We start from the raw sequence: 61751 nt of genomic DNA on the forward strand, positions 1-61751 counted from the left end.
GTAGGCAGAGAGGCAGGCAAAGAGAAAGAGGAGGAGGAAGCAGGCTCCCTGCTGAGCAGAGAGCCCGATGTGGGGCTCAATCCCAGAACCCTGGGATCATGACCTGAACCGAAGGCAGAGGCTTTAACCCACTGAGCCACCCAGGCGCCCCTTGCCCAGTTCTAATAGTAAACAAAATCAAAGTTTTCTCTTTAATATTAGAAAATAACTGATCAATTTGCGATGTGATATAAATAAGAAATGAAAGATGAAAAGTCATCTCACATGTCTAAGAACACATTCACTGCTCTTTCTTCTTTTTCCTCCCACCAATGTTGCAACTCTCACCCGGGAGTTGAGGGGAATGGTGCTAATATCCCCACTATTTAACTACATAGAGTTACAAATTAACAAATATTAAATGTACTGACTTCTTTCCTCCTTTCTCTCTTTTATCTGGGATTTTTCACCTCATTTTAAACCCAAGGGAAGCAGGGGAGTTTAACCTTGATTTTATAGAACCAGGACTTCTATTTTCAGTAAAATGGTACTCCTTAATAAAACAATATACTAGATAAAATATTTGTAAATATCTCTTGAAACATCACTTATCCACATAAAAGAAAGTAATCTATAGATACCAAACAAAGGAAAAGCAGGAATATCAGAGACCAACGAGTACCAAGCTCACTCTCACCTAAAGGTTTCTACCAAATCCTGAAGACTTTGAGCTTTGGTTTTGACAGGAGCCCAAGAAATGGGATGTAGAAGCCTGTATTCACCCATGAGTGACTACAAAGGGCTATACCTTCAAGGATAACAGAGTCTTCCATTATAGTTCTGTTTTATAGAATATGTCAGAACTATGGACTTTGATATGGTTTTGCGATCTGGCCTGGGAATTTAGTGTAGTGGTTAGGTATATCTAAAATCAGAAAACCTAAGCATAGTTACTTACCCTAAGTCTCAGATTTCTCAACCATAGATGGGAATAATAGCAGCACTTTCTTCATATTTGTATGGAAAGTGCATATTGATTTCCACACACCCAACTTAAAAACTTCTGGAAAGGGGCACCTGGTTGGCTCAGTTGGTTAAGTGACTGCCTTCACCTCAGGCGATGATCCCAGAGTCCCCGGATCAAGTCCCGCATCAGGCTCCCATACCTGCAGGGAGTCTGCTTCTCCCTCTGACCTTCTCCCCTCTCATGCTCTCTTACTCATTCTCTCTCTCAAATAAATAAATAAAATCTTAAAAAAAAAAAAACTTCTGGAAAAAAATCCATTTGTAATTTGGTGATTCCTTATGTTATTTTAAACACCACTTGGCAGATGATGTTAATGCAGTTCTTTTAGTTTGTCCAACAAATACTTATTTGTTATTGAGTGCTATGATGTGTTAGACAGTATTCTAGGTGCTGAGACTAAGCAGTAAACATAAGAAAATCCCTGTCCTCAGGAGACAGATGCTAAGCAAAAAGAAAACAGGTATAAAAGCAGATGGTGTTGATGTTTGGAGTCAGGTTAAGTGGGAAAAAGGAGGATAAGGAATACCTGTGGAGTCTTACATATGATGCTTTAGGAAGGCTCCCTAATAAAAGGACCATCTGAGCATTTGATGAATGACATGGGTATCTGTGAAAGAACATTCTACACAGAGGGAACAGTTAGTACTAAGTTTTTCAAGTGAAGCCTATTTGACATGTTTGAAGTCTGTGAAGAAGATGAATTTGGCTAGAACATCATGAAAAAAGGCAAAGCTGGAAAGATATGAGATCAGAAAAGTAGCAGGTGTGCCAGATCCTAAGTGGCCTTGTAAGCCATGGTAAGAACACTGGCTCTCATTCTGAGTGAGGAAGGAAGTCATTGGAGGCTTTTGAGGAGAGGAGTGACATAGGTGATTTGTGTGGAGATGTGATGATGGGGAAAAGCAGGGATACCAATTACAAGACTATTATCATAATCCAGATGAGAGTAACTTGGACCAAGAAAGAAGTGGAACTCGTAAGAAGTGATCAGATTCTCCATAGATTTTGAAGGTAGAGCCAAAAAGCAAATGCTGGTGTACTGGGTATATGGTAAGAAAGAGAAAAGTTAAAGGTAACTTACTAACTGTAAGATCTTTCGTCTAAGCAAACTACAGAATGAAATTGCCATTTAGTGAGATAGGGACAGTGTGCAGTGGTAAAGAGAAAATAAGGTTCCTTTTTAGGCATAATAAGCTTAAGATGCCTATTACATATTCCAAGTAGATGAAGTTGAGAAGACAAATAGATAGGAATCTGAGTTCAGGGGACAGGTCTGAGCTGGTGACATGAATTTGAGAGTCATCAAACTAGAGAAGGCATTAACATGATATTGAGAGCACATAAGGAGTGAGCATAGGAAGAGAAGAAAAGATACCTGAAGACTGGCCTGGGCCACTCCACATATAGAGGTTAGTTGATGAGAAGAAACCAACAGAATATTCAAGATGTGCCAGTGAGGGAAAAAATCAAAGGACAGCGGTATTTATAAGCAAAATGAAGTAAAATTTCCAATGTCTAAGATACAATGTGGAATTGGGTATTTGAGGTAAAAAAGAGGCCAAGGACATTGTAAGAGATGAAGTCAAGAAACATGAGTATTACAAGGATTATTTTTTGTGAATATTGAGATCACCAAGAATATTGAGAACCACATCAGAAATAGTGACAGAGAGCCAGGTGTGAAAAATCTCCAGGGGGTGAGGAGAAGCAGGAGCCAGTAAAGGCCTACAGATATCTGCAGTGTGATGGCACCAGCTTCCAAATGACATCAAATAATTGTGAATATGTTGGTTGTTGGTAATAATAGGCTGGCCATGTGAAAATGTTGATGTCTGATTAATTTGTAACCTACAAAAATGGTGATCTCATATGGTTCAGTCTAATAACTGAAGATATATAAAATATATCTGAATTGTGATTGGCTTCATAACTTGATATGTATTTATGTTAGTGCTATTTTCTTTTTCAGTTGGAAACTCCCTGAAATCAGGAATTTATATTTACCACATGTGTTCCTTTCACAGCACTTAGGATTTGCTTGGTACTTTCAGTTGGTCATGTAGTACTTTTTATACATAAATTATTACTATAATTGCTGTTGCTGACTTCTGTTGTCATTTCAGGGTGGTAATCATTCTCCTCACCTTCCAAGGTAAAAACAGCTGAGAAATATACACAGGGATTAAATGGGGATCGATACCAGCTTTACTGCTAAGTAAACTGGAATAGGGAACACACTTAGACCTGAGGCCAAGATGGGATCCCAAGTCTTTCTCCTCTGGAATGTATTCATGCACTCAGTCCCTTGACAAATGCAAACTGCATCCCAGGGCACAGCCAATTTCTAACATGGGGGTAGTGAACAGGGGAAGGTGAGGCTGGGCTGGGAGTAGCAGGTGCAAGTACTTATAAAAGACTCCAGTCCTTGACTGCCTTCTCTCCATATCTCCCACAGCCAGTCCTTCGTGATGCTTTCTTCAGTCGACATAGTCTTTGTGAGAACAAAGTGTTTTTAAATTTTGTTGGACAAGTGCCAGGTTTGAAAGATGTGATCCAAGGCAGCAACTACTTCCCCTTCCACTCTTGTCACCCAGGGCTTACGACAGTGAGCTTACCACCATGAGCAAGCAAATCTCAGTGAGAGAGCCAGAGAGGCCAGACCACATGAGTGCAGCGACCCTTCCAGGTATTTACCAATTAGGTAAGGCAATCCTTTCCTAGGGACATGTGAACTGAAGGAATTAGAAAGGTGGATGTTTTCTCCCCAGACCACCTGATGGTGGATGCAGGTTTTTTTGAAGCCTAAAGCCTGTACAATTTGGATAGTCCTCTTTATAAGGAAAAGAATATAAAATTATTAGTGTGAAATTAGGTAGAAGGTTTAGAAGAGGCCTGAGCAAGTGAGAGTCTTGAAACTTAAGCATTATAGCTTTAAATAAATCCTCCTGTGCTCTTGAGAAGGTAGCAATACCTGTTTTAATACATGCATCAGTTAGGATGCTCTCAGACACAAACTTGCAAGCCAACCACCTTGAACTACCTTAAATAATAAAGAAGAGTAGTGGCTCACATTAATGAAGAGTCCAGCTGTTTGGACAGTGCCATGGTAGATCTAGCAGCTTAACAATGTCATAATGACCCAGTTTCTTTCCATCTCTCCTCTGTGCTGTCCAAAGTATCTATTCCTCCTTAGGCAGGTACCTTCAGGTTCACAGCATGAATGCCAGCAGCAATGAGGACTATTAGCTAACCTTTTCCTGTTAGAAGATAAAGGACAACTTCAATCATAGAGCAAAATCTTGAGCTTCAGAAAATGGCCTGTTGGATTCAAGATTCTAAATGATTAAGGCTGGAGCCAAGCACTGTGTCAAGAAGGACAGGGCAACTTTAATGTCAGGCCAACCAGGGCCCATATCCAGAGATCAGGATAAGGATATGGTTTATCCAAATCATGTGGCTGCTGCATACTGGAGAAGTGGAACTGAGGTTGGTGAAACATCTACAGTATTAAACCAGAGGTGAGAGTATGGAGAGTAGTAATCTTAAATGTACTGGAAGTTTTCAAGGTACTCAGCTGATTTACATTTCCCTTCCATCATCATTTTTCTCTACCATGAGACTAAAAGCCCCAGGAAGACAGGGGCCATTTGTTCACTAGTTACCCAGGACCTAGTGTAAGTGCTCAAAATGTATTGTGAGAATACCTGAATTTACCACAAACTTATGAGAAAGAACTGGCAGGAACATTAAATAGGTGTCTAAAAGGGTTTATGTAAAAGCAAACTATATAAGAATATGAAATAAGAACAAGAACAAAAATATTAAGAGATTATTGGATTTGAGGTCAATTGAATAATTTTCAGGTCAGAATATCAAAGAAAGTGGAAATAGGACAAAAGGATTTTTTTAAAGTAGATCTACAAACTAACATACCTGAGGTGTCAGAGATTTAGTAAGACATTTAGTAAGATTTAGTAAGACATCAAAGACATGTGCAAAGTGAAGGATTATTAAGATGATCATTTTATGTTGACATATAAGAAGGGACAACTTGATTCAGTCTGAGCACTAAGTTTGTAGTTGTGTAACAATGTAGTTGTGTAACAATGCCTTGAGCTGAATTTAATGATTTAACATGTTTTTCTATATACGTGTAAAACATAAGTAGAGTAAAATCTTTTTTAGTATGATAAAGTTACTGAAGGAAAAAATCATGCAATTTTGCATGACCTCTGATTTCCCACTTTTCACATCTTTTATTCTCTCTAGTCCTGGACAGTAGTCTAAGTTTGGAAACTCAGATTATGTTTTAAGTATAGGAAGCCCTTTTTAAAATTAAACAACTTACTGGCAAATACTCCTGTAAAAGGTTTATTTTTTGAACTGAAACATTATATTTCTTGAATTTTTGAATATTCAGTTTTATTAAAGCAAGCCATACCTGTTCTGAGTAATGTGGTGTTATGTGCAGTAGAGTTCATCTAGGGTGGAGTGGTTAGATTGCAAAGATTTTAAATCAAGGCTCCACCTCAGAAACCTAGGAATGTTAGTAGGAGATTTAAAAAGGTCCACAGCTTGCCAAGAACTTCAGCTATTCTGATAAACAGTTTGATTACTGATGCTTAGTCTTGCATACTAAACAGGTTATCCAAGTCTTAAACTTGATGCTTGTTGTGAAGACAGTATTTGAATCACCTTCCAACCAACATAGTCATTTATTTGTACATTTAAATGTCATTTTCTGTGAATATGTCAGTATGCCACAAAGCATGGCAAAGTTTCCTATGACCACATGCCTCATCTTGACTTTCTGCACACTTCTATTAAGAATGGAGTAGGAGGGGCGCCTGGGTGGCTCAGTGGGTTAAAGCCTCTGCATTCAGCTCAGGTCATGATCCCAGAGTCCTGGAATTGAGCCCCACATCGGGCTCTGCTCAGCGGGGAGCCTGCTCCTCCCCTCCCCCACCCCCCCCCTCCCGCCTGCCTCTCTGCCTACCTGTGATCTCTGTCAAAAAAATAAACAAAATCTTTAAAAAAAAAAGTAGATTTAAATTTTTTAATTTGAAAACAACAGCATATAAAAGGCCTTTGAAAGTTGAATGCAAAATTATGTGAAAATTGTGCCCAAGAATTTTACGCCAATTGACATAATTTTTTTCTGGATAAAGAATCTGATTTTGCTAGACCACTTAACCATCCTCTCATAGGGAAAAAAATATGTTGGTGACATGTTTAAAGTGCCTTCAGTAGTATTTAAAGTGAACAATCTTTAAACCAAATAGCTATTTATATACTAAAAGAGGGGAATCTTCTATGTCTGCATACTGATTTCAAGGTCCAGAATAATTCAATATATTCACAGAGTGAAGCCCTTTACAATGGCTGGTAGTGGCCTATGTAATCTGCCTTACTCCCCTTTCCACTTGGACTTCATCTACTTCTTTTCCTCTCTTACTTCTGATCTACCTATACCGACTTCCTTGCTATAGCCAAACATGCCAGGCATTCTCTTTTTTAAGCCTTTGTCCTAGCTGCTCCCTCTGCCTTGAATAATTCCTTAGACATCTGCTAGGAGAACTCCCTCACCTCCTTCAAATCTCTGCTCAGACTTAATTTTCTCAGTAATGCCGATCCTCCATCTTATTTAACATTGTGACTCTCCCCACTCTGGAACCCCCTTACACTGCTTTTTCTGCACCACATTTATCACCTTATAACATAATGTATAAATTTTCTTATATATTGTGTTTATTGTCCATTTTTCATCTAGAATGTAAGCCTCATGAGAGAAGGACTTTGTCTTTTTTGTTGCCTGATTAACCTCAGTGTCTGAAGAAATGCTTGCACATTGTAGGCTGACAGTAAATATTTCTTAAATTAATGAACATTTCCATGATCTGCTTGATTACTGTTGAATCAGGAGCCACTTTAAGCACGTGAGATGTTTCAAAGTCAAACTTCCTCAAAGAAAGTGTGAAAATGAGCAAAGGAAATGCCATCTAAAATGGTGTTAGGAAGCCCTGAAGGGGGACTTCTCACACACCACCACTTCCCATCTTTTATGGATCCCAGTAGGAAAAAGCTTATCTGTACCTTCCACAATAGGAAGCTTACTTTACTACCACAGTAATAGAAAGGAAAATGTCCTACTGTCTCAGCAACAACTCAGCCAATGAGAAGTTGCCACAAGGGAACTCTTGCTCTCTCCTTCAATGGACTCTGATCCAAAAAGCTTCCAACTTTCTCCTTTCCTCTACAAAAACAAGCCCCTTTTTGTTCTCCCAAGTTGCCTATGGTTTGGCACAGTTTGAAGGTCCCAAACTGCTATTCTGAACAAATTTATTTTGCTGGCAAATTAACTGGTTATCTTAAGGTTGACAAGACGGTTGATTGTTACCTACTGCCCACGATAAAATTTTCACTTCCCAATCTCCAGCAAAAAGATTGATTTTTCCAAGTAAGTAATAGAAATGGGTAAAATTATAATTTCAAACACACAGGAGAAATAAATGAAGATTCTGGTGATAGTTTGCTAAGTTTCATTAAGCATTAAAACAATGCTGGTTGGGATGTCCTAGAGACTCAACCAGAAACTGCAATCTCGACCGAGAGGTTTCCCGTTGGACTTCTAAGTAATATCCAACAGGGCGATCAAGTCCATAGAAGCTCCGAATGACGAGCAATTAAATCTATTTGTTTTTCAGGTGCAGGCTAAACAACACTGAATACCTACCCTCCTCCAGGGTTTACCTCAGTTCTGCCAACCTAAAGGTTCATGAGTTAGATGAAATAACGCAGCTGCTCAATGGCTGAATACATTGGTGAAGGAAAGTTGGCAGTTCTATCTGGTCATTCCACCTGTTTGTCTAAGCCCAAGCAACTGAAATCTAAATTCTGTGACTTTGTCACCTCTGCGGTGAAAACCCAAATGGGTAATTCAGAGCTCGGAGTGTCCCTAGTAGATCCCCGCCAACCCCCTTCCTGCCCCTAACATCTGAGCCCGGCCAGTGACTCCATGATCTGGACGAACAAGCTCACTCACTTCAGGTCTGCTCTCCTCAGAGGGCAAAGATGGGTCGGGGTCGCATGTCATGCCGCCGTGTTTCGAGACTCTTGTGAATTGGGTCCGTTTCATGGACATTTGGCACGAGGTGGCCCGAGTGCACACCTCGCCCTGGGCCGTTTGGGGACGTTGCAGAGGTGGCACCAGGCCCAGAGTGGAGCGGGACCTCCCGCCCCCGCGTTGCCCGCGGACGACGATTCTGCTGTGGGCGCGGATGTCCACAGGGCACGACCCGGGTAAAACTTTTTGAGCCCCACCTACCTGGGCGGGGCTCAGGCTCGGCCCAACCACTGCCCGCGGGAGGGGGGGGCCGTACTAATATCGCAGTCCTAACGTGAGCGCCGACTCCTATCCTGGGGGTTCCCCACTCCTTCCTGAAAGGCTCCCTTTTCCTGCTATACTCGCCGCAACTCCGAAAAGCCCCGTCTTATTCTTTGTACCCCGTTTCATCCGCGCCAACCCCTCCGTTTGGCTTGGTGCCGTCCCGTGTCGCTGGTCACGCGGCCGCGGGGCGCGGCCTTCCCGGAGTCCAGGTGGTGTTTCTCACAGCCTTTGCCCGCGGCCTTTGGAGCGGTTTTGCGGCTGGGACGATGCCGGGCTGGGGTCGCGTAATCTTGGTCCTCCTAACCGCGGCTGCAACCTGTGCCTTGGCGCAGCAGGCGCCGCCGGTGAGTGAGCACTAGGGGAGGGCGCAGAGGCGTTGAGGTGGCGCAGGTGCAGGTGTGGCTGGTCAGGTGGGGAGTGAGGAACAGCGGGTGCCGGGCACCATCTTTCCGGGGGGTCTGTGGTATACTTTGCGGGGGTGTGGGTGCAGAGTGGACTGGTGAACCCTGTTCCGGGATGATTCCGTACAAGCTGGTACAAGAAAGGCTTTCAGGGATATCCTTATCTCTGGACAAGCCTGGTTGTGATTTGCGCACCCCCAATTTGAGTGATTGCGCTTGTTCTACCAGTTCCAGGCTCGCGCATCCTGAACTGCTAAGAGAAAAAGTTCCAGTCGTCTTGTGTACTTAACTCAGTTAAGCGACGGACTGCTTGATGACTTTGGTTTTCTCTGCCAGGTGACGAGGTGCTGCAAGAGTAGTTGCAGCCTAGGCTCCTGAGGTCCCTGGGAAAGGTCCGTTCGTCCCCAGTCAAGGCAGTGGGAGCAGCTTAGGCCCTGATGTGGCTGCTGTGGCCTTACTCCCTTCCTCCCCCAGTCATGGGAACGCCAGTCCCGTGGCTCTTTCCCCAAAAGGAAGTCACAGGAACCCAGAGTTTGTGACTGCAAGAGACAGCGAGGGACCAGCCAGGGAAGGAAGTAGATTCAGTGGGAAAATGTCTAGCCAGAGGTTACACTATTTACTGAAGCATACTTAAGTTCTGGCCACTTGACACCTAGTCTGGTGCTCTTTCATACTTCTCTTCTTTAAAAACAGTAACACTCCACTTTTCTTTGCCAAGAAATCAGATAAAGAGGAATTTGGGTGCATCTGACTTAAGGTTAGATGAGGGTGGTCTTGAATAGCTTAGGTAGGGTATTGGTAGTGGGGAGCAAGGTATGCATTCTCTTCTTACTCTTTTATTTGTCTAAGGAAAAGTGATCTAAGAATGGGATCATGATGGGATATTATTTATTCATTAAAATTGATGGGATATTAAGCAAATAAAAGCAGAATAAAATAGCATGTACAGTGATTTCAGTAACAAAAATACACAATATATACATGTAGACAAGGATTAGAAGAAATAAGAAATAAAATTAGTTTTACTTTGGTTTAAACTAATTAATAAAGTTAGTTTACTTTGGTGTGCGGAGGGAATTAATACACTGTAAAGTGGTTGAGATTATGAGAATCTTAAAAGAATTTAGCTCTTTGGTACCGTAAGTGCCCTTCAGTCAAAGGCCACCAGGAAACACACCTGTAGTTTAACAAATTGGGTTTATTACTCTTTGCAGTGAGAAAGAATGTACACCATGGGTAGTTGTGGGGTCTCTCCATAAAAGGGCATTTGGCACAGCCTATTTAATAGTTTGGACTTTGGTTGTTGTATGGTTTGTGGCTAGGTCCAAGGAATAGGGGGTTTGCTCTACATTGGATATTTTTAAAAGGTGGGACAATACTATGATTGGGTAAAGAAGAAGCATTCATTTAGCAAGAGAAGGGGGTGTATGGCATTCTGTGGGTTGCACAATACCCTTGTTTTTGTCTGTGCTTAAACAGAATCATGAAGTAGCCTTGCTTTGTTTCACTTTATCATGTCTCAGTCACCTGAACTGAGGTAGGTATTCTGTGAGATTGATTATAACCAACGTAACAGAAGTGGCCTGGACACTCACGTGTCATTACCAGTTAATAATATTGGGGTCTAATTGTGAACTTCTGAGCAGTTTCAGTTATTAGGGGATGCTTTTTTTTTTCTTTCTCAATACTTTATTCTTTCATGCAAGAGAGTTTTTGAAAAGCTATCTTTAAAACAACAAATATTTCTTATCTAGAATAGTGGTTGTCAAAAATCTAGTCTAGCCGCTGGTGTCACTTGGGAAGCTATTTTCACAAGTCTTTAATGAAATGAGAAAAATTAGGGCATAAAACCAAAATTATTAGAGTGTTATCTGTTATTCTGATTTGATGGCTTTTCAATTTTTGTTGTTAAAGTGTTCTTTTATGTATGTGGGGTTTTGTTTGTTTTTTAACCTCTCCACATGGGAGAATAAAAATTTGGATTCCCTTGTGCTGGGCTTTTCTTAAACATTAATCTGGAAAATGCTGGCTGAAAAGGACCTTTGGAACCTTGTCACATTCTCCGACAAGAATAAGCAGTTTTTTCACTTTGAATCATATGATAAACTGTTCATATCCACATAGTAACAAAAGATATTTCAAAACTACTTTTGATAAATGTGAACAGTGAGGACTGGCTTTAAATTACAAACAAAAACCATTTGATTTGGAATGTCTATGGATTTTGTGTTTGAGGCTTTTCAGAATATAGCATATTTTCCTGAGTCATTCTTTGTTACTAATTTTATTAAAAGACCTACTAAAAAGTGGTGGTGGTGGGAGTGGTACAAGAAATATTTGAAGAGGGAGATGAAAACAGTGTCATGGAGGCCTCTGTGGACCTTGTTAAGGGTTTTCACTTTTAAAAGATCAGTCTGGATTGGAAGGGAGCAAGGGTGGATATGAGGAGACTAGTCTGGGGGAGAAAATAAGGTGCAGGATGTACCATGTCTACACACCTTAAGAAGGTGGTGTAGTGGAAAGGGAGAGAAGTGGATGGTTTTAAAGAAAAGTAGGAGATACAATGAGCAGAAGGAAGGATTAGATGAGGATGAGGGACAGGCACCATCCTCAAGTGCTCAGCTGGCTGAATTGTGGTATCACTGCCAGGGAAGGCAAGAAGGGAAAAGTTGCGGGGTGGAAGAACGAAGATTGTTTTTTTTCTAGTTATGTTGAATTTCCAGTGGCACCAGGATATCCGGAAGACCTTTGGGACTAGAGTTCAGAAGAGGGAAATGGGAGTTGGAGACATACTACTTGAAGCATTGGAGCAGGAGAACATTGAGGAGACAGATGACATAGAGAGAGAAGAGGACAAGGCAAAGGTTAGGGCACCCGCACACGTATGTGTCAGGTAGAGAAGAAATGGCAAAGTTTCAAAGCAAAGGGTGGGAGAATGAGTGTTGTAGAAGCAAAGAGGAGAGAGTGGGACAGGTTCTCCCTGTGTTGGGTGCCTTTATAACAGTCAGGTGTCTGTTATCCTTGGTAGTTGGAGATCATTGGTGTCCTCGACCTGAGCAGTGTTGGGAACAGAATAAGTTGCTGTAGGCGGAGGAGTGCTGAGAAGGAAAGGAAGCTGGGTGGGAGAGATGACTGTTGTCAGTAATAAATCTGAACAGATTCTGAAAATGTGTGAAAATGATACATAATGGTTCAGTAATTAATTGAGTCAAACTTATTTTTATGCATCAGTTTCTTATATTAGCTTCTCATATGAGTGATAATATCATTGACATTATAGCTAGTAGATCAGCTTTTAGCAATGATTTTTATGAAGTTTCTTAAAACCACATGCACCCTTTCTGGCCTGGCCAATATTATTGTACTACATCTGCTTTCCCCCAGTACTCCAAAGGAAGGAACAGACTGATATAATCTGTTCACTTAGTCAACAGATATTGCAGGCCTACTGTGTGCCACATTATGTTCCAGATGCTGGTAACAAGTTTGTGATAGATAAAAAGGTCCCAGCCCTCATGGAAGGTTTATTCCCATTCCTTTCACCTAAATATTCCTAGTTTAATAGAGTAGCCATCCCATCAAGGGTCAGAAAACAAATTTTGCTTGCCCGTTTGAGTTTGTTATATGTGCAAGAAATATGCCTTACTCAATAGGTTTGTGTTTGCTCTATTGTACACAGAAAATATTTTAAGAAACAAATCATATTTAGGAAATAATTGTTGGTGAATTTAAAAATTAAAATTGCCTTGATAGAATTAATTTGACTTCTTTTTTGATGGTATGAGTACTGGAGTGAGCTATGTAATTTCTTCGAATTACCTTTCATTGCCTTTTTCTGACTGTGTGAATAAGACAAGGACATGAGGGCTTTCTGAACTTTTTTTAAAGTCTTAGAAACATACATTTCATGGAAGTTCTTACTAACTCCACAGGACGCAAATATTTCGAGGAGTTAGATAAGTTATGTCATTTCTTTTAGCCAAGGAGCATTTGAGTTGTTAATGGAAGAATTTTCACTTTCTATGTTATTTTCCTAAATAAACTGTGTCCAGTAGCTCTAATTTTTTTTTAATGAATGGGGAGGAAATAAGACTGCTTAATTTCTAAGAGGTTTAAGTTCCTATCAAATGATTAGAGTAATTAGGGAATTCATTGACCCAGAAGTGTTTACAGAACATTTTACAGAGATTTTCACCACTTCCTCTGGTCCTAGTAAACAAATATGAGAGAGAACAAGTGAGAGAGAGGTTGAGAGTCCCAGTTGGTTGTGCTTTTACCCCCCCCCCGCCCCCCTGTGATAGAGCAGCACAATATGCCAAGCCGTTGATATAAACCTCTACGTATCACCTATTTATAGTCTTTACCTATCATCTATTTAAATTTTGCCTGTCTTGATAAGGTTGTCTTGTGTATAGTTAAATTTGGAGAGAGTAAGAAACTTTAAATAACAAATGAGCATGCTGTAATTCCATCTCAAGTCTCTACATAGATTTTGAAGCTGTCTTTCCTTGTAAGAGTCCCTTGAAGGTGAGAATGCAGCTGTCTCCACTCTACCCCCAAATCTAACCTGTTTAAAATGACCTTGGTGTTCATACCTTCTGAACACCTGAAACACCCTCATCTTACTCTGCTACCTTTAAAATTTTCAGTCACATTTACGCTTTCCTCTTTCAGCGAGATTCTGTGTAGATGTCATGTCTGTACATGGTGTTTGTTTATTGTTGCCAGGATTATCAGAGCACAAGCTTGTTGGCCTCAGACTCCCACATACATGATGGCGAGGCTACTCTCCCTTCTGGGGCAAGTTGAATGCTCTCCTAAGACTTGACAGAGCACTTTCAACATCTCTCAAATTGTCTCATAAGAAGCATGCCTTGCCGTTTGATTTTTATATTGGCTTTTGCACCTAGGCCACACGGATATACTTATTAGAAACAAATGAGTATTATTCCATTGCAAGACTTGCTGAGTTGGTTCAAGTGATCATTAAAAACCCTGAAGGAGGTGCACATTGTTCCCTATTAGGAGTTAAATTGAGACATTGGCTTTATTGCTGTCTCTGTGGGAAACCATGTGAGAGAAGGAGCAGGGGAAGGAAGCTGGACTGGGACTTTGGAGACTGGTTCTGTTAACAGCTGTGTAACCTTCAGTCAGTGATGGAGGTGAGCCTTGCATCCTAAACATGAACCTAAAGTTCCTGATAACTTGAAATTCAGTAAAAGGGCATAAATTGGGGACACCTGGGTGGCTCAGTTGGTTAAGCAGCTGCCTTGAGCTCAGGCCATGATCTCGGCGTCCTGGGATCCAGTGTCACATCGGGCTCCTTGCTCGGCAGGGAGCCTGCTTCTCCCTCTGCCTTTGTCTGCCACTCTGTCTGCCTGTGTGCTCTCTCTCTGACAAATAAATAAATAAAATCTTTTTTTAAAAAAGGCATAAATTGGATTTTTATGAATTAAATCATATTCTAAACCAAAAGTTCTGATATTTAGAAGAATCTTATGGTGGATAAGTTAGAATGAAATATGAGTTGCATTTCTAAAGTTAATAATTTGCTCTTATTAAATGATGTCTATGGAAAATTAATAGTTGCAACTTAAGACTTTCTTAAATAGAGTGCTACTTTTTATTTTTTTAATTTTTTCTTTTTTTTTAAATTTTTTAATTATTTCTTATTTTTTTAATAAACATATAATGTATTTTTATCCCCAGGGGTACAGGTCTGTGAATCGCCAGGTTCACACATTTCACAAGAGTGCTACTTTTTAGTGTCCATTTCTAACTTTGCCAAACAAGGACAGGTGAACTTAGAGTATGTGCCTCCATTGCATTTATATGTTGTTGTCTTTTTTTTTTTTAATATTTTATTTATTAGAGAGAGGGAGAGAGCTTGCAAGAGTTGGGGTGGGGCAGAGGGAGAAGAAGGAATCTCAAGCAGACTCCACAGTGAACACAGAGCCAATGTGGGGCTCCATCCCACATCCCTGAGACCATGACATCCTCTGAAACCAAGAGTCAGGCACTTAACTGAGTGAGCCACCCAGGCACCCGTTGTTGTTGTTTTTAATTCCAGCTACTTAACATAAAATATAATATTAATTTCAGCTGTACAGTGTAGTGATTCAACACTTCCATACATCATCCGTGCTCATCAGAACAAGTGCGCTCCTTTACCGGTTCCCCCCCCCCGCCGTTAACCATCAGTTTGGTCTCTGTAATTAAGAGTGTTTCTTGATTTGACTCTCTCTTTTTCCCACCTTTGCTCTTTCGTTTTGTTTCTTGGATTCCACATAAGTGAAGCCATATAGTATTTGTCTTTCTCTGACTTACTTCGCTTAGCATAATTACTCCATGTGATTGCAAATGGCAAGATTTTGTTTCCCTTGCCTCAGGAGACATATGTAGAAAAAAGTTGCTTCAGCCTATGTCAAAGAAGTTACTGCCTGTGCTCTTTTCTAGGATTTTTGTAGTTTCATGTCTCACATTTTAGGTCTTTAATCCGTCTTAAATTTATTTTTGTGTATAGTATAAGAAAGTGGTCCAGTTTCATTCTTTTGCACGTTCTTGTCCAGTTTTCCCAACACCATTTGTTGAGGAGATTGTGGGGTTTTTTTCCCCATTAGATATTCTTTCCTGTTTTATCAAAGATTGACCATACAGTTGCATGTTCGAGTTTGGATTTTCTATTCTTTTCCATGATCAATGTGTGTTTTTTGCATTATGTTTTGATCACTACAACTTTGTAATATAACTTGAAGTTACGCCTCGTCGTTTGATTTTTGAAGTGCCTCCAGCTCTGCTTTTCTTTTTCATGATTGCTTTGGCTATTCAGGTTTTTTTGTGGTTCCATACAAATTTTAGAACTCTTTGTTCTAGATCTGTGAAAAATGTTGATAGGGATTGCATTAAATGCATAGATTGCTTTGGGTAGTATAGTCATTTTAACAGTATTTCTTCTTCAATCCGTGAGGATGGAATGTATTTCCATTTCATTGTGTCATCTTCAGTTTCTTTCATCAGTGTTTTGTAGTTTTCAGAGTACAGTACTTTTTCCTCTTTGGTTACGTGTATTCCTAGGTATCTTACTATTTTGGGTGCAGTGTAAGTGGGTTTTTTTTTTTTTTTTTTTCTTAATTTCTCTTTATGCTGCTTCATTATTGGTGTATACAAATGCAACAGATTTCTGCAGATTGCTTTTATATCCTGCAACTTTACTGAATTTGTTAATCAGTTCTAGCAGTTTTTTGCTGGAGTCTTTTGGGTTCCTTATATATAGAAGCATATAATCTGAAGGTTTTTCTTTTTCCTTATCAGTTCGGTTGCCTTTTATTTTTACTTTGTTGTCTGACATATATGGCTAGAACTTCCAGTTCTGTGTTGAATAAATGTGGTGAGAGTGGACATCCTTGTCTCATTCCTGACTTTAGGAGGAAAACTCTCAGTTTTTGTCCTTTAAGGATGATGGTAGCTGTGGGTTTTTGATAGATAGACTTTATTATGCTAAGGTATGTTCTCTCTGAACCTACTTTGTTGAGAGTTTTTATCATGAATGATTGTTATACTTTGTCATAGGCTTTTTTTGATGTTTATTGAAAAGATCATATGGGTCTTACCTTTCTCTTATTGATGTGATCATGTTGATTGATTTGTGAATATTGAACCATCCCTGAAACCCAGGAGTAAATCCTACTTGATCATGGTGAGTGATTTTTTTTTTTTTTTTTAATGAATTGTTGGATCTAGTATTTTGTTGAAGATTTTTGGCATCTGTATTCATTGTGAATATTGGCCTGGAGATCTCTTTTTTGTAGTGGTTTATCTGGTTTTGGTATCAGGGTAATGCTGGCCTCATGGAATGAATTTGGAAGTATTCCTTCCTTTTCTACTTTTTAAAATAGTTTGAGAATAAGTAATAAGACTTCTTTTAATGTTTGGTAGAATTCCCTGTGAATTCACTGGTTCTGGATTTCTGTTTCTTGGGAGTTTTTTGATTACTGACTGAGTTTCTTTGCTGGTTATCATCAGTCTTCAAATTTTTTATTTCCTCCTCCTTCAGTTTTGGTAGTTTATATGTTTCTAGGAATGTATCCATTTCTTCTAGGTTATCCAGTTTGTTGTCATATAGTTTTTCATAATATTCTTCTATAATTGTTTGTATTTCTGTGGTGTTGGTTGTTATTTCTCCCATCTCATTTGTGATTTTATTTGAGTTCTTTCTCTTTTTTTCTTGATAAGTCTGGTTAGAGGTTTATTAATTTTATTGACTTTTTTTTAAAAGAACCAGCTCCTGATTTCATTGATGCATTGTTTTTGTTTGTTTTTAGTTTTATATTGTTTATTTATCCCCTAATCTTTATTATTTCCTTCCTTCTGCTCATTTTAGGTTTTGTTTCTTTTTCTAGCTCCTTCAGGTATAAGGTTAGGTTGTTAGATTATTTATTTGATATGTTTCTTGCTTCTTGAAGTAGGCCTGTATTGCTAAAAACTTCTCTTTTAGAACTGCTTTTCCTGCATTCCGAAGGTTTTGGACCATTCTGTTTTCATTTTCATCTGTTTCCATTTAGTTTTTTATTTTCTCTCTTATTTCATGGTTGGCCCATTTATTTTTTAGGAGCATGGTATTTAATTCCTGTGTATTTGTGCTCTTTGCAGATTTTTCTTGTGATTGACTTCTAGTTTCATAGATAGCATTGTGGTAAGAAAAGATGCATGGTATGCTTTGATATTCTTAAATTTGTTGAGGGCTTGTTTTATGAGCTAATATGTGATCTGTTCTGGAAAATGTTTCATGTGCACTTGAAAATGTATATTCTGCTGTTTTAGGGTGGAATGTTCTGAGTATATCTGTTAAACCCATCTGTTCTAGCATGTCATTCGAAGCTATTGTTTACTTGTTGACTTTCTGTTTAGGGGATTCATCCATTGACGTAAGTACAATGTTAAAGTCCCCTACATTCTTGTACTATTTTATTAGTTCCTTTGTGTTTGTTATTACCTATTTTATGTATTTGGGTGCATAAATATATACAGTTGTTATATCTTCTTGTTGGATTATCCCCTTTATGATTATATAACGTCCTTCTTTGTCTCTTGTTATAGTCTTCGTTTAAACTCTAGTTTGTCTGATATGAGTATTACTACTCTGGCTTTCTTTTGATATCCATTTGCATGATAGATATTTGTCCATTCCCTGACTTTCAATCTGCAGGTGTCTTTATGTCTAAAATGAGTTTCTCATAGGCAGTATATCGATGGGTTTTGTTTTTGTTTTTGTTTTTTTGTTTTGTCACCCTGCGTCTTTTGATAGAAGTATTTCTATATGTTTACATTCAAAGAAATTATTGATAGATATGTATTGTCATTTTACTATTTGTTTTATATTTGTTTCTCAAGTTTTTCTCTGATCCTTTCTCGTGTTTTTCTCTTTCATGGTTTGCTGATTTTCTTTAGTGATATATTTGGATTTCTTCCTCTTTATTCTTTGCATGTTTATTAGTGGTTTTTGATTTGTAATTCCCATTAGGTTTATATATAACCTCCTCTGCGTATGGCAGTCTATATTAAATGAATGGTCCTTTATGTTGGACTCCATTCATTACTCCTCTCCTCCCCATGTTTTAGGTATATGTTGTTAAATCTTACATCCTTTTGTTTTGTGAGTTCTTTGACTGATTTCTTACAGAAATATTCATTTTTACTGTTTTCGTGTTTCCTACCTTTATACTGTCACCTTTGGTCTCTCCTTTCTACTCTAAGAGTCCCCTCTAATATTTCTTGCAGAGCTTGTTTAATGGTCATGTTCTCCTTTAATTTTTGTTTGACTGGGAAATTCTTCATCTCTCCTTCTATTCTGAATGATATGCTTGCTGGAGATAGTATTCTTGGCTACAGATTTTTCCCTTTCAGCACTTTGAATATATCGTGCCACTTTCTTCTGGCTAGGAAGGTTTCTGAGGGAAAATCTCCTGCTGGCCTTATGGGTTTTCCCTTGTAAGCTACTGTCTTTTTCGTCTTCATGTTTTTTAAATTTTTTCCCTTATCACTGTATTTTGCCAGTTTAATTACAGTATTTCCTGGTGTGGACCTGCTTTTCTATTATTTCTTCAAATAAATTTTCTATCCCCTTTTCTCTCTCCTCTTCTTTTGGGAATCCTTTAATATAAATGTTATTACACTTGATGGAGTCACTGAGTTCCCTAAATCTTTTCTCATATTGCATAATTATTTTGTCTCTTTTTTGTTCATCTTGATTATTTTCCATTGCTCTGTCTTCTAGATCACTAATTCATTCCTCTGCTTCTTATCCTGATGTTCATTTCATCATTGTGTTTGTCATTTCATTTATTGTACCTTTTCTCTCTTCTCTGTTACTCCTTCTGTGTGTGTTAAGGGTCTTATTCAAGTCTTCTACTCCTTTCTCAATTCCAGTGGGTATCCCTATGATCTTTAAATTCTCTACCAAGCATGTTACTTATATGTGTTCAGCTTAGATTTATGGCCTTGTCCTGCCCTTTCATTTGGGATAAGTTTCTCTGTCTTCTCATTTTAAGTCTCAGTTTCTGCTTCTGTATGTTGGGAAAGTCAGCATCTCCTGTTCTTGAAGAAAATGGTCTTACGAAGAAGAGGTCCTGTAGTGTCCTACCATGTAGTGTCCCTTGTTTCCCAGGGCCTGGCGCTTCTGAGAGTGTCTCCACTGTATGTTGCCTATGCTCTGCTGTTCTCTTCTGGCCACTTTATCTTCAGGCCACTTGTCTGCAGACGCTCTCTTTGCCTGTTGTGGGCATGGTTTGGTTCCTGGCCTAACTGTGCTGGATTTTGACTAGGTGTGCTCTGGTCTGTTCATGACATGAGACTATGAGACTATTGTCACTGCAGCTGGAACAGAAGCTCTGCAAAACTCCCATGTTGGGAGGTGCAGTTTGAGCAGGGGTTTGAGCTGGTCTTCTGGGGGAAGGGAACCACTGTGCTAGGACTGAGGCAAGTGTGACTTGGGGCGGGGGGGGGTTCCACTGGTGTGCAGGTTTGGGACTTGGTCTAAGCATATTAAGTAGTGAGTGTGGGTACAGCGCTGCTTCCTGCAGCTGACCCTAGGCTTATGCTGATGGGCGTGGGAGGGAAATGGCCAGCTAGTTCCTTTGTTCCTGCAGTGAATGTTGCAGTTCTCTTTATGAATGTTGTCTCTCTAGGATGTGCTCAGAAATGAGCAAGTAACCCCCCAGGTACTCTTTGGATCGTTATTTCCACACACTCTGTGGATTGTTTGCCTGCCTTCTCTCCAAGAGCTACACAGTGCTCTCTGGGCTCTATCCCAGCCAAGCCCTCTGATCTTAAAAACTCCAGGCATTAAGCCCCAGAAGTTTCCGGAAATCACGAAATTTGGCCCCTCTCACTTCTCAAGGCAATTGCTGAGGCGGGGGGTGTTCATTTTCCCTTGTACTCCCTGTGTGCTAGTTTGTCTCTTGCTCTTCTCTGAGACCCTGCCTCCCTCCCCACTGCAGCAGTCATGATCTGTTTCTTTCCCATACCACATCTCTGCACTTCCTACCTTCACTGTGGTCTCTTCTCTACCTTTAGTCGTGGAGTTTGTTCTACCAGTTTTCAGGTCAATTTCTGAGTTATATAGGATGATTTGGTAGTTATCTAATTGTATTCATGGGATAAAGGGAGCCTAGAGTCCTCCCACTCTGCTACCATCTGTCCTTGTTCTATATGTTGTTATTTTAAAATAATTTTAGATAATGACAGTTTCAGACACTTAAAAATAATGTCAGAGAATCATTCCTTGAAAATCTCCCCATAATATAAATGAAATTATGCAATTTTTAAATTTAATGTTTTAAAGTTTATACCGAAGTATGTATAGTTAAAGAAAATCAAATTATATAGATAGGCTTATGATGAAAATCAGGTTACCTGCTTCATTCTTTCTACCCAGTTACCTTTCCCTAGAAGCAGACACTTTTAACTGTACTCAGGTGATAGTCAGCACAACCTGTGTTTACTATCATACTAGTTGTTTGCAGCTCAGTCTGTTTTAATTAATTGGTGCTTCTGCCATATTAGGGGCTAAAAGTTTTAGGTCACTCATTATTTTTGTGAATATTTAATATGTTTATGCTTAATTTGTCTCAATTTTAGGCATTGTTTTCTCTAATACTGCAATGATGGATTAAAAATTTAGCTTACTTTATATCTTTCCTGTATCTTTTTTTTAAACAATTTTGAGATGTAACTGATATACAATTCACCCCCTAAAATGAGACAGTTCAATGGCTTCATTATATTCACAAAGTTGTGCAATCATTTCTCTAGTCAGTTTTAGAACATGGTCATGAGCCCCCAAAGAAACTTATCCCTTAGTCCTAACCCTGAAACCTACCCCTCAGCCCTCAGTAACCACATATATACTTTGTTTCTATGGATTTGTCCTTTCTGGGCATTTTATGTAAAGAGGATCAAAAGTATGTAGTTCTTTGTGATTGACTGCTTTCACTTAGCATGTTCTCAAGATTCATCTACACTGTAGCATGTAGCCATACTTCATTTCTATATTTGATTGAATAATTTCCATTGTATGGAAATCCATTTTCATCAGCCATTTATCATTTAACGGACATTAAGTTTGTTTCCACTTTTGGTATTGTGAATAATGATGCTATGAACATTTGTGTTCGTGTACATTTTTTGTGTGGACACGTTTTCATATCTTTTCAGTTTATAACTAGGAGCAGAATTGTGGGGTCACATGGTAACTATATGTTTAACTGAGAAAGTGCCAGTTTTCCAAAGCAGCTGCACTATTTTACATTTGCACTAGCATTGAATGAAGGTTCCAGTTTCTTTACATCCATGCTAACACTTATTAATTTTATTATTATTGCCATCTTAATTGCTGTGAAGTGGTATCTCATTGTGGTTTTGATTTGCATTTCCCTATTGGCAAATGATGTTTGGCATCCTTTCATGTGTTTACTGACTTAAATCTTTGGATAAATATCTATTCAAATCCTTTGCCTATTTTTAAATTAATTTGTCTTTTTCTTATTGATCTTTAAGATATATATTCTAGATACACGTCTTTTATCAAACATATGATTTGCTGTTAGCATAAATGTGGTTTATTTCTTGGACTCTGAATTCTATTCCACTGATTTGGAATCAAATCAATATTCCAGATATTTCCAAATATTCCAAAAATATTTGGAAACATATCTATGCTATTGATTTGTCTTTATGCCGATACTGCAGTGTCTTGTTTACTGTTGCTTTTATAGTAAGTTTCAAGTTAGGAGGTGTCAGTCTTCCAACTTTGTTGTTCTTTTTCAAGACCATTTTGACTATTATTTGTTCCTTAAATTGCCATATGAAATTTAGGGTCACTTGGCTTTCTGCAGAGAAGCCAGATGGGATTTAAATACGTATTGCATCAAATCTGTGGATCAGTTGAGTATTGCCATCTTAACAATATTAAGCCTTCTGGCCTATGAACATATATGGCTTCCATTTATTTAGGTCTTTAATTTCTTTTTACAGTATTTTATAATTTATAGTGTACAAGTCTTACACTTCTTTGTTTAAATTTATTACTAAGTATCATATTCTGTTTGATGTTATTTTAAGTAGAACTGTTTCCTTAATTTCATTTTCAGTTTGCTCATTGCTACTGTATAAAATTGATTTTGTACATTGATTATGTATTCTGCAAACTTGCTGAATTCATTTATTATTTTTTAAAGTTTTTAGTGGATTTGTTAGGCCTTTTTTTTTTTTTTAATTATATCATCTGGAAATGAGACAGTTTCTTTTCCAGTTTGGATCCCTTTTGTTTTCTTGCCTAATTGTTCTGGCTACATAAGCTAGCTCAATAGTAAAGTGGTGATGTGGACATCCTTGACCCCTCCCACTTTTTTCTTCCTTCTCTTCTTCATTTCTATATCCTTTTTACCCTTGCATAGTCAACATCAATTACATAATTATAATTGAGTCATTAATGATTTGTCTGTATATCTACTTTTAAAAAATGGAAACAGTAAACAGTGCTTAAAGAAGTATGATTTGTAAGTATTGGTTATTGCCCAATGTGCTGTGACTATATTTCCTTTTCTGTAATTCTAAAGCCACAAATCTAATGACACTGAAAGAATGTTCAAATATATTTTCTACCACATATTAATATTCATGACACATTTTAGTTTGCTTCGTGTTTATATCGTGGCATTCTTGTACAGACCTTTTTCCTTAGAGTTTCTAATTGGTTTCGTTTTTTATAATTAGAGGAAGAAACTAAACTTACGCCATCCTGACTGTATTCTTTGGGGGGGGGGGCAGAGAGGGCATGTGAGCAGGGGTTGATGAGAGGGAGAGAGAGAGAATCTTAAGAAGACTCCATACTGAGTGCAGAGCCCTACACAGAGCTCGATCTCATGACCCTGAGTCATGACCTGAGCTGAAATCAAGAGTTGGATGCTTAACCAACTGACCCACCTAGGTGCCCCCATTCTACCTATGTTCTGTATTTTATTCAATCTCTGATTTATTCTCTCAGTATTTGTTGTGTCCATTCTTAAAACTTACTGAATCCCTAATCTGTTTGGGACTAATTTGTTTTTATTTGTACCATATTTTTCTGATACTGCAGTTTCTTCCCATAGTTTCTAGTTGTTTTTCTTTTGTTCATAAAGTCTGTGCTTCTCTTGTAGCCTCAAGTTCTTCCAGCTCTTCAACCATACAGTTTATCCTATGGAGTCTCCCTTTTTAGGACACCTGTTTCTTGGTGTCTAATGAGAGTGTAATTTCTAAGAGTTCCCTTTACAATGTATGTTGGAGCCATTGTTTTGGGATCCTGTTCTCTTTTATTTTGTTTACACCCTTGTTTTGCTAGAATATATCTTGAAGTAACTTATTAAGAAATAATATGTGGGATGTACACTTTCTGTGTCCCTGCATTGACTTAAAATCAAAAACTTCATTAAATTCCAAAATTGATCAATGCCTTGACCAGTTAGAAAGTTCTAGTTTGAAATTAATTCCCTGCCAAGGAAATGATGGTGTCACTCTCTTCTGGCATTCATGTAGCTGTTGAGATGTCTGATGGGAGTGTAATTCTTATTCTTTTATAGGATACCCTCCCCCACCTAGTGCTAGAAGCTTTTATGTTTTTTGTCTTTATTCTTTATGTCTGAAATAGCACTGTAGTGTGTCTCACTGAATGCTCTTTTTTTTTGGTCTTTCTTTTTTTTTTTTTTTTTTTTGAGTTATCAGTAGTCCTTTCCACTTTAAAACACATCTCCATTCAGCTCTAACAAAATTTCTTATATTATTTCTTTCATAATTTCCTTCCCTTTATTTTCTGTGCTTTCTCTTTCTGGAAATCCTATTAATGGGATGTTGGACCCTACCTATTAATTTTATAAACCTTTCTATTTTTTTTCCTCCTGTGGTTTATTTTTTTATTTTTCCTTTTTCTTTTTTTCTTTATTCAAATTCAATTTAGTTAACATATATTGGATTCTTCTTTTCAGAATGAGAATTTCGTGCTTCATCAGCTGCATATAACACCCAATGATCATGACATCAAGTGCCCTCCTTAATGCCCATCATCCAATTATTCCTTCCCCGACACAGCACCCCTCCAGTAACCCTAAGTTTGTTTCCTAGAGTTTGGTGACTTTTATGGTTTCCTCCCTCTCGATTTTCATCTTATTTTTCCTTCCCTTCCCCTATGTTCATCTGTTTTGTTTTTTATTTTATTTTATTATTTTTTTAAGATTTTATTTATTTATTTGATAGAGATCACAAGCAGGCAGGGAGGCAGGTAGAGAGAGAGGAAGGGAAGCAGGCTCCCCACCAAGCAGAGAGCCCAATGCAGGGCTCGATCCCAGGACCCTGGGATCATGACCCAAGACGAAGGCAGAGGCCCCAACCCATTGAGCAACCCAGGTGCCCCTATTTTGTTTTTTAAATAACACATATGAGAGAAATCATCTGGTATTTGTCTTTCTCTGAATGACTTATTTCACTTAGCATAATGCACTCTAGTTCCATCCACCCCATTGCAAATGGCAAGATTTCATTCGTTTTGGTGGCTGAGTAATATTTCATTACACACACACACACACACACACACACACGTCTTCTTTATCCATTCATCTGTCAATGAACATCTGGGCTCTTTGCATATCTTGGCTATTATGGACCTTGCTGCTATAAACATTGGGAGGCAGGTACCCCTTCAAATCACTATGTTTATATTCTTTGGATAAACACCTTTCTTGTGTTTCTTATATGATTTATTTTTATTCTAAGACATATTTTCTCACCTTTACTGTTCTTTTTATTTCAGATGTTATGTTTTTAATCATTTTGTTTACTTTTTTTCATATCTTGTTTTTACTTTATGGGTATACTGAATTTTTCTTGAGGTTACTAGTAATCAGGAGTGTTGAAACTCATCAATATTTTATATTACTTATTTTTCTTCTGTTCCTTAAATTATTGAATATTTTTCTGTTAGGCTCTTTTTCATTTGTTTGTGCCTAAATATTAGACTAAGAGACCTTTTTTTGTACGTGGCTAGATAGTATATCTTTTAGGCGTGGGGGTTAAGAGGCAAAGCAAAGATATTGTATAGGTACTTATATAACATATATTTCCACAAATTTTCATTTATGAAAATATATTAACAAGTTAATACATTTTTTTGTAATAGGTCTACTGATGAGAACAATTGATATCTTATGGAGTAGGCATTTTGCTTATTGAGATTCAGATTTTAGTGTTCCAAATTGATAGCAAATGTTTATATGTTATCCCTGATCTGCAATGAGATTTTACATATTTCATCCTCAGCAGTGTCTTTTTGTGTGGATAGTGTGGTAGGATGAGTAATAGCTTCCCAAAGATGTCCATGTCCTAATCCTGAGAAGCTGTGAATATGTTCTTTTTGTGGCAAAGGGGACTTTGCAGATGCAATTTAGTAAATTGAGATGGGGACATTACACTGGATTAACCAGAGGATCCCAGTATAATTACAGAAATCCGTGTAAGAGGGAGGCAGGAGGCTATAGAAGAGAAAAGATGCTGTGCTCCTGGCTTTGAGGCTGGAGGGCCACAAGCCAAAGAATGTAGGTGACCTCCAGAAGATGGAAAAGGCAGGGGAACAGATTCTCCCTTAGAGCCCTGGAGGGAACACATCCTGCAGACCCGCTTTAGATTCTGACCTCCAGAGCTATGGCATAATAAATTTGTGTTGTTTTAACCCATTACATTTGTGGTAGTTTGTTACAGCTGCCATTAGAAACTAACATAATCAAGTGCTGCCAAATACTATATAAGTCCATGAACATATGATTTTTTTTAAGATTTTATTCATTTGGGAGAGAGAGCCCAAGCCAGGGGAGAGGCAGTGGGAGAGGGAGAAGACTCCCACTGAGCAGGGAGCCCCACGTGGGGCTCAATCCCAGGACCCTGAGGTTATGACCTGAGCCAAAGGCAGATGATTAACAGACTGACCCAGCCAGGGGCCCCAAACATATGATTTTAAATGACTGTGGGGATGATGCACTTTCAGTTAATTTTTGGTAGTTAGGTAGTAGATGCAGGAGTGTTGGCTGATAAGATGAGGTAGAAGCAGCTATTGTGAGGAAAGGAGCTCCCTGAGGGGTTCTTGGCTCAGAGTTCTGGAGGGTACTATAAGGACATTAAATGAGGTTGAAAGGAAAGTTGAATTGATGGGTCAGTAAACAGAAAGTAACGCCATCCTGACCTCTGCATACAAAACTCCATTTGGTATTTACCAGTAGGCAAATTTGGTATTTACCAGTAGGCCAAAACCAGTAGTTAGAAAACTAACACACACAATCTCTTTCTCCTTCTCTGTTTCACACGTACACACTACCTCCAAGCGTTTCCCTCTAAAAAACTGAAAAAGTCATCTAGGAAGAACATGAACATGGGTGTTCAGGCTTTCCAGCTGTGGGTGGCACACCTCAGTCAGCAGGCCCAGTACAGCCTGCCACCTGTTTTTGTAAGACCTGCGAGCGAAGAATGGTGTTGATGTTTTTTTTTAAAGTTGGGAGGGAAAAATCCAAAGGAGATTAGTATTTTGTGACATGTAAAAACTACATGGAATTCACATGTCGGTGTCCATCCACAGAGTTGTACTGGAACATAGCCACCATTATGTATTTGCTTAGTCTGTGGCTGCCTTGCGTTACCATGGCTGTCGAGCAGAGCCTGTGTACAGAGACTTGTGGCTTTCCACTGCCCCTTGGCACACTTCAAGTGATAGTTATGCAGTTTTAACTCAACTGCATTTTAAGTGCCACATGTATCAATGTACCATGTTATTTTAATCTTTAAAAAAAAAGTTATCGGGGCGCCTGGGTGGCTCAGTGTGTTAAAGCCTCTGCCTTCATCTCAGGTCATGATCCCAGGGTCCTGGGATCGAGCCCCGCATCGGGCTCTCTGCTCAGCAGGGAGCCTGCTTCCTCCTCTCTCTCTCTGCCTGCCTCTCCACCTACTTGTAATTTCTGTCTTTCAAATAAATAAATAAAATCTTAGAAAAAAAAAAAGTTATCAGTGCAGACCTATCATGTCAAAACACAAAAAGTGAATTTCAGATGTTGCTCTCTCAAGGAAGAGTACAGTGTGGATTATCTTGGCAGTTAATTAGATGACAGAGCACATCTAGCATTGTGTTGAAGGAATGTAGTATGTGTCAACATGGATTAAGCAGTCATCACAGTATTCCCAACCATAGGAAACAATGATCAGAAAAGTAAGACGACTTAAAACAGAGTATCTCATCACAGAATTTATTTACAAATTTTAAAAAGCAAAATGAGGTTGCAGTGGAAATAAATCTTCAAGTAGTTCATCTGTTAGCAAAGCAGGGAAATTCATTGAGCCATGGTGAATTAATGAAATCACATTTGATTGCAGCAGTAAAAGAAATGTATCCTGGGAAAATTTGTTGTGCACTGTTACCTTTACATGAGAAGAGCTACCTGGGACTTTGGTAGACATATCCTTATCAATTGAAGAGTAAGGCAAACCGATTCCCAGTTACTGGTACTAAAGTTATTGATTACTGATCAGTTATTGCTGCTTACTAAAGCATCAGTGCCATGTTTGAGACTGAAGAATTTATTAGTTTCAGTGAATAGTCTGGTGTAATAGCTACAAGCAAGGGTGCTTTCAAAGAACTTGAGAACTGAGTAATTCAGTAAGACCTGAAATGGAATCTGCTATTTTGTATAACAACTGACAGTGGTTAAGAATATGTGTGGAGCAGACAAAAGCTTAGTTGGGCAGATATACAAAGCTTGTGGAAATGCAAGCTGTTTCAAGCTTATGGTTATTAATCATAGTAGTGATTGGCATAGTAGTATTTTGTGGAAAATGTTTCAATCTGTCATATGTTAAAGAACCAGTAATACCAAGCATGAACTTCTTTACGTCTTATAGAGGTAACCATTATCATTTCTATGAATTTTTATAAGAAAGAGATGCTGGGAGCACCTGGGTGGCTCAGTCGGTTAAGCGACTGCCTTTGGCTCAGGTCGTGATCCCAGAGCATCCTGGGATCGAGCCCCGCATCAGGCTCCCTGCTCAGTGGAGAGCCTGCTTCTCCCTCTCCCTCTGCCTGCCTCTGCCTACTTGTACTCTCTCTCTCTGTCAAATATATAAAATCTTAAAAAAAAAAAAGGAAGAAAGATCCTAAATATCCAAACTTCTATATTTCACTGTAGTGAAGTTAGCAACAGTGAAGTTTTACTATGAATTTTAAACTCAGGGGCTGAAATTTTTCCAAACAAGAACTACCCTCAGCCACTGTTACTGAACATTGAAGGGCTATGGAGATTAGCCTTTGCTATCTTGACACTGAATTATCAAATTGTTGCTGTATATTATGTAAGATGTTATATTCTAATATTATTCTAATTCTAATGATTGAATTAGCTCCTGATAATTTTTGGTGCTGTTTCTTAGTGAATTCAGTATAAAATTACAAGGCAAACAGCACTTACATGAGAAACTTATACTGTACTAAAGTTAGTTAATGTTTGGATCACAGGTAGATCATGCTACATTATACACTTCTTTACTATAAAAAGTTAATACATTGTGGAATGAATAAATCACAGGTGAAAATTACAGCATAGAGATTATAGGTAGTGGTATTATAAAAGCATTGTCTGGAGACAAATGGTGGCTTGTGGTGAGTACAACAGGACATACAGAGTTGGTGGAATCACTGTGTTGTACACTTGAAACTAATGTAACATTGTGTGTCACCTGTACTTCAATTAAAAAAAAAAAGTTAAAACAAGATGTTATATCTCCATTCCCACACATACTTGCTGCAGAAATACTTTCTGAGCTCAAACTATACTTCTAATAGTTTCCTTCCCTATTCCACCTCTTATTGTGGATTTATACTTCTTTCTAAAAAATTATTTTACTTTTTACAATATTGGATTTACAGAAGGAAGGAGATAAACATGCTTGCTATCTTGAACTAGTAATAAAACATTGTAAATTCATGTGGACTTTTACCATTTTATGTTAAGAGCTGGTTTTATTTTGCTACTAAGCTTCAACAGCTCTCCCTAAAACATCTCATTCATTCATTCATTCACTTACTGGCCTCAGTGTTGGGAGCCAGAAGTGGAGAGAGAAACAAATAATTACAATATGTCATAACTGTGGTGATAGACATGTGTACTGGTGCTGGAGAGGATGGAGGACAGTATGACTGTTTTCATATGGGAGGTAGAGGAAGACTTCACAAACCACAGTTTGAACTGGGTCTTAAAAATTGAAGTCCTGGGGCGCCTGGGTGGCTCAGTGCATTAGACCTCAGCCTTTGGCTCGGGTCATGATCTCAGGGTCCTGGGATCGAGCCCCACATTGGGTTCTCTGCTCAGCAGGGAGCCTGCTTCTCCCTCTCTCTCTGCCTGCCTCTCTGCCTACCTGTGATCTCACTCTCTCTGTCAAATAAATTAATAAAATATTTTTTAAAAAATTGAAGTCCAAAGTTCATTAGGTAGAGAAATGGCATTTTAGGTCACTGGAACACTGCATGCACAGATAGGAAAAGGTCAGAGATCAGAGGACATGTTTGCATGTAGCCTTGCAAGATAGGAGGAGTGGCAGGAAAGGAGGCTGGGAAGGTAAAGTATGGCCAGATTATGAAGGGCCCTGCACAGTGTGTCCTGAAAATCTGGTTTGGGATGCAAATCTCTGTTGCAATGGAGTTGGTTCATAAATTCAAGTGACATCATATTCTATCAAGATTTAATTTACTGGGCGCCTGGGTGGCTCAGTGGTTTAAGCCGCTGCCTTCGGCTCAGGTCATGATCTCAGGGTCCTGGGATCGAGTCCCATGTCCGGCTCTCTGCTCGAAGGGAGCCTGCTTCCCTCTCACTCTCTCTGCCTGCCTCTCTGCCCACTTGTGATCTCTCTCTGTCAAATAAATAAATAAAATCTTTAAAAAAAAAAAAAAGATTTAATTTACTGTTAGTGATAAATCAGCCTTTCTGACTTAAACATTTCCATTTGCTTTCCTAACATTTCCTCTTTATTCAGTATGTTTGCAATATAGAATCCAAATTACAGCACTAGTACAAATTGAATTAAGGCTGAAAATGCCCTTAAGTTTGAGATTTTAGAGGTTTTCGTGGGAGGAAAAGACTTTTAAGAGGTATCAAAATGATCTAAAAGGGCTAATCATGCTTGATTTTGTCTACACAGTCTTTAACTATTTTTGCAAGTTGCCTGTTCAGTTTATTATTTTCTGAAATTTAATTTTCTTTTTTTTTTTTTTTTTTCCAGTGGACAGAAAACTGCAGAAAATCAACCTATCCTCCTTCTGGACCAACGTGAGTAAACATCCGATGTTTAAAACTGACTTTGGCCTTTGTGGAGACTTTTCCATATGTAATTATCTCATAAAAATGACAATAATGAAAAAAATTTTAAGTCATGTCTTCTATCTTTAAACAAATTTTTTTTCTTCTGAGACAGTTTTTGTTTGGTCAGGTTTGTTTGGCTAAGACCCTGGACAAATATTGAAGTACCCCATGACTAAAATGCCCTTTTCTAGTCTGTCAAAATCAGAGAGAAAAAGAATTTCTGTTCTCCAGCAAATTCTGTCAGTTGCCAAGCATTTTTTTATCCCGACAAATGCAGAGTTGAACCGTGACTTCCTGTGGTACCTGAATATAAACCACCAGATTATACTGGAAGAAAGTGTAAGGTCTTATATATGAAACCTTCAAGAAATAAACCCCTAGTGTGATAATCAAAGCTGTCGAGGACAAAACAAAATTAAAAAACATAAGGGAAAGGCCAGTGTCATGTTTTAGTGCATTTATGTTAATATTTTTAATATAGGCATATGGCATTTTCAAATCTTTCATGCTAAATGGGTTTATGAGAAAAGTATAAGAACAGCCCACTAGCTCAAGGGGTTCAGAATGTGGAAAAGAAGAGAAAGGTATAAAGAAGGGTAATCTTTTTTCCCTGCTTTCTTTCTCTCTAAAAGTAGCCTGTGGCGGGCAGGGGAAAGGAGAGTACAGTTTTAACCTATTAACCTTAGAAATAAAACTGCCAGTTATTTTCCCAGCAAACGTGGGTTTACTTGTGAAGAGCAGAGAATTACAATGCAGGACAAGCAAACTACAGCAAAACCATAGGGAAGCCAGCAGAACAAAAGAGGAGAATGCTTTTTTATAAGGGGCGAGGTTGGGAAGGCTCTTCAAACCAGAGAGTCCATTGGAGTAAATGGTGTTTGAAGCATAGTGACTTTTTATTGGCTGAGTTATGGCAGTGTCTTATTGGCTGGGTTCTTCCCAGAAGAGGAGGAAAGCCTTTCTTCCTGCAGGGGTAGTAAAGTAGTATCTAAAGTATTATCAATTTGCAAGGCTCCTTTCTTTCTGCAGGGTTATAAGTTCAAGCCCCATGTTGGGGGTAAAGCTTTCTTAATGAAAAGAAAGTCTTCAAAAAAAAATAAATTAAAAAAAATCTTTCTTTGAAAGCATCAGTGATCAAGAGTCGGGTTTTCCACATTTCTGTGCAGGGAGGAAGGTGCAGAGCAGTTGGAAATCACTTAAGCCATATTTGAGTTAACAAGAAGGTTAGGAGAGAACACTCAGGCACTTCCCATCTAAAGACTGTATTATCTTAAGGTCATAAGCATTGGAGATTTTCTCAGAGCACTGAACCAGCATCATCTTATTGAGTACATTGTTTTTTTTTAAAAGTTCGATAGCAAAATACAAAACTTAAAATAATTATACAGAACGGAAGAAGTAACAGAACTCCAAATTGTATGATGGCTCTAAACTAGGACTCTAGGTCTGAAAGTCCAACTGAAATATTTATTGGCACTGATTGCAATTTAGAAGAAAGCTTTTCCCCGTGGAGGCTAACATAGAGTTATATGTGCCTCCTGGAAGTCTCTGCTTCGAGAGACAATGGAAGCAGAATAGTGGATACAGCCAAGAGCGCACACAGTACATTTGTATACATACAGTACAGGTACATACTAACACTTTGTTAGTAGTCCAGTGGTTTAATGCATTTGAGTGGTGGGAGTTTTAGAATTTCTGGTAGGGCCAGGCTGTTATTTGGTCCAAACCAGAGTCTCTTTTTATCAAGCCAACAATTATTAGATTTTCAGTGTCGTTTTTCCCTCTCTAGAGTCAGTTGTTGGGTATCTCTTGTCGGTTTTTCTAAATAATCATCTGGGAGAACGTCCTTTTGGACTGTGACACAGGTTTATCTCTTGGTCTCCTTAAGAGCAGCATTTTTGGTGGAAATAGCAAAGATATCATGAGATGGTTTTGTTTGGGCCCCAGGGAGTGAGTCAAGTCTGGTACGCCCAAGAACCTTATTAATAGAGCAGCTGGCAAAAGTAGGACATCTGGTATATTTTGGACATAAGAGCCATTTCTAATCTTATCCTCATTGTGGGTAAGGACATCTCAGTGTTTCTATAATATTCCAAAGTGATGAACTGCCCCAAAGGCATACTGACTATTAGTATAAATGTCTGTGGTTTTAGCCTTAGTGAAGGGACAAGTTTGAGCAAGGGCATATGTTTCATCCTATTGGGTAGAAATAGCCAAAGGTAAAGGTGCTGCCTCAGTGATGTCAAAGAGACGTTGGGATGGCATGCCCCATCAGTATGTACCACTTAGCATCTGTAAATGAGAACTCTCAGGAAGTCATGCAAAAGCTTGCCTTGGTTAGAAGAGTTTCTTACAAATTGTCGTGAGGGGCCAAAAAGTCATGTCAACAATCATATAGGGTATCGTCTGGATCTGAGTGTAGTTCTTGTTTGAAGATCAGATGCCCTAAATATCAAACTTGAATTTGAGCAAACTGCTATTTTTTTTTCTCACTTTGGAGACTTTATTTCCCTTTAAGTCTATAAATTTTAATAGATGGATGTTGTCTCCTGTAAGGAAGTTTGAGAAGGGGGGATAGAGAAGCAAGTCATCTATATATTTTAAGAAAGTAGAGCCTTCCCAAAACTTTCTATCATCCAAATCAGGTTTTAAGGCTTGTGAAAAGTAAGGTGGACTTTCTGAAAGCCTAGGGATAAATATTACCATCCAGTTGTATTGCTATTCTTCCCAAGTGAAGGTGAAAAGATACTGGCTGTTCTCATCAGTGAGCATACTGAAAATGTTCTGCATAGTTAAATTATAAAAAATTTGCTTTCAGTAGGAATGGATATCAGTAGCATATGAAGGTTGGAAACAACAGGATACCATGGGGAAACAGTAGTATTTACTACTCTTAGGTCTGGGACAGACCTCCGTTTGGCCATTGGGTTTTCTTACAGATAAAATAGAGGTATTATGGGGACTAGTACAGGGGATAGTGAAGCCCTGAGCCTTGTAATCTCTTATGGGCTTGATGCCTCCAGGGCCTTCTTTATTTACGGATTATTGAATAATTCTGCAGAGAGGTTTTGAGGGATCTATTTGAATCTTGTTGGGAAGGTGCACTTGGGATTGTGCCAATATCAGTTAAGTATTTTGCCTGTTAAGGAGATGGTAGTCGATCCAGTAGGAGCAAATAATCAGTGTCCCTAGATGCAGCTGTAGTCAGAGATGGAGCCAATGAAAGATGCGGAAGGTCATTTAATCCCCTTGGTTGGCTCTTTTGATTATTGTTAACAAATTCTAGAATTATTTCCCCTTTGGGGAGAAGGAAATTCTGGCATGATAGTTCAGTGAGAAATCTTGGCCCAGTAAATGAATAGAGATGGGGGAACTAAGGGGGGAAAAAAGGATGCATATCTCTCAATAGGCCTAGACAAAGGGAATAGGTTCAGAGATGGGAACCTGTTGAGGTTTGTCAGAGATTACCTCCCCCTTCTCCCACCTCCTCCTCCTTCACCTCACCTTAGCTACTTGAGCTTTTGTAGTGCTCTGAGGTGGAGGCTGCTTTAAAACCGTGGGGTTAAGCATGGAGAGTGTAGCTCTGGTGTTATAGACATAGATTTTTTTTTTTCCCCCAGTCTGGAAAGTGGTTTCTGTAGGTCACTGAAGAGGGAGGATTGGGATGAGCACCTGTAGCTCCTCGGGGCCTTGTGTTCAGGAATTAGATGGTTAGACAGCACCTAGAGCACTTAAGTTTGTCCCAGCTTTTTAGTAATGCCCTGGCTCTTTGCAGTAATAGCAGAAACTGGAAGGTTTTTGGTTTTGACCTTATTCGCCCAAGTCGAAACTTGAGAATTTTAGCAGTCCTTTAGGTGACCCATCTAGGACACAAGCAAGCTGAAATGGTTTTCCATTTCATCCTGGTCCTTCTTAAAAGACTCAAGCAGAGGGGCGCCTGGGTGGCTTAGTCATTTAAGCATCTGCCTTCAGCTCAGGTCATGATCCCAGGGTCTGGGATCAAGTCATGAATTGATTTGGCTCCCTGCTCAGCAGGCAGTCTGCTTCTCCCTCTGTCCTTGGCCCTGCTCATGCGCACTCTCCCTCTCTTCCCCCCTCCCCAGATAAATAAAATCTTGAAAAAAAAAAAAAGACTCAAGGAGAAATATCCCAGTTCAGGTTATTGATGAGTATAGAGTTAAATGCTACCTGGGTGGATGCAGCATTTAAAGGAAAACCAGTACCTTCTTTAAAAACAATTTGGAGTCAATTATAGTAGTCATGAAGAGATTCATCAGGCTTTTGTGCACAAGCCTGAATTTTTGTTCCCATCAACATGCTTAGGAAAAGCTACTCTAACTGCCCAGTGGATATTCTTTGGGAGTGTTCTAGTGTCTTACCAAAAGTTAGGAGTCTGTTTCTCTGCATGTCCTTCAGGATGTTCCTATCGGACTAGTTTCATCCAGTGTTTGGTCTGGCCTTCGCAAGTAAGCATGTGGATTAATGGATATAAATCTGAGAACTAGATTGGTAAATTTGAATAACTAGGGTAAATTCTATAGCAAGCCTGTGGGGTGGGGAGAGGTCACCAGTCACTACAGAAAACTCTTCATGACTTGCATAGTTCCCTTAGTACAGGATCATAAGACACTTGGCATTTCTATAGATCCTCGGAAGACTCGGCTTTAAAGGGGCAGATTTTAGCAGGTTCAGGAGAAGGAGCAGGGAGTACTTCAGAGGGGAAAGGAAGTTCAGCAGTGGAAATAAAGGAAAGTGACACCTGCCAGGTGTCTGGAAACAAAGGTAGAGGGGGAAAAAAGGTCTCTGAAGTTGTTTTGACTTCTTTCACTTGTCTTGTCAGTTAATTTAGAAATAGTATCTTACAAAGAGGCAAACTCAAAATCCTGAAGGGATTCAGAAGCCTCAAGGTACCATCCAGAACAGGCATCCCATTTAGGTTTTTTTGTTTTTTAGTGGCTGTGCTTTCTTTTTTTTTTTTTTTTTTTTTAATTTCTTTTCCGAGTAACAGAATTCATTTTTTATGTACCACACCCAGTGCTCCATGCAATACGTGCCCTCCATAATACCCACCACCTGGGAACACCTGGGTGGCTCAGTTGGTTAAGCGGCTGTCTTCGGCTCAGGTCATGATCCCAGCATCCTGGGATCTAGTCCCACGTCGGGCTCCTTGCTCAGCAGGGAGCCTGCTTCTCCCTCTGCCTCTGCCTGCCACTCTGTCTGCCTGTGCTCACTCTCTCTGACAAATAAATAAATTAAATCTTAAAAAAAAATACCCACCGCCTGGCTGTGCTTTCTAATTTACTTTTGGGTAGACCAATTTTGGGGAGATCCGAAGTTCTCCATAATGGGCATTGAAGTTATGAGTTACTTTTGGTTAACTCAGTCTATTTAGTTATAAATGCATATGCAGAGGGACCATAGTTTTTAAACATAGACCAGCTGGAGTCCCAGGAGGGGCCCAGTACCCTCGAAGCATTTTGATGACTGAGATCCCATTTTTTAGACATTTTTCTCTAGGGTAAAGAGAAAAAATGCTAAGTAGCACAGTTTCAACAGGAACAGCCTGTTTCCAGAAGGCATCAGGCCAAAGGCTGGTATGGTTCCAGTAGGAACAATCCAGTTCCAAATTGGAGTCATACCAAAAACTAGGGCATATCCAGCGGGCACAGTCCAATCCCAAAATGAGTCAGTTCACACCAGTCTAAACAGGAGTCAGTACAGTTATAACAGGAATGGTCTGATTTTGTAAAGGACTCAACAAGTACTCTCAGATTAAAAAAAGAAACACACACACACAAACAAGGCCTTAAGACAGATGCCAAATAAAGCCTGGAGAGCTCTCAAAAAGAGAGTGGAGCTTGAATCCCAGGGAAAACTTACCCTCCAGCCCAAGGATTGTCAAGAAAGAAGGGAGCCCAGGTGGCTCTGTGGTTAATCCGCACCTGTTTGCTCACCAGCCTTGGAGTCGTTGGGAGTTTTCTCTGTATTCCACTTCTGATCACCAAGTAATGTTAACCTTAAACATAAATCTGCCAGTTATTTTACCAGCGAATATAGGTTTATTCAGAAATAGCAGAGAATTACAGTGAGGGACAAGCAACCTAGGACAAAACCATAGGGAAGTCTGCAGAACAAAGGAGAGGAACGATGTTTTCTAAAGGAAAAAGGGGAAGTTGAAAAGGCTGTAAAATAAGTCCACTGGAGTAAACTGGGAGTTGGAAGAATAGTGGCTTCTTATTGGCCGAGCTGTTGTCAGGGCAACCTTTCTTCCCTTTTGGGGAGAGTAGAGTAGTAGTTAAGTATCAGCTTTGAAAGGCAGCTTTCTTCCTGTTGAATCTGCAGTTGAGCCTGAAAGCTGTCCTGCTTCCCCCAACTCCAGACAAAATGACATTTACTTTTATTAATTTTCAGAAACCAGCAATATCAAGATGACATTCTTGATTTTTGTAGCATTCGAATTATATATATTGTACTGTACTTGCCTAAAGTATGTACTCTAAATAGCCTCTGCCCCAGATACAGTGCCATTGTAATACACAAAATTCTTTTGATTTACTTACTTTTCTGTGGAAAAAGGCAAATATTTGACAGGAGGTAATTTAGGAGTAATCAGTTCCTATGTTCTTCTAAAGCCAGTATGCTTTCCAGCCCTCTCTCTGATGGCTTGCTCTGGAGGTCTTCCTTTGTGTCAACACTGGCAACATCTGGCTCTTCAGTGCCTTATTGATTACATGCATCTCTTGATTGGTGTCACTGCCCCAATTCATTTAACACATAATGAACATCTTCCATGTTAAAGGCTTTTTTTTCCTACTCCCTTTCATGTCCACCTGATGTGTGTCTATGAACTGATTACCCTGCTAACCTTCCCTGGTTGGGCTTTTAATTGGTTCCAGGGTACTGAGTGTATGTATGTGTATACACGTGTATAAAGACGTGTACAAAACCCACATGTAGAAATAAACACATTTTTCTCATATTGTTCTATCTATACAATGTAAATATTTTTGTCCTGGTATCTCCCCTGGATTCCTTCCTACTTCCCTAGCCTGTTCTCTGCAGAAAAATCTTCCATTCTGCTCTGCTCCTTTCCTCTGAACTATAACTGTGCCTTGGGATATGAGAGGGGAGTGTGGTATTCATATACCTTTGAATGACAACAGAATCCTCCTCTACATTATTTTTGATTGAGTGCATCAATTCTGGAGGTATGCATGGGCATCTGTGAGGGAGGAGAGAAATACCTGTTTATCCAGCCTGACCAGTTACATTAGGGCTGGAGATCAAGGGACTGACAGCTAGAGCACCCCTGAATCCAACCAGATCCCATTAGCATTTATTTTCTACTGCTCCCTGGCGCGTAGCAACTGCCTTCTTATTTGCGTGTTCGTGTGTTGTGTCACTTGGACTAGTTTCTGATCCACCTGTGGAACCAGGTGGGTTCAGTCAGTTCTTAATAGTGCCTGCAATGACCTGGGCACAGCAGATGCTAAGTCTCAGATATAACTCAGTGATGTTTATGGTTTGCAGTAAAGTAGGAAAATATTCTATAGTCATGACTATTGATTGAATACTGATACTGCTGAGTATTTTTTGTGTGTTTCATGTAATCTTCACTGCCCTCAATAAGGTAGATAATATTTATTTTTCTAGGAAACTGAGGTACAGATGTTAAATATGGAGATATTTTAGAAAAATATTTAATGAGAAGTAAAATGTGGGATCATGGTTAAGCTTTAGTTTTTAAAATGATTTTGTTAATCAGTTTCACAGTTCTTTCAAAGGTGGAGGTGTTATTAGAGAGAGATTTGGGGGTCTCCCCATGCCCACTTAATCTAATCCTCTGTTGCACTGAGTTTATCTCCTCTCCATTTCTTCTTTGGAATCCTTGAACCTACCTAAAAAAGAATCAGGAGATTAGGGTGGATATAGGTTTGGGTTGTGTTGGATATTCTAAGGGGAAGAGCAGCTGATTGGAGTTCAGAAAACCTGTCTTAGGGCAGTACCACCGATGTCCACAGCTCCAGTGGCCACTGCTTTACCATCACTCCTAAACATGGAAATCTGGGTGCGTGCTGGCAGGGAGGGGAGACCGTTGGTAGCACCTACCTGTAATAGGATGAACAAGATTTTTTTTTTTTACTTGTGGGACCGAATGTTGCTTATGAAATTATGACAGTTAGAAACTGAATTAATTTGTTTTTATGTTAAGCTTTTTTCTAGGAATTAAGTATCAAAGTCTTTAATAGAGATACCAGCTACTGTAGCTCACACCGGCACGTACCTTATGTTTCTCTGGAGCAGAAAAATAATGATGCACATTCTGGCTATTTTTAGGCATACCTCTAAGCTGATAAACCACTGAATGGCACACCCTTAGAGGCTTAGTAAGAAGATCTGGAAGATAATGTTTCTGTAGCTAAGGAGAATGGTGGTAGCATTCATCCACCAAAAATAAGGCCCAGCTCCAATGATAAAGGAGTGGACATTGCTATATCCTCAGAGAAGAAACTGCTATTTCTCAATTGAAGAGTAGTAAATTGGGGAATGCATATGATTGGAACGGTGCTTGGGTGTACACTGACTACAGGAGAATGCGGAGAGAGCGAGCAGGGTAGGAAGAGTCTCATGGCTGAGTGAGTACCGAAGGTTTTGAAGCCAGTCATGGGAAGCTAATACATATTGCCACTCTGGAGGCCTAAAAGGCAACTGTACGGAAGCCAGTGCTAAGACAATGACTTGGAAGTAGTGTGTCTGTCTAACAGGGAATTCTGAGACTGGGAAACCAATCAGAGAAGTGCCCAAAGCCTAGACTAAGTCTCTGCAGAGATTTAGGAGGGCAAAAAAGGCAGATGTTTTCTAGCACTGAGATTCAGATGACGTGTGGGTCTGAGCCAGAATTCTTTCACTTATCATCAGTTCACTTTAATCTTCCAGAATGTATAACTCTATTCTAAGATTTCTGAAATTGTGTGTGATTGTGTATACAACATAGGGCAGAAACACTAGCTGGGAAAATGAGCTTTTCTGCAAACCTTGGTTTGAGTACTAGCTTCTATGTTATTGTTAAGAATATGCCTCTAACATATCCATCTCAATGTAACTGTCTAACTCCCATCAAAAAACTGCTTTTTTCATCTTATGATTCCACGCCTCTCATTACAGCTATAGGGGTCCAGTTCCATGGTACACCATAAATCTTGACTTACCGCCCTACAAAAGATGGCATGAATTGATGGTTGACAAGGCACCAGCGGTATGCTGATTGTTAAATCTTCTATTTCTGACATTCCTGAATATATTGCGTTTTTAAAAGAGCATTTCATGAAATTACACACCTAGTATTTTAAGGATATAATTTTGATATTTTTTTCCTGTTAACAATAATAGAAGAAATGATGCCATTTTTCTATAGCTTCCTGATCTTTTTACTCACCTTTGCCTTTGTTTCTATCATCTGCCTTTTTCTAATTAATTAATGAAATGGCCTGTTAAAGATGCATTGTGTGTATAGATTAGATGAAAATATTTTCAAATAGCACTCTCTCTATATATGGATAAATCAAAGGTCTTTGTCTGTTTTCATATTACCAATATTAATCTTACATAGTCAACATTTTTTATGTCTCTTGTTAATTAAACAATTTATTTATTTTTCAGCTAAGGATTATAGTGAATTCCCTGAAGGATCTAGTAAATGCATTTGTGCCAAGTGGAAAAATTATGCAGATAGTGGATCAAAAGTTGGTAAGAAATATTATTTCCCACAATAAATTTTAAACATCCACATATACACAGAGTTCAGAAAAGGTTCTGGTATTTATTTAAAGGCATAAATTGACAACTTCTTCTAAGGAGCTTAGACAAGTTGTCATTTATTCTAGACAACTATCAAAACTTAGAGAGACTTAAAATTCTGGGGTTTGGTAATGTATGAATGTATGAATAATAGGACACAAAATAGCATGACAAATTTTGGCAATTAACTGTCCCTTAATTTTAAGTATGGACTACTTATACAACAGTGGACACATATATGTGTTTATCTGGAAGCATGGTATGTCCTTCCCCTTAGACATACAATTGACCCTTGAACAGCACAGGTTTAAATTGGGAAGGTCCACCCATACATGGATTATTTTTCTTATAAATACAGCAAAGTACTGTAAATGTATTTTCTTTTCCTTATGATTTTTTTAAGATTTTCTTTTCTCTAGCTTTTTAAAATGTAAGAATACAGTTTAAAATACATATATAACATAGAAAATGTGTGTTAATTAACTGTTGATATTATCAGTAAGGTTTCAGCAGTAAACTATTAGTGGTTTTGGGAGAGTCAAACATTATACGGGGACTTTCAACTATACAAGAGGTACGCACTCCTAACCCCACTCATTGTTAATTGTACTTATATTTGCAAGTTCACTATTGAAAATTTGGGTTGTGTGGGGTTTTTTTGTTTGTTGTTGTTTTATATGAAGTACTTTGCCTCTATATCTCAGGACACCCAGAGATTTTTCTACATATGACCAAATGACATATTCAGCCTGGCTCTGCTCTTTATGGAGTCCCTCAGTAGCTGTGACACTCAACACTTGGGTTGAGTGTTTCTTCTAGCAGTGTATTTGCCAAATCAGCTCATTTTCCTCTTGGTCATGCAGGAAGACTCCATTTCTTCAGCCTCTTTTTAATATAGGTGGGACCAATGGAAAATCTAGGGCCTGGACCTTAGAGCTCCTGAGAGATCCTTATCACACTGTTTTGGTCCTTGCTTTGGGACCCTGTATGTTCTGCAGGATACAAAGGATTGGGAAGACCACCAAGGGCCTACGGCAAATGTTTCAGCACTTAGGACATTTGGGATTGGATAATATTTTGTTGTGGGGACTGTCTGTGCATTGTTGGGTGTTTAGCAGCATCTCTAGCCTCTATCCACAGGGTGTACCCCTTCATTTTCGAAAACCAAAAATGCCTCTAGGTCTCACCAAATCTGCCCTAGAAGATAAAACCACCCCTAGTTAAGCATCATGGAGTCCTAGAGACTGGATGCTCTATGCATATCGTCCCTGAGACACTTGCACCTGCCCAGCCGCCAACTCTGTTCTCCCACATATTCATGCTTTCAGAGTCTTTGATTAAGCGACTCCTTCATGTTTATACTAATCAGACCTCCCCCACATACAACGGTTCGCAGGAACAGACAGGAGGCCCTGACATCCCTCTCCTCTGCATGCCAGCAGGATGGTACATGTCCAGGATTGCATTCAGACAACATTGGGTTCTTTTCCCTTAATCATTGGATTTTAAGGCTGGATCAGTCCCGTAATAACTATATCCTTTGACACATTTCTTAAGCTGTGAAATGTCAGGTTTCTCATCAGGGAGAACACACTAATAATAATACATATTTTATGTGGTCGCTTGAGAATTAAGTGAAATATTGTATATAAAGCACAGTGCCTGAATATGATTAAGTTAATACAAGTTCAGTAAGTCATCTTTGTTTGTTACATTGGCAGGAATATTCCACTTGTGTAATGCTTTGAATTCCTAAGGAGTAGAAGTAAAGATGCTTAGATCACATGATATAAACACCAAGTTGGTGACAAAGGAGACTTGCAGATTTTAAGCACTTGATTTTATTAGTGAGAGGCTGTGAGCTTAAATTGTAATCTCACTTTTAGTGGAAAGTTGCATTTGAGAATAAAAATATGTGCTGTGTTCTTTGTTTGCTAACAAACTGTGATAATGCATCTAGCCTGGGAAGCCCATTAACAAGACAGAAGGTTTTGTGAATGAATAGAAGAAAGATTTACCTTTATGAGTGTGGATAGGAAGTGTGGTAATGAGGATACATTGCCAAGGTGAGAGGGTAAGTTTGAGTGGAGATAAGGGGTGCTAGTTGTGAAGTGTTTGTGGGCCATGTTAGTCATCCAAATGCAGTTATTCCAGTTATCTCTTTTTTTTTTTTTTGGAGAACAGGGTAAAATACAAGGCAGGAAAAAACAGTCATAGGTCTTGGCATAATACCTGAGAACAGTTGAGTTTAAGGGAATAAAAGCGAGAGTTAAAAAACGAGGGGCCCAATATTGAGTCTAGAAAGAGTCTCTTAGAAATATAGGATATAAAAGTGCTTTATAAAGACACCTGGGTGGCTCAGTGGGTTAAAGTCTCTGCCTTTGGCTCAAGTCATGATCCCAGGGTCCTGGGATCGAGCCCCAGGCTCTCTGCTCCGCAGAGCCTGCTTCCTCCTCTCTCTCTGCCTGCCTCTCTGCCTACTTGTGATCTCTGTCTGTCAAATACATAAATAAAATCTTTTTTTTTAAAAAAGTACTTTATAATGACTTTTATTACTTCCCATGGAAGGAGCATCTAGAACATATTATATGTAAAAGAACCAAATCTCAAAGCAACGCTTTAGGTCGAATGATTGATAATTTATTTGTTTTCCAGCCTGGCTTACTTGGCAACTTTCCTGGTCCTTTTGAGGAGGAAATGAAGGGGATCGCAGCTGTTACCGAGATACCTTTAGGTAAAGTTCACTTTGCAGCTTTTATAAGATTTAATAAAGCACTTTAAAATTTTTCTATTGAGGTATGGTCTAATTACAGTAAAACGCATAGATCTTAAGTGTACAGTTCAGTAGAGCTTTTAAAATGCATGAATTCATGTAATCACAACTCAGGTCAAGACAAGGAAATTCTAGCAATCCAGAATGCTCCATCATGCCATCTCATAGATAGTACCGAATCCCCAAGTTAACCGCTTATTCTGACTTCACCATACATGAGTTCTGCCTTCTTGAACCTCTGTACACAGTGTGAACTATTGTGTCAGGCTTCTTATACTTATCTAGAGTACTGAAATCTATCTGTCTATCTAGAGTACCTATCTAGAGGTTGTGTGCTACTGTATAAATAGGATGTTTGGGTGGTTTCTAGACTTTGGATATCAAAAATAAAACAGTTATGAATATTCTTGTATCTGTCTTTGATGGACATGTTCACTCATTTCTGTTGGATATATATTGGGTTATAGGGTAGCTGTGTTTGAGCCTTGTAGATTCTGCCAAGCAGTTTTCCAAAGTAATTGTATCCACTGACAATCAGCGTAGTACAAGAGTTTTACTTTCCTCTCAATACATCTCTACCTGGTAGCATCAGTGTTTTTCATTTGAGCCACTTGGTTGAATGTGTGGAACCCCATTATTGTGTCATTTGCTTTTTCTTGATGACTGTAAGATTGTACAACTATTGACCTTTTCTTTTAAGTGGTTAGTGTTTTGGTTGTTTTTGCTTCTTTAGAAAAATGATTTTAAAAGATAGTCTGTCTCTCTTTCCTTCCTTCCTCATAAAGGTGAAATGTTTGTTACAGTCTTTTGCCCATTTTCAATGGTTTTAAAACATTCTTTTTTTTTTTCTAAGTTTTTCTTTTAATTCCACTTAGTTAACATAGTGTTATATAGTTTCAGGTGTATGATGTAGTGATTCAGCAGTTCCATACATACGTCACCTGGTGTTCATCACAAGTGCGCTCCATAAATCACCCACCTCCCCTTTGGTAACTATCCGTTTGTTCATTAAGAGTCTGCTTTTTGATTTGTCCCTCTCTCTGTTTTCCCCTTTCTTCATTTGTGTTGTTTCTTAAATTCCACATATGAGTGAAATCGTATGGTATTTGTCTTTCTTTGACTGACTTATTTCACTTGGGATTATACACTCTAGCTCTATCCATATTGTTGCAAATGGCAAGATTTCATTCTTTTTTATGGCTGATTAATGTTACATTGTGTATATACATGTATATAGATACAGACGCGCACACACACACACCCCCCATATCTTCTTATCCATTCATCATTCAGTGGACACTTAGGCTTCTTCCATAATTTGGTTATTGTAAATAATGCTGCTGTAAACATAGGAATGCATGTATCCCTTTGATTCAGTGTGTTTGTGTTCTTTGGCTATATGCCCAGTAGTATGATTGCTAGATTGTAGGGTAGTTTCTTTTTTTTTTTTTTTAAAGACTTTATTTATTTATTGGACAGACAGATATCACAAGTGGGCAGAGACAAGCAGAGAGAGAGAGAGAGAAGCAGACTCCTTGCTGAGCAGAGAGCCCGATGCGGGCTTGATCCCAGGACCCTGAGATCTTGACCCAAGCCAAAGGCAGAGGTTTAACCCACTGAGCTACCTAGGCACCCCGGGTCGTTCTCTCTTTAACTTTGTGAGGAACCTCCATACTGTTTTCCACAGTGGCCGTACCAGTTTGCATTCCCACCAGCAGTGCACTTTTTCTCCACATCCTCACCAACACCTGTTTGTTGTTTCTTGTGTTGTTGATTTTAGGCATTCTGACAGGTGTGAGGTGATAGCTCATTATAGTTTTGATTTGCATTTCCCTGATGGTAAGTGATAATAACCTCTTTTCATGTGTCTGCTGGCCTTCTATGTCTTCTTTGGAGAAATGTCTGTTTATGTCTTCTGCCCATTTTGTAATTGGATTGTTTGTTTTTTGGGTGTTGAGTTATATAAGTTCTTTATCTATTCTGGATGCTAACAGTTTATTAGATATATCATTTGCAGATATCTTCTCCCATTCTGTAGGTTGTCTTTTAGTATTGTTGATTGTTTCCTTTGCTGTGCAGAAGCTTTTTATCTTGAAGTCCCAATAGTTTGTTTTTGCTTTTGTTTCCCTTGCCTCAGGAGACATATGTAGGAAAATGTTCCTATGGCCAATGTCAGAAATTACTTTCTATACTCTCTTCTAGGGTTTTTAATGGTTTCATGTCTCATGTTTAGGTCTTTAATCTATTTTGAATTTATTTGTGTGTGTGTTACAAGGAAGTAGTCCAGTTTCATTCTTCTGCATGTTGATATCCAGTTTTCCCAACACTGTTTGTTGAAGAGATTGTCTTGTTCCCATTGGATATTCTTTCCTGTTTTGTCAAAGATTAATTGACCATATAATAGTGGGTTTATTTGTGGGCTTTCTATTCTGTTCCATTGATCTATGTGTGTATTTTTTGTTCCAGTACTATACTGGTTTTTAAATTTTTTTATTTAAATTAATTCATATATAATATATTATTTACCTCAGAGGTAGAGTTCAGTGATTCATCAGTCTCCTATAATATCCAGTGCTCATTACATCATGTACCCTTCTCAATTTCCATCACCCAGTTACACCATCCCTCTACCCTCCCCCAGCAACCCTCAGTTTGTTTCCTAAGGTTAAGAGTCTCTTATGGTTTGTCTCCCTCTCTAGTTTTGTCTTGTTTCATTTTTTTTTTCCTCTCTTACTGTTTTGATCATTCCAGCTTTGTATTATAACTTGAAGTCCAGATGGTGATGCCTCCAGCTTTGCTTTGCTTTTTCAAGATTGCTTTGGCTATTCAGGGTGTTTTGTGGTTCCATACAAATTTTAAGATTGTTTGTTCTAGTTCTGTGAAAAATCCTATTAGTATTTTGATGGAGAGTGCATTGAATGTGTAGGTTGCTTTGGGTAATAGATGGGTTTTTTGTTTTTTTTTTAAGATTTTATTTATTTGACAGAGATCACAAGCAGGCAAAGAGGCAGGCAGAGAGAGAGGAAGGGAAGCAGGCTCCCCGCTGAGCAGAGAGCCCCATGTGGGGCTCAATCCCAGGACCCCGGGATCACGACCTGAGCCGAAGGCAGAGGCTTTAACCCACTGAGCCACCCAGGCGCCCCCATTGGGTAATAGATGGTTTTAAGGAATTCTTTATATATTCTGGCTACAAGTCAGATTATATGCATTCTGAATATCTTCTCTGTGGCTTCAAGTCTGTGGCTTGCATTTTTACTCCCTTACTGGTGTCTTTTAGTATGTAGAAATCCTTAATTTTGATGAATTCCAATTTAATTTAATGAAAAAGACTTTTCCTGCCACCTCCATTTTATTTTTAAGCTACCATAGTGATAGAGTTATTTTAAGTAGCCAGTAGTACCTTGTTTTTTTGTTTGTTTGTTTGTTTTAACAAAAGAGATGATTCAGAATTTCTGAAAATCAAAAGTAGTTATCACCAAAGGTGACTGTTTTTTTTTTTTTTTTTATTGTTTTTTGCCTCTTTAAAAAAATGATGTAGGGGCGGCTGGGCGACTCAGTCGGTTAAGCATCTGATTTTGGCTTGAGTCATGATCTCAGGGTCCTGGAATCAAGCTCTGTGTTGGGCTCCCTGCTCAGCAAAAAATCTGCTTGTCCCTCTCCTCCTGCCCCTTCTCACACTCATGCTCCATCTTTCAAAAAAATAAATAACATATTTTTTAAATGATGTAAAAAGATGATCAACATACTGGGAATATATTCTTACGGCCTATATGAAAAACAAGTCTTTAATTTCTTTATTATGTAAAAAACCCAAAAAATAAAAACCACATATAAATATCTTGAGAGAAAAACAAATTTAAAAGATTAACACGGGGTGCCTGGGTGGCTCAGTGGGTTAAAGCCTCTACCTTCGGCCCGGGTCATGATCTCGGGTCCTGGGATGGAGCCCCACATTGGGCTCTCTGCTCAGTGGGGAGCCTGCTTCCTCCTCTCTCTCTCTGTCTCTTTGCCTGCTTCTCTGCCTACTTGTGATCTCTGAATGTCAAATAAATAAATAAAATCTTTAAAAAAGAAAAAAAGATTAACACATGATGTATAATAAAGTAAGAACAGAATCTTATCAAAATGGAAGTAAAATAAACATTAGATTAAGATCGGGAAAACATGTTAAGCTTAACATGTTAACATGACTATGATAGAGATAGTGTACTGTATATCTCTATTAAAATAAATTGTTTGGTTTGCATTTGGTTGATACACAGAGTTAAGTTTTGTGTATACAACATAGTGTTTCAGCACATCACTCTGTAGTGTACTGTGCTCACCAAAAGTGTAGATAGAGCACTATTATAGTGCCACTGGCTGTATTCCCTGTATGCTGTGCCTTTTATTCCCAGGGTGTATGCCTGTTACTTAAATGCTTATTGGTATTATTATACAGTTTTGGAAAAATACTCAAAAATTAAAATGTTTTAAAATGGATTTTCTTGGTAGCTCTGCACTAATTTTATTAATAGTTCCTGGATCTCCTTTTTCACCTCAGAAATATTTGTCACCTCTAAAAATGTGAGCAAAATACATGTTCAGTATATAATAGAGAGGCAGATGTATTAAGTTAACATATTTTAGGGGCACATGGGTGGCTCAGTCAGTTAAGTGTCACTCATGATTTTGGTTCAGGTCATGATCTCATGGGTCAGCTCAGTTGGTGATCTCATGGGTTGTGGGATCAAGCCCTGCCTGAGGCTCCATGCTCGTTGGAGAGTCTGCTTGAGATTCTCTCCCTATAACCCCTCCCTCCATTCACACGCACAATCTCTCTCTCTCTCTCAAATAAATAAATATTTTTTTTAAAAGTTTTCATATGTTAGCACCCCCAAACCAAATTAAAATGAAGCACATTAATGAAAAATTTGGACATCATGTTATAGTACAATTCTAGTGTGCCTGGGTGTTCAACTTGCCCAAATAGCTGACCCTTTGGGGGCTTGTTTTGTGTCTATAGAGTATAGGCTGGTGAGATACTTCCACCAGACCAACTGTGCAGGTGTGTTCCGACTGTCTGCAAACTCGTATGCCATAGCAAAAATGCACACATGATGACTGTTAAACCTTTTCTTAAAAAAGAATTTTCTAACAATGTCATAGCTCTGTATATTGACCAAGAAATGTCCTATCTTTTCTCATAGGAGAGATTATTTCATTCAATGTGTTCTATGAATTTTTTACAATTTGCACTTCAATAATAACAGAAGACAAAGAAGGTAAATGTGTGCTGAGGGAGGGTGGGCAGTGCAAAGTACAAAGTAAAAGAAAAATCTAAATAGAATTAGAACTTGTAATATGCAGGCTTACTCTTCATATTCTCTATATGTAGCGTATCATTTGAAGATCTTAGCAAATTTTTAAAAGGAGACTACCGTAATGGCTATTATAGTTTAATTCAGGGATGCAAAACACTTGGAAGAAGTTTTCAGGACTATAAACATTCTTATCCTTTCAGCTAGTCTACCTTATACTGTTCTTCATGATTTAGTATAAGTATTCACAGGGGTAATCGATTATCTGTATATGCATAATGATAGCCTTTCGTTAAAGCCCAGGACAAATCTTGTCCCATCATCTCCCGCTAAGGACGCTGTGTAGACCAGTCTCACTTCCCCATGTTTTGTTTTGGTTTTTGTTCTTTGTGTTTTTTTTTCCTGGCCGGTTCCCAGAATGCAGGCACAGGATGATGTATCCTGATTTACTGTTAATTTTTACCTTTCCTCTCAGGAGAAAGTCTGCCTGTACCTCCCCTTTGAAGTGTTTAGCTGGAGGTAACAATTGCTAAAGGGAAGTGTGTTGGCAAGTCACATTAGGTAAGGCTAAGATAGCTATGTCCAGGTACCTGTCAGTGGACCAAAGAAGGAGCACTGATTCTTTTCCCTTATTATAATTTTACCTGGAACCCTGTGTTCTCAGATAATTGGGAAGGGATCTGGCCATTGTGACAGGCACAACAGTTTGATCTTATTAAGGCTTTGATATTAGGATATTGCTTAATTCTTACCGTTGAACAGTTGTGAATATCAGTAAACCAGAATTAAGTGTCCAGCTTTGAGTTAGAATCCATTATACTATCATATGCATCCATTATGCTTCATGTCTCTCCTTACTTCAAATTAGGTCATCTACTACATGGACGAAACATGGACTTTGGAGTGTTTCTTGGGTAAGTAAAGAACACGGTGAGTGTCAGTCCTTCGGAAGAGTTTATTCTATTACATTGATGAAAAGTAAATCTCACATCATGCCCCAAATATGACCAGAAGTGAAGATGCTGGATTCCTAGTTTTGAGACAAAGATGGGGACACTGTTTGGAAGCCTGTAACGGAGTTGAACCTAATAAACAGAAATCCGGAGCATGATTGAAGGCCCCAGTTGCTTGTTGGGCTCATTGCTTAGAAGGGAAGAACAGCATTCTTTTTTTACATCTTCTTAACATTCCTGGAACAATATAACAGGGCTTTGTAGTTAGAGACCTACATTTGAATCTGGGGTTTGCTCTTTAGTAGGCTGTGTTGTATTGAGTTATTTCGCTTCTCTGAGCCTCTAGTTTTATCACATGGAAAATAGAGGGTAAAACCACTCATGCTGCAAAGTTCTTGTGAGGCTTGGTCATTAATGGATTAGGGAGATAAAGCACCTGAAATAATGCCTGGCCATGATCACTGTATATTCATTATTATCGTCATTGTTGTTGGTCTTTTTTTTTTTTTTTTTAAGATTTTTATTTATTTATTTATTTGACACAGAGATCACAAGTAGGCAGAGAGGCAGGCCAAGAGAGAGAGGAGGAAGCAGACTCCCCACTGAGCAGAGAGCCCGACTCGAGGCTCGATCCCAGGACCCTGGGATCATGACCCGAGCTGAAGGCAGAGGCTTTAACCCACTGAGCCACCCAGGCGCCCCATCATCATTGTTTTTAAATGTCACTATAATTTGTCTTTTGTAGGTGGAATATAAACAATAATACCTGGGTCGTAACTGAGCAACTCAAACCTTTGACAGTGAACTTGGACTTCCAAAGAAACAATAAAACTGTCTTCAAGGCTTCAAGCTTTGCTGGCTATGTGGGCATGTTAACAGGATTCAAACCAGTAAGGAGACTACTGTTACATAATTTTACAGGTAGCTCTGTGTCCTGCTTTTACTGCTTGTGAAGTGTGGGGTCTAAGGACCTAAAAAGAATATGAAGCCTCAGTTCATCCCTTTGCACTTCTTGTCACCATCATAGGTGTGAGCTCACATGGTAGAGAAGAGTAGAAAGGGAACAAAGGTTTGTTTCTGAACCTCTTCTGAGGAAAAAGCATGTGGCTGGTTGTGGAGGGCTGGGAATATAATATAAATCTGGCATCTGGCCTTTAGTCTGTCACTCAGACAAGTTAGGCATTTATTCTCTACAGTTCATTTTCCTTCTCAGACAAGTGTGGCCAGTAACATTCCACCTGCTCATTTCACACACTACACATGAAGACACTTTGAACTTCTAAAAGCTGTTAATAGAATGTGATAGTATAGTTTTGACTCAGCTTTAAATCACACCTTCCACTCCCCACCCCCTGCACTCCAGTATTTGGCATACCAGCATAAATACAAGAAGGCCTTAAAAACAGGACAGTTGAAGTTTCTGACCTCATTGCTTTGTCTTGTTTTCAGGGACTGCTTAGTCTTACGTTAAATGAACGTTTCAGCATAAATGGCGGCTATATGGGTGAGTAGAGTTTTTGAATGGGAATTTAATAGATGTTTTAAGAGGAGGGCCAGACTGTTGTCTTCTGGTTCATAGTCTAACCTGATTGCAGGCCTGTGATACTGTGTGTTTGATTTCTTCCAGGTGTCATAGAATGGATTTTGGGAAAGAAAGATGCTATGTGGATAGGGTTTATCACTAGATCAGTTCTGGAAAATAGCACAAGGTAATCTGTTTGATTGCTTTATTCATTTTAAAATTTTATTTTTTGTTGGAGATAAAAGTGACATTAAACATTATCTTAGTTTCGGGTATACAACAAAATGTTTTGGAATTTGTATATATTGTGAAATTATCACCACAGTAAGTCTAGCTAACATCCATCATCACATACAGTTACAGAAACTGTTTACTTTGTGTTGAGAACTTTTAAGATTTATTCTCAGCAACGGTCAAATATACAGTATTGTATTGTTAACTATTTTTACCTTCCTATACATTTTATCTCCAGGAATTACTTACTTTAGAACTGGAAGTTTGATCCCCTTCACCCATTTCTCCCACCCCCCATTCCCCACCTCTAGCAACCACCACTCTGTTCTCTGTATTTATAAGTTTAATTTTCTTAGATTCTGCGTGTAAGTGATATAATAAGGTATCTGTCTTGCTCTGACTTATCTCACTGAGCATAATTCCCTTATGGTCCATCCATGTTGTCACAAATGGCAAGATTTCCTTCTTTTTATTACACCTGAGTAATATTGCTGTGTGTGTGTGTGTGTGTACATGTACACACACATATACCATATCTTCTTTATCCATTCATCTATCAGTGGTCACTTGGGTTGTTTCCGTATCTTGGCTGTTGTTACTCAGGCTGCAGTCAACACGATGCTGCAGGTATCTTTTAAAGTTAGTGTTTTTGTTTCCTTTGGATATATTACCAGAAGTAGAATTGCTGGATCATATGGTACTTTTTTTTTTGAGGAACCTCCATACTGCTTTCTGTAGAGGCTGCACCAGTTTGCATTCCCACCAACAGTATACAAGTGTTCCCTTTCTCTAGATCCTCACCAACTCTTCTTATCTTTTTTGATAATAGCTATTCCAGCAGATAAGAGGTGATAATTCATTGTGGTTTTGATTTGCATTCCCCTGGTGATTAGTGATGCTGAGCACATTTTCATGTACTTGTTGGCCACCTGTATATCATCTTAGGAAAAATGCCTAATCAGATCCTCTACCCATTTTTTATAACAGATTTTTTTTTCTTTTGCTACTGAGTTGTCTGAGTGTGATATTATGATTTTTTTTTTACAATATATATTTGGTTTTTGTTTCCATTAACTCCCAAAAGCCTTATCATTTCCTAAGTGTCGAGAATGATAAATGTGTCTTTTGTTATGGTAATGAGAACAGTTATTTAATCAGTCATGCTGACATAATGAAGCTTCCATAAAACCCAAAAAGGAAAGGGTTTGAAGAGCTGGATTGGTGAATATATAATCTGGGGAGAGAGGTATGCTTTGAATGCATGGAAACTCTGTGTCCTCACATACCTTGCCCTGTGCAGCTCTTTATATGGCTGTTGCTTCATATCCTTTATCATATCCTTTAATAAACTGGTAAACATGTTTCCTTGAGTACTATGAGCCACTTTAGGAAATTCACTGAAGCTAAAGAGGAGCTTGTTGCAGCCTCCAGTCTCAACCAGTCATGGGTAATTAGAACTGGCACAATGGGGCTTAGAACTGGCCTCTGAAGTCGGGGATGGGATGTAATCTTGTTTGTAAGTCTGAATCCTTAACCGGTGGAATACAGTGCTATCTCACTGTAGATGGTGTCAGAATTGAGTTGTTCTTGGACTCCTGCAGGGCTGGATGTGGCAACCCCCTCTCACCCTCCAGTGTTAGAGTTGGGTCCAGGAATCATAAAAGAACTAGTTCTTTACATATTTTGTATATTAACTCTTTATCAGATATATGACTTACATGTACTTTCTTCCTTTCACTGGATTGTGTTTTCATTTTGTTGATGGTTTTCTTGCTATGCAGAAGCTTTTTAGTTTGATATAGTTCCACTTGTTTTTGTTGCCTTTTTGCTTTTGGTGTCAAATTCAAAAACTCATCACCAAGACTAATGTCAAGGACTTTATACCTTATATTTGCTTCTAGGAGTTTTATGGCTTTAGGTCTTATGTCCCAGTCTTTAATTCATTTTGAGTTGAGTTTGTGTAAGACAGTGGATTAGTTTCATTCTTTTGCATGTTACTACCCTTTCCCAATTGTATATTCTTGGCTCTGTTGTAAATTCGAAACCATATATAAATGGGTTTGTTTCTGGGCTGTCTGTGTGTGTTATTATGCCAGTATCATACTGTCTTGATTGCTAACTATTGTTTTGTAATATAGTTTGAAATCAGGAAATGTAATGCCTGCAGCTTTGTTCTTCTTATGATTGCTTTGGCTATTTGAAACCTTTTGTGGTTCCATTCAAATTTTAGGATTGTTTGTTCTATTTCTGTGAAAAGTGCGGCTGGAATTTGCACTGAATCTGTAGATTGCTTTGGGTCATATGGACATTTTAACAATATTAATTTTTCCAATTCATGAACACATTTATTTGTGTCTTCTTCCATTTCTCTTATCAGTGTCTTATAGTGTTCAGTGTACATGTCTTTCACCTCCTTGGTTAAATTTATTCCGAGGTACTTTATTCTTTCTAATGCAATTGTAAATTTCTCTTTCTTGTAGTTCATTATTAGCATGTAGAAAAGCAGCTGAATTTTGTATATAGATTTCTGTCCTGAAACTTTACTGCATTTGTTTATCCTCACAGTTTTTCAGTAGAGTCTTTAGGGTTTTCTATATAGACTATCATGTCATCTGCTATTAGTGACAATTTTACCTCTTCCTTTCTGATTTTGATGCCTTCTATTTCTTTTTCTTGCCTAATTGCTCTGGCTTATATTGAATAAAAATGGTGAGAGTAGACATCTTTGTCTTGTTCCTAATACTAGAGGAAAAGCTTTCAGCTTTTCATCATTCATTGACTACAATATTAGTTAGGGCTTGTCCTATGTGGCCTTTATTATGTTAAGATATGTACCCTCTATACCCACTTTGTTGACAGTTTTTATCATGAAAGGATGTTGAATTCTGTCAAATGCTTTTTCTGAATCTATTGAGATAATCATATGCTTTTTATTCTTCATTTTGTTAATGTGGTGTATTACATTGACTTGTGGATATTGATCCATTCTTGCACCCCTGGAATAAATACCACTTGATTATGGTGTACTATCCTTTTAGTGTATTGTAGTCTATTTTAAATTACTCATATTAAAATAGAAAAATATTTTCTCGTTAATCTTCCATTGAAGAATTCTTTCAGAGTTTCTAGGTTAACCTTTGACATTCATATGGAATTCATGGTTTGTGTGTTTAAATAAAAAAATAAACTGATTTATTTAAAAAGTGCTAGGGATAGTGCCAGTATAAATGGTACCTGTTAGTTTTTCTTGATTTACAAAAAACCCATCCATACACAGAAGAAAATTTGTACAATAAAATCTTCATTTAAACTGTTAATACCTGTTAAACTAGAAGTTATATTCTGTGCTGGTACAGAAATTTTGTAATAGCCAGGACTGCATCCAAGTGACCTAGAATAAATGGGTATTTTTCCTGTTTTTAATGAGTTCAAGGGAGTAAGATTTAGTGACCTTTCTGAAAATTCAGTTTCTAATAGCCCAGTTTTCCAAGGTTACTTTGTATTCCCTAAGTCCTAGAAATAGTAATTAATATTATTTCTTCTTGATCTGTTGTTGAGTAAAAGGCTTAGACAACTAGGGTGGAAGATAATCTCTTGAGGCCATTTGATTTGTCCTTCAGATTAGAGGGAATATTTCAGATCTCCAGTTGATCTGATTTCAGATCAACACCACGTGGTGTTGGGGATTGTTCCTCCATGAGCCATTGCTCACCATCCCTTTTTAAAAGAACATGTTTCTCAAATACTTGTGTTCCCTTAGTTTCCACAACGAAAAGTTTTTCATTCCAAGTTACTTAAAAATGTTTATTTTTTTTTTAATGCTTCTATGTAGTTATGAGGAAGCCAAGAACATATTGACCAAAACCAAGATATTGGCCCCAGCATACTTTATCCTGGGAGGCAACAAGACTGGGGAGGGTTGTGTGATCACACGAGACAGAAAACAATCTTTGGATGTATATGAGTAAGTATACTTGTTCACACAAAATAAATAGAAACTATAGCCTAGACTGACATATTTACAGGTTTAAGGCAGGAAGCCTAAGCAGAATTTCTCCTTTTGTATCTAGACTCAACACCAAGCAGGACAGATGGTATGTAGTACAAACAAATTATGACCGTTGGAAAAGCCCTTTCTTTCTTGACGATCGCAGAACACCTGCAAAGACGTGTCTAAACCAGACAACCCAAGAGGTATGTTCATAATATCATTATGTGGAAAGAAATGGTGACCTTTAAAGAGTATCTTAGTTGTGGCGTTTTTCTTTGGCCTTCGACGAATTTATAAACTTTCTGATGAGTCTCTCTGGACAGTTTGTACTTTTTGTTTTGAATTGAATACTGTATTTGCCTTTTTGACTGTAATACTGAACACCACTCTTTAAAGCTGAATGACAAACAGGCAAGAATTAAAAGGGCAAAAGAGAGAGAAAGTGATATATGAATACCATTAACTCTCATTCTAAGAGTGACTCCAAGAGAAATTATTTTAGGGGATTGTGGGGAGATTGACTGAAGAATGTCTTTGTTTCTAATGACTCATTTGTATGGATAAGGCTGCTGCTATCTGCATTTAACTTAATAAATTATTTTTGTGTTTTAGAATATCTCATTTGCAACCATATATGATGTCCTGTCAACAAAACCTGTTCTCAACAAGGTATTTAAAAAAAAAAAAAAAAAAAATATATATATATATGTATATATATGTACTTTTAGGGAAGTAATTTGGTCCTGTTTTTATCTTTCCCTGTTGTCTTGGATCAGTCAGAGCTAGGACCCCAAGTCATGTTCTGCTTAAGGTTGATTTTTAAAAATGTGTTTATGTGACAAAACAGTAACTCTTGGGATATGACAAACCAATTAGTGTGGTTCTGTGTCCAAAATTGGTAAAAATACTCTTTCCAATTTGACTTCCATGACATTTGAATCAAATGTAGCTTTTTACTTTTTTGACTTCCCCTGTCAGAAATTTTATGCTGTACACTATAACTGACACCTAAAACTGAACAGAGTCTGAAGTGTGTTTATAGATGGAGCTTTGTGCCTGCTTCATTTCCCCCACTGTGTCAAGAACACGGTAACAGCTGAACTGGTTATAGTCCGTGGTCTACACTGTTAGGCTTTGCAGGACTACTGTTTATACTGTTGAGGAGGGTTGAGTGTTAAAGCTTTGTGGTGAAGCAGTGTACTACTCAGGAGTAAGATCTCATAAGGAGCTGAGGGGATTTTCTCCTGAGCCTATTTATATTCATGACCTGGAATAATGGCGCTATTGAAGTTAGTTGTTTTAGTTATTTTTTACTTATATTCCTAAATGGTGAACTAGAACTATTGTTATTAACTTAGTAACTGTTTATGTCTATGTATATTTAATGTCTTTGTTTATATACAATTTATATATTATATTAACTTCATAAAGCAATTTGACATGTATCAAAATTAACTAAGTCAGGACATCTTAGAATTGGAAACATCCTTAAAATAAAAGTAACTTTTCTTTCAGCTGACTGTATTCACAACCTTGATGGATGTTACCAAAGGTCAATATGAAACTTACCTGCGGGATTGCCCAGACCCTTGCATAGGTTGGTGAGCATACACCTGGCCCCTAGAATGCTCTCTGTATGGCATGAAGATGGAAACTCACATGCATCAAACTAGTGCAGCCGTCTCATCTCCTTCCAAAGACCAAGACTCAGGGCAGTTCCTCGTTGAGGCATGAACTTCCTTGTGTTTACAGTTCACAGACTATTTTTGCCGTAACAGTTGATTGTTCTGTTTGCTGGTAACTTCTTTATATACAAAAATCAATCATCTAGAATTTGCAGTTTCACTTCACTTTGACTTTTAGGGATAGGGATGGGCAATGAATCTATTATGGTACCCGCCTCCATAGAATAAAGCAGAATTCTCGGTGGGTGTTGAATCCAGCACATCTGTACATAGTTCAGTTTCTCAATTCAATCCATATATTTTTTTATTTTCTTTCCCTCTGGTTCAAACTACTATTAAAATTAGCACACCATGGTCTTTGCTGTCTGTGACAGCAATGTAATTTCACGGATTTTGATTGGAAGGGGGTGAGACAGGCCTTCAGCTGGGTATTTCTCTTAAGGGGCAGTAATACTCGAGGCTTTGACCCTTGATAGAAGTACTTATTTTGGGTTCATGAAGCAATCCATCTGCAAGACAGCCTTTCATACACAGAACTGACACATTCCCTTTGTCATAATTACTCTACCTCCCAGTAACTCCAGGCAGTTGTTAACTTCAAACACGGAGTCTCACGTTCTGTGAATTAGTAGTAAATAGGCCAAAGCCTTACGGAAGTTGAGAGGTGAACCCATAAATTTACATTAGTATCATTCACTTAATAAATGTTTAGTTTGTCTTTCTGATCACTATGTATTTTTTAAAAACTTAGTTACTAAAAATGTTTTTCAGAAATCAGTCTATTTATGGAAAGTGCTAATAGAACTTGTTAACCTTTCAGACTTTAACAATTAACTGTGAAATGCATGCCAGTTGGGCAAGACTGTATCCACTTTATTTTGTATGTTAATTGTGTTCATGATGCTCAATAAACAGTCATTGGAAGTAGTGTCAGTGGTCATGTATGCTGATTCAGTGTACACCCACATGCCAGTTTGAGGGCAGGGCTTATTAGCTAGAAAGTGAAGCTGAATACAGCATCTGAATTAAATGACAGGGGTTACGTAGGTGGGTTCTTCAGTTTATGACTACCTGGTCACCGTCTTACGTGACTAATCCTTCCACCTCTAAACCCAGTGGTGTCAGCAGTGTGCAGGTGTCCAAAGGCTATTTTTCCGCTGGGAGGAGGTGTTTCTACACTATAATGATACTATCTTAGTGAAACCAGAGGAATTATAAGAGGATTTGTGTTAAAATTGTGTTTGAATTTTTTAAAAAACCCTCAGGGGTGCACCAGCCGACTCAGTCGGAGGAGCATGCAACTCTGGATCTTGGAGTCATGAGTTGGAGACCAATTTTGGGTGTGATTACTTAAAAATATAAATAGAATCTTTAAAAAGCCCACAACTTCAGATTTTGTTCCTCTTATAAAAGTGAAGTGAGGTAAACTTGTATTTTTTCTAAAGTTGTAACCTTTGATATGCATAATAAATAGGTGAGATGCTAATTGTTTTAGACCAGTTCCTCAGGACTACATCAGAGAATAGGGAGGAAATAACAACACGCATTAAGATTTTAGGTAGCAATGCTTAGTGGTAAAGAAGCAGTCATAAAATAGGATGTAGAGTATAAGTCTATTTATAGAAGTACTTATGCAAAATTAGATAAAAATCTAGAATATAGAATGACGACGAGCAGGGTGTTTACTAAAATGCTGACAGTAGTTCCCACTGAATAGTGGTATTAATTCCTGTATTTGGTTATTAATTTGGAGAGGACATTAATGAGATTGTAGGTGTACATAGTTTTATGGCACTTTGCTTTATTGTGCTTCACAGATAGTGTTTTTTACAAATAGGTTTGTGGCAATCATGCGTCAAGCACCGTTTTTCCAGTAGCATTTGCTTACTTTGTGCCGGTGTCATATTTTAGTAATTCTCACAAAATTTAAGACTTTTTCATTGTTATTGTATTAGATATAGTGATCTACCTACCACCCATTTCCCCATCTCTTTCCCTCTCCTTGCACCTCCCTATTCCTTGAGACACAATGGTATTGAAATCAGGCCAATTAATAACTATACAGTGGCTTCTAAGTGTTTAAATGTCTTTTTAGTTCATCATTTAGCTATTGATGAACACTGTTCTTTCCATGTGTTGGCTATTGTAAATAATGCTGATACAAACATAGGGGTGCATGTATCTTTTTGAATTCATGTTTTCATTTTCCTTGGGTAAATATCCAGTAGTGGCATTACTGGATTGTGTATTTGTTTTTAATATTTTAAGGAACCTCCATACTGTTGTCCACAGTGGCTGTATCAGTTTGCATTCCCAGCACTGCATGAAGGTTCCTTTTTTTCCATGTCCTCACCTACACGTATGTTATCTCTTTGTTGTTTTTTTTTTGTTTTTTTGTTGTTTTTTTTTAAGATTTTATTTATTTATTTGACAGAGATCACAAGTAGACAGAGAGGCAGGCAGAGAGAGAGAGAGGGAAGCAGGCTCCCTGCTGAGCAGAGAGCCTGATGCAGGACTCGATCCCAGGATCCTGAGAGCATGACCTGAGCCGAAGGCAGCGGCTTAACCCACTGAGCCACCCAGGCGCCCCTATGTTATCTCTTTGATACTAGCCCTTCTGATAGGTGTGAGGTGGTATCTCAGGTATCTCGTGGTTTTGATTTGCATTTCCCTGATGAGTGATGCTGAGCATCTTTTTATGTGTATGTTGGCCACCTGTATGTCTTTTTTTTTTTTTTTTTTTTTTTTTTTATTTATTTGACAGAGAGAAATCACAACTAGGCAGAGAGGCAGGCAGAGAGAGAGGAGGAAGCAGGCTCCCTGCAGAGCAGAGAGCCTGATGTGGGGCTCGATCCCAGGACTCTGGGATCATGACCTGAGCTGAAGGCAGAGGCCTTAACCCACTGAGCCACCCAGGCGCCCCACCTGTATGTCTTTGTTGGAAAATGTCTATTTGGATCTTCCACCCATTTTTTTTTTTTTTTAAAAGATTTTATTTATTCATTTGACAGACAGAGATCACAGGTAGGCAGAGAGGCAGACAGAGAGAGAGGAAGGGAAGCAGGCTCCCCGCTGAGCAGAGAGCCCGATGCGGGCCTCGATCCCGGGACCCTTTATTTATTTGACAGAGAGATCACAAGTAGGCAGAGAAGCAGGCAGAGAGAGAGAGACAGAGGAGGAGGAAGCAGGCTCCCTGCTGAGCAAAGAGCCCGATGTGGGACTCGATCCCAGGACCCTGAGACCATGACCGGAGCAGAAGGCGGAGGTTTAACCCACTGAGCCACCCAGGCGCCCCATCTTCCACCCATTTGTAATGGGACTTTTTTGTTTGTTTTTGTTTCTATTGCGTTTTAGGATCTTTATATAGTTTGGATATTAACTCTTTATTGGCTGTGTCACTTGCAAATATCTTCTCCCATTCAGTAGGTTGCCATGTCTCTCATTTTAAAATCAAAAGCTAAAAATGACTAAGCTTAGTGAGGAAAGCAGAGAGAAAGCCAAGAAAGGCTGACAACTAGGGCTCTTGTGCCAAACGGGCCAAGTTGTGAATGCAAAGAAAAGTTCTTGAAGGACATTAAAAGGGCTTATTCTAGTGAACATATGAATAGTAAGAAAGCAAAAACAGCCTTATTCCCGATATGAAGAGAATTTTAGTGGTCTGAAAAGAAGATCAAGCAAGGCACATTTCTTTAAAGCCTAATCTAGAGTTTTCATCTCCTGAAGGCTAAGAGAGGTGGGGAAGCTGCAGAAGAAAAAGGCGGAAGTTAGCAGAGGTGGGGTCATGAGGTTTGAGGAGAGAAGCCATCTCTAACATTGAAGTGCAGGGTGAAGCAGCGAGTGGCGATGGAGAAGCTGCAGCAGATTACCCAGATTTAGCTCAGGGCATCAATGCAGGCAGCTACACTAAACAGATTTTCAGTGCAGATGAAACAGCTTTCTTTTGGAAGATGCCATTTAGGAATTTCATAGCTAGAGAGAAGTCAATGCCTGGCTTCATAGCTTCAAAGATCAGGCTGTCTCTGTTAGGAGCTAATGCAGTTGGTGGCTTTAAGTTGAAGCCAGTGCTCAATGACCATTCTGTACACAAAGCACATTGGTTTACAACCTGTTTTACTGAATATTTTAAGCCCAGGGCTGAGACCTACGGCTCAGAAAATTGACTTCTTTCACAAGAGGACTGCTCATTAACAATGTGCCTGGTTACTGAAGAGCTCTGATGTTCATGGACAACGTAACATGACTCTTGCTGTTTTCATGCCTACGAACACACCATCCACACTGCAGCACCACATGAATCAAGGATTTTTTACTTTCAAGTCTTACTATATATGAAATATATTTGTAAGGCTATAGCTGTCCTAGACAGTGATTCCTGAGATGGATCTGTGCAATGTAAATTAAACCTTCTGGAAAAGATTCACCATTCTAGATGCCATGAACATTTGTGATTCATGGGAAGAGGTCAAAATATCTGTGTTGACACGAGTTTGAAAGTTGGTGATTGCAACCTTCAAGGATGCTTTTAAGGGGTTCAAGACTTCAGTGGAGGAAGTAACTACAGATGTGGTGGAAATGGTTAGAGAACTAGAAATGAAGCCTAAAGGGGTGCCTGAAGCTCAATCAGTAGAGCATGCAATTCTGGATCTGGGGGTTTTAAGTTTTAACCTCATGTTGGGTGCAGAGATTGCTTAAAAATAAAATCTTTAGAAAAAAAAGAGGAGCCTGAAGATGTGACTGAACTGCTGCCATCTCATCAAACTTGAATGGATGAGGAGTTGCTTCTTATG

At 38.6% G+C, this 61751-nt stretch overlaps 1 protein-coding gene across 1 annotated transcript; it reads left to right on the forward strand.

Moving 5' to 3' along the window:
* Positions 1-8574: 8574 nt before the first annotated feature.
* Positions 8575-57892, forward strand: ASAH1 (N-acylsphingosine amidohydrolase 1). The gene is made up of 14 exons (XM_045998013.1): positions 8575-8737; positions 30629-30675; positions 39874-39964; positions 40369-40455; positions 43162-43240; positions 48469-48543; positions 49448-49493; positions 50278-50422; positions 50982-51036; positions 51160-51241; positions 55121-55252; positions 55359-55482; positions 55892-55948; positions 56795-57892. The coding sequence occupies exons 1-14, from the start codon at positions 8660-8662 to the stop codon at positions 56882-56884; spliced, it is 1188 nt and encodes a 395-aa protein (XP_045853969.1). The 5' UTR covers positions 8575-8659; the 3' UTR covers positions 56885-57892.
* Positions 57893-61751: the final 3859 nt, after the last annotated feature.

Source organism: Meles meles, chromosome 2, assembly GCF_922984935.1.
Source record: "Meles meles chromosome 2, mMelMel3.1 paternal haplotype, whole genome shotgun sequence".
Lineage (NCBI taxonomy): Eukaryota > Metazoa > Chordata > Mammalia > Carnivora > Mustelidae > Meles > Meles meles.

Coding starts and splice junctions, on each gene's coding strand:
- ASAH1 (XM_045998013.1), top strand. CDS start 8,660: ATGCCGGGCTGGGGTCGCGTAATCTTGGTCCTCCTAACCGCGGCTGCA. Junction 50,423..50,981: donor TGTTAACAGGATTCAAACCA/GTAAGGAGACTA, acceptor TCTTGTTTTCAG/GGACTGCTTAGTCTTACGTT. Junction 55,483..55,891: donor TAAACCAGACAACCCAAGAG/GTATGTTCATAA, acceptor TTTGTGTTTTAG/AATATCTCATTTGCAACCAT.